The following is a 72,089-nucleotide window of genomic DNA, read 5'->3' as shown; positions in this document are numbered from 1 at the left end:
AGAAATAAGCTGCAGTAGCCAGTCTAATAGTGAATAAAATTGACATTTAACCAAAAGTTATCAAAAAAAAAAAAAGGTAAGGAAGGACACTTCTTACTTGTCAAAGTAAAAATCTTCCAAGATGAACTCTGAATCTTGAACATCTATGCTCCAAATGCAAGTTCATCCACATTCATAAAAGAAACTTTACTAAGTATATATTGCATTTCACACAATAATCATGGGAGATTTTGACACCCCATTCTCATCGATGGACAGATCATGGAGACAGAACCTAAACAGAAACACAGTGAAACCAACAGAAGTAATGAACCAAATGGCTTTAATAGATTATCTATTGATGATTTCATTCTAAAACAAAAGACTATAACTTTTTCTCAGCACCTCATGGTACCTTCTCCAAAATTGATCATATAATCGGTCACAAAACATGCCTCAACAGATACAGGAAGATTGAAATAATCCCTTATATCATATCAGATCACCATGAGCTAAGGCTGGTCTTCAATAACAACAAAAACACATGAAAGCCCACATATAAATGGAAGGTGTACAGTCATCTACTCAATGATAACTTGGTTAAGGAAAAAATAAAGACATTAAAGAAATTGATAATTTAATGAAAATGAGGGCACAATGTACCCAAACTTATGGGACACAGTGAAAGCAGTGCCAAGAGGAAAACTCATAGCTCTGAGTACCTCCAGAAAGAAACTGGAGAGAGCATACACAAGCAGCTTGACAGCACACCTGAAAGCTCTATAACAAAAAGAAGCAAATATACCAAAGAGGAATAGACAGCAGGAAATATTCAAACTGATGGTTGAAATCAACCAAGTATAAATAAAAAGAACTATACAAAGAATCAGCCAATCAAGGAGCTGGTTCTTTGAGAAAATCAACAAGATAGATAAACCCTTAGCCAGACTAACCAGAGGGCACAGAGACAGCATCCAATTTAACAAAAATCAAAAGTAAAAAGGGAGACATAACAACAGGAACCAAGGAAATTAAAAAAAAATCATCAGATTCTACTACAAAAGCATATACTCAACAAAACTGGAATATGGGGATGAAGTGGACAATTTTCTAGACAGATACTAGGTACCAAAGTTAAATCAAGATAAGATAAACCATCTAAACAGTCCCATAACCCTAAAGAAATAAAGGAAGTCATTAAAAATCTTCCAACCAAAAGAAGCCCAGGACCAGCTTGGTTTATATCAAAATTCTATCAGACTTTCGAGGAAGACCTAGTATCAATTATCTTTAACCTATTTCACAAAATAGAAACAGAGGGAACATTACCCAGTTCACTCTATGATGCCATAGTTATGCTTATACCAAAATCACACAAAGACACAACGAAGAAAGAGAACTTCAGACCAATTTCCCTTATGAATATAGATTTTAAAAATACTCAATAAAATTCCTTCAAACTGAATTCAAGAACACATCTATTATGATCAAGTAGGCTTCATCCTAGGGGTTCAGGGATGGTTCATTATTTGGAAATCCACCAACATAATCCACTATAAAAACAAACTCAAAGGGGAAGCAAAACCATATGAGCCTCTCATTAGATAAGGATAACTCATTTGACAGAATTCAAATTGAAAATATAAGGAGCTCAAGGCCACACACATAAACATAGTAAAAGCAATGTACATCAAACCAGTAGCCAACATCAAACTAAATGGAGAGAAACTTGAATCAAGACAACTAAAATGAAAGACTAGACAAGGCTGTCCACTCTCCCCCTGCGTATCAATATAGTACTCGAACACTTCACCAGAGAAAGTAGACAACAAAAGGAAGTCAAATGGGTACAAAGAGGAAAAGAAGAAGTCAAAATATCACTATTTGCAGATGATATGATAGTACATTTAAGTGACCCCAAATATTTCATCAGAGAAATCCTATACCTGAGAAACAACTTCAGTAAAGTGGTTCGATATAAAATGAACTCAAACAAATCAGTAGCCTTCTTCTACTCAAAAGATAAACAGGCTGAGAAAGATTTTAGGGAAATGACACACTTAACAATAATCACAAACAAGAGAAAATACCTTGGTGTGATTTATCCAAGTTCTCTAACCAAACAAGTCAAAGATCTATATGACAAGAACTTCAAGTCTCTGTAGCTGTCCAGTGATCATAGAGAGCTGGGTACCTGAAAGGGGTGCTGGAAATGAAAAAGGAACAAGGTACAAGAGAAGGATGAAGCTAAGACAAAGGCTCAAAGTTTAATATTCAACACGCATGTATATAGGGAAAGCCCACAGATTCATCCTTTGTTTCAGCTGGATTATGTTGGAAAACAAGCTCAACAGGCAGTTTACTCCTACAGGAAATTGCAGATGCAGCAAGGTGGAAGATTCCACCTGTGTTGTTAAGGCCCAAATGTGGCAAGCACTTAAGGTCTATTTAGCCTACTCAAAGCTGGAGGAAGAGCATAATTCTCCCTCTTTGGTTTTTTATAGATGAGCTGGAGGGGACACACAAGATTTACTTCTTTTCCATAATCCCTTCTTGGGTAAAGAGTGGCCAGGTGACCACACCTGTCTTAGTTCAGTGTCTATATTGCCCCTTCTTACCCATCATGGAGGACAAACATAGTTTTTTGAAATTTGTGTCTGTCTTAGGTTGATAGGAGCTCAAGAACACTCTTATCTATCCCTGACTACCAGTCTTCAAAAGCATACTCTTTCCCATTCAGGCCAAAACCAGGAAGGTCTTATGAATATGCACTAAATGCATTTCTTCATAGCGATCAATAACTGCCACGGTGAATAGCTGAGGTTCCTGTGTGAAGGCAACCAATCTATTTAAGATACAAGGTCCAAAAGTTTAAAGCCATAAAATCATAATTAATGGTCCAAGCAGTGTAGAAATTGAAGTTGTAAGCCATGGAGAAGTAGAGAATCAGGATTCAAACCATCCCTGATTCTGTTCTTTTTCTCTTTTCCTTTTGGATAGTCCTTTTCAAACTTTAGCCATAGAACCTTTACTATTCCTGAATGATTGATTTAAAAGTAACATTCTTCATGGAGGGCTGTACACCGTCCTTCCTGCTGAAGGAGTAAAAGATTAGGAGCTTAAACACATACACTAACACTTTTTCAAAATTCAGATCCTATCCAATTTTATCCACTGCAAATGTAACTTCATAAAGAACTACAACTAGCTTCCAAATATGTCTATGAGAATATCCAGAACCAGCCTTCCAAATGAAGTCTGTCATTTCCATTTTTCCAAAATTGGATTGATTTCTAGACCAGCCCATGATTGATTCAGAACAACTTGTCACATTAAAGGAAAGAGAAGAGTCTTTATAACTTCTCTTTTTGATTAAATTTTCTAAGTCGATTTCCACAGTCTCCATGTTCTCTGTACCACAAAGTCTAAAAGCTTGAACCAAGGCAGCTTGTTTAATCTGGGATATAGGCAAGCAAATGTAGGTCAAGAACATATGTCAAATACAGCTTTGCTGTCACCATTGTCAGGGCAGTCAGCAAGCTCACAGGTCATCATCATTCTTTGTCCTAGCATCAATATGTCACACCAATCACACTAGCAGCTAGCATGCTCTTGCAGCATCATGTGGAAAAAAACACAACCATATCCTCTTCCCCATATTAAATACTTAATTGGGATTATGCCATATGTAAGTAATCTCCTTCCATTTCACCTAATCATAAGAAAGCCTAGTTGTAGGGTGCCATAGACACGCATCAGACAGTTCCTTGGCATCCAAATTTTAAACTTTTAATAATAAAAAGTATGATTTACATAATGTGTGTGGGAATATAATTCCCCCTGTTTTGTTTGTTTAAGAAGATACTGTTTTAAAGTTCCATGGGCCTGTTCCACAATGCCTAGTCCTTTAGGATAATAACTAATCCCAGTAATATGGGTAATACTAAATTTACTACAAAACATTTCAAGTGTTTGACTGCAATAGCCAGTTCCATGATCTGTTTTAGTCTGATTTGGAACACCAAATCAATGTAGAAAAACAACGTAGGCAATGACTAAATTTTTAGTTGCTTCTCCTATTAAAGCAGTTGCAACTAGAAATCCTGAAAAGGTGTCAAGTCACATGTACATATTTTAATTTTTCAAAATATGAGTACCATACATTTGCAACAATTGATTAGGTATAAGTCCTTGAGGATTAACACCATTATGTGGTACAGGTAGAAACTGAGGGCAAGTCTTTACAATTAGAATTACACATTCTCTAGAAATACCAAGTTGTGATCTCAAGCTATTACTATTTTGATAACGTAAAGATTAAGATTGCTTGGCCAATTATCCCTGTAAGGCCTATGATCTGCCTGGTATACAAATGTGCTATGGCATTGCCCTAAGGGGTCTGTCCAGGCAATCTACTATGCGTTCTTAAATGTCCTATAAGGTTTAGGAATAGTACATATTTCTTAAATTTAGCTATATTTGTATAAATAACTGTAAAATTTGATAATTAGTAGTATTTTTACAAGGAACAATTTTATGCAATTGTAAACCATATATATATATATATATATATATATATATATATATATATATATAAACTATATATATTGGCTATCAGTATAGAAATTAAAAGCTTGATTTTTTTCAACATTCCAAAATCAATGGCTACAATATGCAATTCAATTATTTGTGAAGCAGAGGGAAAACTCAAGAGAATGAACATGTGATCCAATTATATATACTGCCTTCCCTTAGATAGGCTATCTGTAAATACAGTTAGTGTTTTCTCTGTTGGCTATATATGCAAACTTATAGGAAATAAAAAAGCATTCATAGAGGTAAATTATAACTTGTCTTTTTTTATTTTTTTACTGAAAAACTTGAACATACAATAGGCCAAATTTTAATTCTACAATAACTAATTTACTTGCTGCTTGAAATAAGGAATAAACATTTCATCAAGTTCTTAAGAAATTCTTTCCAAAATACTTTCATGACTCTATCCTACAATTATGTATTAACACAGCAATAGCTTCAGAACATGGTGTTAATACTTTCTTTGGAGATGAAGAGATGAATCCACATTATTGGTTCCTTTTGCCATAGAACTGCTATGGGCACATGAGTAGTAAAAACATAAACAGCCAACAATTGATCATAGTCTATATAATGTTGTTGGCTAATAGCTTCCTCTACTTTCTGCAAAACTATTTGTCCCTCACCAGTTGATTGTCAAAGGGAATTGAAATTTGCATTCCCCTTGAGAATATCAAATAGAGGTTTAAGTTCTACTGTAGAAAGCTTAAGATGAGGTCTTAGGCAATTAATATCTCCTAACAACGTTTGAAAATAATTGAAGTAAGTAAATTATCTTTTCTTACTTGAATTTTCTGTGCTACAATTTGTTTAGGATATAACTGAAACCCCAAATATTGAAAAACGTATTGCCTTTGAATCTTTTTCTGAAGCAACAACTACTCCCAAAATTTAAAGCTTGTTGTATAAGAAGAGCAAATGCTTGTAGTAAAATTCCATCAGAGGAATCAGCTAATAAAGTCCTCTCCATGTAATGAATAATATGCACTGAAGGATTCAAAGTCTTCTTGTGTATCCTAAGTTTCTGGGCTAATATCCACTTATCAGTGAGTACATATTGTGCGAGTTCCTTTGTGATTGGGTTACCTCACTCAGGATGATGACCTCCAGGTCCATCCATTTGCCTAGGAATTTCATAAATTCATTTTTTTAATAGCTGAGTAGTATTCCATTGTGTAAATGTACCACATTTTCTGTATCCATTCCTCTGTTGAGGGGCATCTGGGTTCTTTCCAGCTTCTGGCTATTATAAATAAGGCTGCTATGAACATAGTGGAGCACTCTTGTGAGACTATGCCGGGGCCTAGCAAACACAGAAGTGGATGATCACAGTCAGCTATTGGATGGGTCACACGGCCCCTAATGGAGGAGCTAGAGAAATTACCCAAGGAGCTAAAGGGAACTGCAACCCTATAGGTGGAACAACAATATGAACTAACCAGTACCCGGGAGCTCTTGTCTTTAGCTGCATATGTATCAAAAGATGGCCTAGTCGGTCATCACTGCAAAGAGAGGCCCATTGGACTTGCAAACTTTATATGCCCCAGTACAGGGGAACACCAGGGCCAAAAAGGGGCAGTGGGTGGGTAGGGGATTGGGGGGGTGGGTATGGGGGACCTTTGGGATAGCATTGAAAATGTAAACGAGGAAAATACCTAATAAAAAACAAAAAACAAACAAACAAAAAAACCCAAAGTCTTCTTGTATTGAAGCAGAGACAACAAAAACTTACATAATGTAAAGCTATTAGCAATTCCTTGAGGTAAAAGTTTCTAATGATATTGGTTCACTGGTTCTTTAAAATTACAAGCATACATACAAATTGTAAACCTATTACAACCATCAAGACACAAAGGAATAGTACACCAACAATCCTCCAAATACATAATAATTCTACATGCATTTCCTGAAATGGCAGCTAGAATAGGCAAGCCAGGCTGTAAGTTCCCAAAAGTTCCATTGCCTCATTAACTTTTCATAAATCTTAAGTTTGAGCTTTGTTTTGGATTAATGGAATAACCAATCTCTTGGAGATGAGTGAGTACATCAGCTCCAGTGTACATTAACCCTTCAAAGCCCTTTTTAGTTCTTCAATTAGTAATTTAAGGTTAGATCTCTTATAGATTGTACTGGAACCAGGACACATCAAAGGAACTAAAGACATCTTGTCCTTTCTAAGTTTTAGGGCCAGTCAGTATGATAGAGACAAAAGAAATGCCATAGAAGCCTGGGTTGAGGCTGCTCTGAGCTTTGCATTAATTCAATTGTAAGTGTTTCTTAATCTGGGCCTATTTCCTGATAATCTGGCCCAATGGTTACCCTTTCTACATTGAGGACAGTGAGGACAGATTCCAGCAGAGTGATTCTGTTGCCTGTCTATGCCTTTATTTTTGGACACTATCTCCTAAAATGACTTATGCCCCCATACTTAAAACACTCTTTATCACCTCGGCGCTATGAAAGCATTGCTTGTACTCTAGTCCCCTGAAAGGCAGCAGCCATAGACAGACCCTGATTGTATGAGGATCCAATTTCCGTCTCCAAAAATTCTACCAGCTGCTTTTAGCAGTTCATCTGGACCCTGTTAGATAAATTCCCAGGGAGATCTCCTTTAAAAGGGGCAGCTGGCTAGTATTATATTGCAATCACCTCCAATTGTTTGATTTCTTTCTTAATTACCAATATGGGTGAGTTAAAAATCCTGAGCCTGTGATTGAATTGCAAACTGAAGCCAATGGAACACTGGTAGTTTAACTATAATTTTTAAATTTCCCTTGTAACACCAGAGTACAACCACAACTTTGGAAAGCAAAACTCAATCGCCAAACAATATAGTCTCTCCAAAAATACCAAGTGAATCACTCCAATGCTACAAAGTATTTTGGTTGTCAGTTCTTATATATGAACGTATGACAGTGTAACTTTTAATACCTCATTAAGGAGACATTGTTTTAAATCCTATCCTATATAAGTCTAGTTTCTAGGATAAGAATTACATAAAATATTATCCCAATTTAGAAACCTGTTTTCCTGGGTTGGCAATGCCACATGTTATTGTTTAGAATGACTCCAACTTTCTGTTACCAAAGTTACAAATTTCTAATCCTACCCAATAACTTATAAGTCAATACTCTATATTCAAGAACATATTTATACCTTTAAAACCATTTGAAACAAATTGAAGTGCCTACACACACCTTATATATTCACCAAACAAAATTTTCTTGCTCTTTCTAGCTGTAATTTCAAGAGAAGGGCACCTTGTTATTTTCTGAACCCAATAAACACAATTGCAGAGATTTTTCTAGGAAAACAACAACAAACAAACAAACAAAAACCCAGCCATCAGCCCCCTTTACAAAGATGCTGAAAAGCTGTTGGCCCCTTTAAAAGCAGCTTTTGCAGACAATCTCCCCCTGGCAAGGCTTCTTCAGCTCTGGTACACTACTAACTACAGGTGCAGGGCTCCAGAGAACAATTGAGATTGCTTGTTAAACAAGTTAAACTAAATCAAAGGGTGGAGAGCCAGCAGATTAAGTTTTAATCAGTTTTTCTTTTCAACATGAAAAAGACCAAGAATCATTCAAATAATGAAACAAAAACAAACATAAATTTACAAATATAGACAGATTGGTGCATCAAAGATAGACAATAGACTAGATGGAAGAAAACTTGGTGTAACCAGTAGGAGCCAGAGAGGAAGCAGGACATCTCCCCATTTCTTCCTGGTCCTAGGAGAACTCTGCAATACTTATATCCAATTTTTGCTAATGTGTCCCAGACAGGGGACAACTGCTTCTCTGAAACCTCTTTCTCTCTCTCTCTCTCTCTCTCTCTCTCTCTCTCTCTCTCTCTCTCTCTCTCAATTGTCAATTGTGTATTTACCATTCCTACTTCTGGGAAGCAAGAACAGCATAAATCTACTTGAGCTAAGAATTTTTCTAACATCTGTTTTATAACCCTGCTCCTCTCACCTGATGCAGCTCTTGATGGCAGCCAAACGCCTATATAGAATTTCCTTATCCCAATTGCGCTGTCACCCCTAGGTGAAGTCTGGTGTCAGGTTAAAACTTGTTCAGCCTAGCTGCTATCCCTTTGAATACATCTCCTGCAACAACAGTCTCAAAAAGATAAAATTTATACTTAGCACTAGCATTAATGCTTTTTGTTACTTATGGTGCAGGATACTGTAACTTCTGTTTTCTGTGAGCTCCACCCAAGACCGCAGTTTTTCAGTAGGTGCCCTCCCCTAATACCCGTTTTTCAGTCCTCTTGTTCAGGTGCCACCTGTAGTCATCCGGTCCCCATGGAGAACTGGGTACTTGAAAGTGGGGGGGGGGGGCTTGAAATGAAAAAGGAACACGGCTGCGAGAGAAGGATGAAGCCAAGACAAAGTTTCTGATTGAGGCTCAAAGTTTAATATTGAGCAATACGTTTCTATAGGGAGAACCCACAGCCCCATCTCTTGCTTCAGCTGGATTATGTTGCAAAGCAAGCTCAGCAGGCAGTATATTCCTGTAGGAAATTATAGGTGCAGCAAGGTGGAAGTCTCCATCCTGGGTCGTTAAGGTCCAACTGCAGCAATCACTAAAGGTCTATTTAGCCTCTTCAAAGTTGCGTGGGGGAAACGGCACAAGTCTCTGAAGAAAGAAATTGAAAATCTCAGAAGATGGAAAGATCTCCCATGCTCATGGATTTGCAGGATTAATATAGTAAAAATTTCCATCTTCCCAAAAGCAATCTATAGATTCAATGCAATCACCATAATTTTATTTTTAACTTGAGCTGTTTGTATGACTCCTTACACTGGGAGTGAGGCATTGCTGGTTCTTTTGCTAGGTCTCTGGACACTTCAGTAAAAATTCTTTCTTGCCAAGCAATTTCGTTACATGTGCAGAAGACAGGCAGATATGCCTTTTAAAAGTTTTTTTTTTTTTAAATTAACCATTCCATTTGTTTACATCTCAAATGATATCACACTTTCCAGATACACCTCCACAAGACCCCCATCCCACAACCTTCGTCTCCTTTCTCCTCTTTGCCTCTATGAGGGTGCTCCCTTACCCATCTACCCTCTCCTGTCCCACCCATCCAGCATCCCCCTACGTTGGAGCATCACACCTCCACAGGACCAAGGGCTTCCCCTTCCACTGATGTCAGACAAGGTCATCGTCTCCTACTCATCTGTCTGGAGCCATGGATCCTTCCCTGTATACTCCTTGGTTATGGTCTAGTCCCTGGGAGCACTGGGTGGTCCAGCCAGCTGATGTTGTTCTTCCGATGGGGTTGCAATTACCCTCAGCTCCTTTAGTCCTTTTGCCAGCTCCACCACCAGGGTCCCTGAGCTCAGTCTGATGGTTGGCCCCAAGCATTCACATCTGCCTTGGTCATTTGGTGGCTGAATCCCCTAGGAGCAGCCACAGTAGGTTCCTGTAAGCAAGTGGCAATGACAACAGTGTCTGGTTTGGTGTCTACAGACAGGATGGATCCCCAGGTAGTTTCCTATCCAAATGAAGAACAGGAACAAGAAATGGAACAGAGACTAAAGGATAGGCCATGTGGCGACTGCCCCACCTGGGGATCCATTCTCCCGGCAGACACCAGATATGAATCTTTTACAGGAAAATCATGCAATAGGAAAATTTAGATAATAGAGACATGAAGGAAAAAAAGACAGAGACTATATTAGGAATATGTCAGGTTTTTAACCAAGCAAAGACACTGGAACAATATCAAATCTCTAACCCTGAAATCATTGAAGTTAAAAAAAAAAAAGCTGAGTGTAATAAAAGAAATTTACTGCAAACAAACAGATAATATCAAATTAAATGGAAACCTACTTGAAGCAATTCCACTAAAATTGGGAACAAAACAAGGATGTCCACTCTATGTCTATTCAATATAGTACTCAAGTGGTAGCTAAAACATTAAGACAACAAAAAGTGATAAGGGGATACAAATTGACAAAGAAAAAAATGAAAGTATCACTATTTTCAGGTGATGTGATAGTATACATAAGCAACCCCAAAAATTCTACCACAGAACTTCTCCAGCTGATAAATAACTTCAGCAAAGTGGCCAGATATAAAATGAACACAAACAAATCGGTAGCCTTCCTTTATACAAATGATAAACAGGCTGAGAAAGAAATTGGGGAAACAACTCCCTTAACAATAGCCAGAAAAAATATAAAATATCTTGGGATAACTCTAACCAAACAAGTCAAAAACCTGCATAAAAATAACTTCAAGTTCTCAAGAAAGAAATTGAAGATGTCAGAAAATGGTGAGGTCTTCCATGCTCATGGATTGGCAGAATTAGTATAGTAAAAATGGCCATCCCACCAAAGGCAATCTTCAGATTCAATGCAATCCCCATCAAAATACCAACACAATTCTTCAAAGACATAGAAGGCAATTCTCAAATTCATCTGGAAAGGCAAATAAAAACAGAATAGCAAAAGCAATTCCTACCAATGAAACAATGGCTGGGGGAATCACCATCTCTGACCTCAAGCTTTACTACAGAGCAATAGAGATAAAAACTACATGGTATCCTCACAGAGATGAGACATTGATCAATGGAATAGAATTGAAGACCCAGATATAAAACAACACACTTATGGACACTTGCTCTTTGACAAAGATCCCAAAAATATACAATGTAAAAAGGAAAGAATCTTCCATAAATGTTGCTGGTCTAACTGGCTGGTTGTATGTAGAAAAATTAAAATAGACCCATATTTGCCACCTTACACAAAGCTCAAATCTAAGTGGATTATGGACCTAAACATAAAACCAGATACACTGAATCTAATAGAAGAGTAAGTGGGAAAGAGACTTGAACTCATTGGAACAGGGGGGAAATTTCCTAAAAAGAATTCCAGTGGCTCATGCTCTAAGATCAAGAATTGATCAATGAGACCTCATGAAACTGGAAAGCTCCTGTGAAGAAACATAGTCAATAATAAAAATATGCAACTTGCAGGTTGAAAAATAAAAACTTCACTAACCCCACATCTGACACAGGGATAATATGTAAAATATATAAAGAACTGAAGAAGCTAACCACCAAAAAAACCCAAACAACCCAATCACAAAAATGGTGTGTAGATCTAAACCAAGAATTCACAACAGAGGAATCTCGAGTGGCTGAGAAACACCTAAAGTAATTTTCAAAGTCCTTAGTAATTAGAGAAATTCAAATCAAAACGACCCTGAGATTCTACCTTATACCAATCAGAATGGCTAAGAACAAAACCTCAGGTAACAAAACATGTTGGAGAGGATGTGGAGAAAGAGGAATACTTCTCCATTGCTGGTGGGACTTCAAACTGGTACAACTACTATGGAAATCAATCTGGAGATTTCCTCAGAAAATTGGAAATAGTACTATCTGAAGACCCAGCAATAGCACTCTTGGGAATATACTCAAAAGATGCCCCACCATGCCACAGGGGCAGGTGTTCCACTATGTTCAGAGAAGCCTTATTTGTGATAGCCAGAAGCTGGAAAGAGTCCAGATGTACCACAATGGAAGAACGTGTACATAAAATGTGGTTAACACAATGAAATACTACTCAGTTATTAAGAGCAAGGACATCCTGAGTTTTGTAGGCAAATGGGTGGAACTAGAAAATATCATCCTGAGTGAGGTAATTCAGACTCAAAAGGACATGAATGGTATGTACTCATTAACAAGTAGATATTAGCCACACACACACACACACACACACACACACACACACACACACACAGAGGTACAGAATAACCAAGATACATTCCACAAAACTCAAAAAGATCAACAAGCTGAAGGGTCCAAATGAGGAATCCTCAGTCCTACTTGGGAGGGAGAAGAAAGCAATCACAAATATGGAGGGAGGGAAGCTACCTGGGAGGGAAAGTGGATGGGAGGTGGGGAAGGAGAGGGAAACCTGATCTGGTATTGGGTGAGGGAAAAGGACTGAAGCCGTGAGGGCCAGCAGAAAGAATGGAAACAGGAAGTAGGAAGTTGGGGAGACCCTCCAGAATGCACCAGAAACCTGGGAGATGAAAGACTTCCAGGACTCATAGGGAGGGACTTTGATAAAATGCCTGACAGTAGAGAGAGGGAACTTATAGAGCCCACCTCCAACAGAAAGATAGGGCATCAAATGAGGAATGGGGTTGCCATCCCACAGTCAAACTCTGACTCATAATTGTTCTTGTTTGAAAGAACTACAGGGATGGAAATGGAGCAAAGCCTGAGGAAAAGGATGTCCAGAGACAGGCCCAAAGTAGTATTTAGCTCAAGGGGAGGTCCCAAGGCTTGACACTATTACTGAGGCTGTGAAACACTCACAAAAAGGGACCTAGAATGACCACACTCTGGAAGACCCAACAAGTAGCTGAAAGTCAGATGCAGATATTTGCACCCAACCAATTGACAGAAGCTACTGACCCCTGTGGTTGAATTAGGGAAAAGCAGAAAGAAGCTGAGGACAAGGGAGACCCTGTAGGAGGATCAGCAGTCTCAATTAATCTGGATCCCAGAATTCTATCAAACACTAGATCACCAAACAGGCAGCATTCACCAACTGATATGAGGTCCCCAACACATATACAGCAGAGGACTACCAGGTCTTGGTTCAGTCAGATTAGATGCATCTAACCCTCAAGATACTGGAGGCCCCAGAAAGTTTAGAGGTCATTTGGGGTTGGGGGTGTGAACACACTGGTGGAGAGGAGTTATGGGTTGTGGAACAGTCTGAGTGTTGATGGGGTGGGGGTGAGGGAATAAAATCTGGAGTGTAAAAAATAATGAAAAATTTAAAAAGCAGAATATTAAATAATATATATAAATATTAATATTAAATATAAAACATATAAGTAATATAAAATATAATTATACATACTAAAACTTGACTATAAATAATTTTAAATATCTAATTATAAAATATGTAAATAATAAAAATGAAAGCAATTAATTGTCAACCAACAAGGTTTTATTCAGGAAGTTATATTTTGATTTTATCAACAAAATAGAATATTTTAAGAGAAGCTCAAATTAAGTCATTCCATTACTACTACACTAATATTGTAGAAGTTGCTAAAATAAATCTTTGAAACAAAATGAAAGAAAAAAATTTCTACCAAAAGAACATTCAAAAAGATAGATTATTTGAAAAGAATATAGAAACAAGGAGGAAATAGAAAATAACCAGTCTTTTCTACTGCATGCTCTAATATTACAAGAGGGAGGAGGAAGAGGATGAGGAAAAGGAAGAGGGATAGGAGAAGGATGAGGGAGAGGAGGAAGAAACAACAATGGTCTCACAAAATTTAGGTTTCATAAAAAAGGCTACCAGCAAATTTATGCATTTTGTTGACAACTGTGGCCTGTTCATGGTCACAGGCAGAGCCATTAATAAGTTCTTATTTATAATCTTATAGGTCTTGATTTGTGATCTTGTAGGTCGTCACTTGGAATCTTGTAGAGCTCACTATTGTCAGAGAGGTTTCCAAACCTAGTGTCTTTGATGCTTATATGATTTCCAAGCCATGTCAAACTGCATTACTGCACAAACAGTATCATTCATTATAAAGTGGTGAAGGAAGCATCAAAGGAAGCCATGAAGGAACAAACTCCCACATCATGGTTTAGACTTGCTGGCATTACCCTACCAACTCTACCAAATACCAAAGCCCATGTAAATATCGTTTTTTTTTTCATTTCTTTTATTGAATATTTTCTTTATTTACATTTCAAGTGTTATGCACTTTCCTGGTTCCCTCCTCCTAAAAATGCTTGTGCCATCCTCCACCCCCTTCTTCTATGAGGGTGTTCCTCTAACCACCCAACCATTCCCCCCCCACGCCCTCTATTTCCCTACAGTGGGGCATCTATTGAGTCTTCATAGGACTAAGGACCTCTCCTCCCATTGATGCCTGACAAGTCCATCCTCTGCTACATATGCAGCTGGAGCCATGTGTACTCCTTGGTTGATAGTTTAGTCCCTGGAAGGTCTGGGGGTCTGGTTGGTTGATATTGTCCTTCTTCCTATAGGGTGACAAACCCCTTGAACTCATTCAGTCCTTTCTCTAACTCCACTACTGGGAACCCCACGCTCACACCAGTCAGTGGCTGTGAGCATCTGCCTCTGTATTTGTAAGCAATGGTTGGCTGTGAGCATCCACCTCTGCATTTGCAAGCTCTGGTTGAGTCTCTCGGGTGACAGCAATATCAGGCTCCTTTCAGCATGCACTTTTTGGAATGCACAATACTGTCTAGGTTTGGTAACTGTAGATGGGATGAATCAACAGATGGGACAGTCTCTGGATGGCCTTATCTCCATATTTGCTCCTGTGAGCATTTTATTCCCCTTCTAAGAAGGATTGAAACACAGACACTTTGGTCTTCCTTGTTGAGTTGCATGTGGTCTGGGAATTGTATCTTCGATATTTGGAGCTTTTGGGCTAATAGCTACTTATCAGTGAGTGCATACCATGCGTGTTCTTTTGTGGCTGAGATACCTCACTCAGGATATTTTCTAGTTCCATCCATTTGCTAAAGAATTTCAAGAATTCATATTTATTAATAGCTCAGTAGTAATCCATTGTGTAAATGTACCACATTTGCTATAACCATTCCTCTATTGAAGGACATCTGGGTTTTTTTCCAGCTTCTGACTATTATAAATAAGGCTGCTATGAAAATAGTAGAGCATGTGTCCTTATTACATCTTGGAGCATCTTCTGGGTATATGTCCAGCAGTGGTACAGCTGGGTCTGAGAAAATGCCAAACTGATTTCCAGAGGGCTTGTATCAGCTTGCATCCCACCAACAATGAAGGAGTGTTCCTCTTTCTCCACATGCTCACAAGCATCTGCTGTCATCAGATTTCTTTTTTTATTTTAGCCATTCTGACTGGTGTGAGGGGAATTTCAGGGTTGTCTTGATTTGCATTTTGCTGATGTCTAAGGTTGTTGAACATTTCTTTAGGTGCTTTTTGGTCATTCGATAGTCCTCAGTTGAAAATTCTTTGTTTAGCTCTTTACCCAATTTTTAAATAGGGTTATTCTATTCTCTGGAGTCTAACTTCTTGAGTTCTTTGTATATATTCGATATTAGCCCTGTATCAGGTGAAGGATTGGTAAAAATCTTTTCCCAATCTGTTAGTTGCCATTTTATCCTATTGACAGTGTCATTTGCCTTACAGACGCGTTTCAATTTTATGAGGTCCCATTTGTCAATTCTTGAACTTAGAGCATAAGCCATTGGTGTTCTTTTCAGGAAATTTTACCTTGTGCTCATTTATTGGAGGATCTTCCCCACTTTCTCCTCTATAAATTTAAGTGTATCTGTTTTTATGTGGAGGTCCTTGATCCACTTGGACTGGAGCTTTGTACAAGGAGATAAGAATGAGTCAATTTGCATTTTTCTACATGCTGACAGCCAGTTGAGCCAGCACAATTTGTTAAAAATGCTGTCTTTTTCCACTGGATGGTTTTTGCTCCTTTGTCAAAGATCAAGTGACAACATATGTGTTGGTTCATTTCTGGGTCTTCAGATCTATTCCATTGATCTTCATGCCTGTCTGTGTACCTGTTTTTATCAGTACTCTGTAATACAGCTTGAGGTCAGGGATGGTGATTCCCCTAGAAGTTCTTTGATTGTTGAGAATAGTGTTTGCTATTCTGGGTTTGTTGATATTTCAAATGAATTTGAAAATTGCTCTTTCTTATTTCATTCTTCAGAGACTTGATGTTCTTGTCATACAGATCTTTCACTTGCTTGGTTAGAGTCCCACCAAGGAATGTAATATTATTTGTGACTATTTGAAGGGAATGGTTTCCCTAATTTCTTTCTTAGCCTGCTTATCCTTTGAGTAGAGGGAGCCTACTGAGTTGTTGGAGTTAATTTATATCCATTAACTTTGTTGAAGTTGTTTTTCAAGTTTAGGAGTTCTCTGGTAGATTTTTGGGGTCACTTAAGTGTACTATCATATCATCTGCAAATAGTTATATTTTGACTTCCTCCTTTCTAATTTGAGTCCTGTTGACCTCTTTTGTTGTCCAATTGCTCTAAACTAGAATTTCATGTACTATTTTGAATAGGTAGGGAGCGACTGGGCAGTCTTGTCTAGTCACTGATTTTAATGGGACTGCTTAAAATTTCCCTTCAGTTAGGTTGATGTTTGTTACTAGTTTGCTGTATATCGCTTTGAATATGTTTAGGTATGGGCCTTAAATTCCTGATCTTTCCAAGACTTTTAACATGAGGGAATGCTGAATTTTGTCAAATGCTTTTTCAGCATCCAATGAATTTTGTTTTGTTTTTCCTTTGAGTTTTTTTTTTTTATGTGGTGGATTATGTTGTTGGATTTCTATATACTGAAACATCCCTGCATCCTTAGGATGGAGTCTACTTGATCATGGTAAATGATCATTTTTATGTGTTCTTGGATTCGGTTGGCAAGAATTTGTTGAGAATTTTTTGAACTATATTTATAAGAGAGATTGTTCTGAAGTTCTCTTTCTTTGTTTGGTCCTTGTGTGATTTAGGTATAAGTGTAATTGTGGCTTCATATTATGAATTGGGTAGTGTTCCTTCTGTTTATAGTTTGTAGGATAGTTTGAAGAGTATTGGTATTAGGTTGTCTTTAAAGGTCTGATAGAATTCTCCACTAAACCCATCTGATCCTGGGCTTTTTTTTTTTTTTTTTTTTTTTTTTTTTTTGGTTGGGAGACTATTAATGACTGCTTCTACTTCTTTAGGGGCTATGGGACTGTTTCGATGGTTTCTGATACTGTTGTAACATTGGTACCTGGTATGTGTCTAGAAAGTTGTCCATTGCATCCAGATTTTCCAGTTTGGTTGAGTATAAACTTTTGTAGTAGGAACTGATGATTTTTTTTGAATTTTCACTGTTTCTGTTGTTATGTCTCCCTTTTCATTTCTGATTTTATTAATTTGGAAACTGTCTCTGTGACCTTTGATTAGTCTGGCTAAAGTTTTTTCTATCTGGTTGATTTTCTCAAATAACCAGCTCCTGGTTAGTTGATTTTTTTTTTTATAGTCCTGTTTGTTTCTAATTTGTTGATTTCAGACTTGAGTTTGATTATTTCCTGATGTCTAATCCTCTCAGGTGTATTAGCTTCTTTTAGTTCTAGAGCTTTCAGGTGTGCTGTCAAGCTGCTAGTGTAAGCTCTCTCCAGTTTCTTTTTAGAGGCACTCACAGCCATATGTTTTCCTCTTACCACTACTTTCTTTGTGTCCCGTAAGTTTGGGTATGTTTTACCTTCATTTTCATTAAATTCTAAATGTCTTTAATTTCTTTCTTTGTTTCTTCTTTGACTAAGTTATCATTCAGTTGAGAGTTGTTCAGCTTCCATGTATATGTGGGTTTTCTTTTTATTTTTCTTTTTTCTTTTTAAATTGAAGATCAGCCTTAGCCTATGCTGATCTGATAGGGTGCATGGAGTATTTCAGTCTTTCCTTATCTGTTGAGACTTGTTTTGTGACCAATTATATGGTCAATTTTGGCTAAGGTACTTTGAGGTGCCAAGAAGAAGGTATATTACTTTGCTTTAGGACAAAATGTTTTATAAATATCTGTTAGATCCATTTGGTTCATAACTTCTGTTAGTTTCAGTGTCTCTGTTTAGTGTCTGTTTCCATGATCTGTCCATTGATGAGTGTGGGATATTGAAGTCTCCCACTATCATTGTGTGAGGTGGGATGTGTGCTTTGAGCTTTAGTAAAGTTTCTTTTATGAATGAGGGTGCCCTTATATTTAGAGCATAGATGTTCAGAGTTGAGAGTTCATCTTGGTAGACTTTTCCTTTGGCCATTATGAAGTTGCAACCTTTTGTTGAAAGTCGATTTTATTCAATATTAGAATAGCTACTCCAGCATGTTTCTTGGGACCATTTGCTTGGAAAATTTCTTTCCAACCTTTTACTCTGAGGTACTGTCTGTCTTTGTCATTGAGGTATGTTTCCTGTATGCAGCAAAATGCTGGGTTCTGTTTAGATATCTAGTTTGTTAGTATATGTCTTTTTATTGGGGAATTGAGTCCACTGATGTTAAGAAATACTGAGGAAAAGTGATTTTTCCTTCCTGTTGTTTTTGTTGTTAGAGGTGGAATTATGCTTGTGTGGCTATCTTCTTTTGGGTTTTGTTGATAGAAGATTACTTTTTTGCTTTTTCTAGGGTGTAGTCTCCCTCCTTGTGTTGGTGTTTTCCATCTATTATCCTTTGTAGGGCTGGATTTGTGGAAAGATATTGTGTATATTTGTTTTTTTCATGGCATATCATGTTTTCTCTGTCTGTGGTAATTGCAAGTTTTTCTGGGTATAGTAGCTTGGGCTGGCATTTGTGTTCTCTCAGCGGCTGTATGACATCTGTCCAGGATCTTCTAGCTTTCATCATCTCTGGTGAGAAGTCTGATGTAATTCTGATAGGTCTATCTTTATATGTTACTTGACTTTTTTCCCTTACTACTTTTAATTGTCTTTCTTTGTTTAGTGCACTTTGTGTTTTGATTATTACATGGGTGGAGCAATTTCTTTTCTGGTCCTGTCTATTCAGAGTTCTGTAGGCTTCTTGTATGTTCATGGGCATCTCTTTCTTTAGGTTGGGGAAGTTTTCTTCTATAATTTTGTTGAAGATATTTACTGGCACTTTAAATTGGGAATCTCTTCTGTACCTCTTATCCTTAGGTTTCGTCTTCTTATTGTGTCCTAGATTTCCTGGATGTTTTGTGTTAGGAGCTTCTGCAGTTTTTATTTTCTTTGATTGTTGTGTCAATGTTTTCTATGGTATTTTCTGGTCCTCAGATTCTCTCTTCTATCTCTTGTATTCTGTGGGTGATGCTTGCATCTATGACTCCTGCTCTCTTTCCTAGGTTTTCTAACTGCAGGGCTGTCTCCCTTTGTGATTTCTTTATAGTTTCTATTTCATTTTTAGATCTTGGATGGTTTTGATCATTTTGTCCTGCTGTTTGTTTCCTGTAATTCTTTAAGGGATTTTGTGTTTTCTCTTTAAGAGCTTCTATGTGTTTATCTGTGTTCCCCTGTATTTCCTTAAACTCTTCCATCATTGTCATGAGAAGTGATTTTAGAACTGCAACTTGATTTTCTGGTGTAGTGGTGTAGCCAGGACTTGCTATGTTGGGAGAATTGGGTTTTGATCATGCCAAGTAACTTTGATTTCTGTTGCTTATGTTCTTATGCTTGCCTCCCATTATCTGACCATCTGGTTCTACCTGCTCTCACTATATATGACTTGAGCCTCTACTTTCTGCGATCCTGGTTGTGTCAGAACTCCTCAGAGTCCAGATTTCTCTGTGATCCTGTGAATCCAGTATTCTATGATCCTAAGATTCTGGGTTGTCAGAGTTCCTGAGTCAAGCTGTCTCTGGGACCCTGAAATCCTGGTGTGACTAAGCTTCTAGGATCCTCTGATCCTGTGATCCTGGGCGTGTTATAATGCCTGTGAATGGAGTTTCCTCTGGGTGTTGTGGGACTGGCTGTGGGGTTAGCACCTAATGTCTGCTAAGGGCAGCTTCTGAGACCGGAAGAAACCTGAGCCACTAGTTGTGTGGGGTTCCTGTGTCTCTGGTTCCTGCTTGTCCCCGTTACTCCCAGTGGTGTTGGAACAGATGTTGTGTCCTCCTCACCTCTGATCTATGATCCTGGGCATGTTAGAGCTCCTGGGAGTGGAGCTTCTTCTGGGTGTTGTGGGACTGGCTGTGGAGTTCAAGTCCAGGGTAAACTGGTACAGGCCAGAATGTGTGAATATCTGTCTTAATAAGGACAGGAGAAAAACTATCTGGGGATGAAATAAAAGAAAATTGAGATTATATCTTTAAAAAAATGGCCTGCATATGAACATGAAAAAAAAATTGTACTGGCTGATTTAATGAGTCAACTTGACACAGGCTGGGGTTATCACAGAGAAAGGAGGTTAAGTTGGGAAAATGCCTCCATGAGATCCAGCTGTGGGGTATTTTCTCAATTAGTGATCAAGGGAGAAAGGTCCCTTGTGGGTGGGACCATCTCTGGGCTAGGAGTCTTGGGTTCTATAAGAGAGCAGGCTGAGCAAACCGAGAGAAGCTGCATCAGCTCCTGCTTTCTGACCTGCTTGAGTTCCAGTCCTGACTTCCTTGGTGATGAACAGCAGTATGGAAGTGTAAGCGGAAAAAACGTTTTCCTCTGCAACTTGCTTCTTGGTCATGATGTTTGTGCAGGAATAGAAACCCTAACTAAGACACATATATACACACATATATATGTGTGTCCATATATATGTATGTATATACATATACATATACATATACATATACATATACATATACATATACATATACATATACATATACATATACATATACATATACATATACATATACATATACATATACATATACATATACATATACATATACATATACATCATATACATCATATACATCATATACATCATATACATCATATACATCATATACATCATATACATCATATACATCATATACATCATATACATATACATATACATATACATATACATATACATCATATACATCATATACATCATATACATCATATACATCATATACATCATATACATCATATACATCATATACATCATATACATCATATACATCATATACATCATATACATCATATACATATACATATACATATACATATACATATACATATACATATACATATACATATACATATACATATACATATACATATACATATACATATACATATACACATATACATATATACATATACATATATACATATACATATACATTGTATGCATAGATAACACAAATATAGAAATAGTAATGTGATGATGGGAACATCACCAAAGCTGCCTACAATGAAAAAAATATAGATTAAAGGAATATATATATCATAGTATATATTTCATCATATGTAGATTTTGATTAAATCATATAAAAGAATGCATTTTTAATGAAGAAATGTTGACATTTCTGTGGTGCTTTATATGTATTGACAGCATCATGCAATTTGTTTTCAAGAGTCTATTCACTTATTGTGAATGTACTATATTAGTCCATTAAAAGATATGGAATAAGCTGTAATATATTAGATTCAAACTCAGTTGATCCTGATCAGCAATCTTTCAATGCTCCTGTTCCTGTGGATTAACAGTAGCTAACTTAAAATGGTAATCTCTGATTTAACTGAAAGAAATAGTTCTATAATTGTTGTTGTTGTTGTTGTTGTTGTTGTTGTTGTTGTGTCCTTGTCACTTTTAATATTGGGGTAACATTTTTCCCAATTAAATGCATTATTTTATTAGATATTTTCTTCAATTACATTTCAAATGCTATCCCAAAAGTCTCCTATACCCTCCCCCAAACCTGTTCCCCTACCCACTCACTCCCAATTCCTGGCCCTGGCATTTCCCTGTATTGGGGCATATAAAGTTTCCTAGATCAAGGGGCCTCTCTTCCCAATGATGGCCAACTAGGCCATCTTCTGCTACATATGCAGCTAGAGACACGAGATCTGAGGGTACTGATTAGTTCATATTGTTATTCCACCTACAGGATTGCAGACCCCTTCAGCTCTTGGGTACTTTCTGTAGCTCCTCCACTGGGGGCCTGTGTTCCATCCTATAGATGACTGTGAGCATCCACTTCTGTATTTGCCAGGCACTGGCATAGCCTCACAGGAGACAGCTATATCAGGGAGCTTTCAGCGAAATGATGCTGGCATATGCAATAGTGTCTGGGTTTCGTGGCTGATTATGGGATGGACGCCCAGGTGAGACAGTCCCTGGATGGTCCATCATTTCGCTTAGCTCCAAACTTTGTCTCTGCAACTCCTTCCATGGATATTTTATTTCCTATTCTAGGGAGGAATCAAGTATCCACACATTGGTCATCCTTGATTTTATTGTGTTTTAGAAGTTGTACCTTGGGTATTCTACTTTTCTGGGCTAATATCCACTTATCAATGAGCGCATATCAAGTGACTTCTTTTGTGATATCCTCCAGATACATCCATTTGCCAAAAAATTTCTTAAATTCATCATTTTTAATAGCTGAGTAGAACTACATTGTGTAAAAGTACCACATTTTCCATATCCATTCCTGTGTTGAGGGACATCTGAGTTCTTTCCAGCTTCTGCCTATTATAAATAGGGCTGCTATGAACATAGTGGAGCATGTGTCATTATACCCAGTTGGAACATCTTCTGAGTATATGTCCAGGAGAGGTATTGCTGGATCTACCAGTAGTGCTATGTACAATTTTCTGAGGAACCGCCAGACTGATTTCCAAAGTGGTTGTACCAGCTTGCAATCCCACGAGCAATGGAGGAGTGTTCCTCTTTCTCCACATCCTCGCCAGTATCTGCTCTCATGTGAATTTTTGATACTGGCCATTCTGACTGGTGTGAGGTGGAATCTCAGCAATGTTTTGATTTGCATTTCTCTGAAGATTAAGGATGTTGAATATTTTTCTAAGTGCTTCTCAGCCCTTCGGTATTCCTTAGTTGAAAATTCTTTGTTTAGCTCTGTACCCCATTTTAATGGGGTTATTTGAATTTCTGGAATTCAGCTTCTTGAGCTCTTTGTATATATTGGATATTAGTCCTCTATCAGATTTAGGATTGGTAAAAATTCTTTCCCAATCTGTTGGTGGCCTTTTTGTCTTATTGACAGTATCTTTTGCCCTACACAAGCTTTGCAATTTTATGAGGTCCCATTTGTCGATTCCTGATCTTTGAGCACAGGCCATTGCTGTTCTGTTTAGGATTTTCCCCCCTGTGCCCATATCTTTGAGGATTTTCCCCACTTTCTCCTCTATAAATTTCAATGTCTCTCGTTTTATGTGGAATTCTTTGACCCACTTAGACTTGAGCTTTTACAAGGGGAGAAGAATGGATCAATTCGCATTCTTCTACATGATAACCGCCAGTTGTGCCATCACAATTTGTTGAAAATGCTGTCTTTTTTTCCACTGGATGGTTTTAGCTCCCTTGTCAAAGATCAGGTGACCATAGGTATGTAGGTCTATTTCTCAGTCCTCAATTCTATTCCATTGATCTACGTTTCTGTTGCTGTACCAGTACCATGCAGGTCTTATCAAAATAGCTCTGTAGTACAGCTTGAGGTCAGGCATGGTGATTCCTCCAGAGGTTGTTTTATCCTTTAGAAGAGCTTTTTCTAACCTAGGTCTTTTGTTATTCCAGATGAATTTGCAAATTGCCCTTTCTAACTCAGTGAAGAATTGAGTTGTAATTTTGATAGGGATTGCATTGAATCTGTAGATTGCTTTTGGCAGGATAACCATTTTTACTATATTAATCCTGCCAATCCATGAGCATGGGAGATCTTTCCAACTTCTGAGATTTTTTTCAATTTCCTTCTTCAGAGACTTGAAGTTCTTGTCATACAGATCTTTCACTTCCTTAGTTAGAGTCATGCCAAGATATTTTATATTATTTGTGACTATTGTTAAGGGTGTTGTTTCCCTAATTTCTTTCTCACTCTGTTTATCCTTTGTGTACAGAAAGGCCACTGATATGTTTGAGTTAATTTTATATCCAGTTACTGTTTTGAAGCTGTTTATCAGGTTTAGGAGTTCTCTGGTAGAATTTTTAGGGTCACTTATATATACTATCATATCATCTGCAACTAGTGATATTTTGACTTCTTCCTTTCCAATTCGTGTCCCCTTGATCTCCCTTGGTTGTCGAATTGCTCTGGCTAGTACTTCAAGTACTATATTGAATAGGTAGGGAGAAAGAGGGCAGCCTTTTCTATTCCCTGATTTTAGTGAGATTGCTTCCTGCTTCTCTCCAGTTACTTTGATGTTGGCTACTGGTTTGCTATATATTGCTTTTATTATGTTTAGGTCGTGTCATTGAATTCTTGATCTTTCCATGACTTTTATCATGAAGGGGTGTTGGATTTTGTCAAATGATTTCTCAGCATCTAATGAGAAGATCATGTGATTTTTGTCTTTGAGTTGGTTTATATAGTGGATTATGTTGATGGATATCCATATATTAAAACATCCCTGCATCCCTGGGAGGAAGCCTACTTGCTCATAATGGATGATTATTTTAATGTGTTCTTGGATCCAGTTTGCGGGGATTTTATTGAGCATTTTTACGTTGATATTCATAAGGGAAATTGGTCTGAAGTTCTCTTTCTTTGTTGGATCCTTGTATGGTTTAGGTAGCAGAGTAATTGTGGCTTCATAAAATGAATTGGGTAGAGTATCTTCTGTTTCTATTTTCTGGAATAGTTTGAAGAGAGTTGGAATTAGGTCTTCTTTGAAGGTCTGATAGAACTCTGCACTAAACCCATCTGGTCCTGGGACTTTTTTTTTTTTTTGGTTGGGAGACTATTAATGACTGCTTCTATTTCTTTAGGGAAAATGTGACTGTTAAGATCCTTAATCTGATCCTGGTTTAACTTTTGTACCTGGAATCTGTCTAGGAAGTTATCTATTTTATCCATGTTTTCCAGTTTTTTTGAGTATAGCCTTTTGTAGTAGTATCTGATAATGTTTTGGATTTCCTCAGGATCTGTTGTTATGTCTCCTTTTCATTTCTGATTTTGTTAATTAGGATACTGCCCCTGTGCCCTGTAGTTAATCTGGCCAAGTGTTTATCTATTTTGTTGATTTTTTTCAAAGAACCAGCTCCTGGTTTGGTTGATTCTTTGAATAGTTCTTTTTGTTTCGACTTGGTTAATTTCAGCCCTAAGTTTGATTATTTCATGTCTTCTACTCCTCTTGGGTGAATTTGCTTCCTTTTGTTCTAGAGCTTTTATGTGTACTATCAGACTTCTAATGCATGCTCTCTCTAGTTACTTTTTGGAGGCACTCAGGGCTATGAGTTTTCCTATTAGGAATGCTTTCATTGTGTTCCATAAGTTTGGGTATGCTTTGACTTTATTTTCATTAAACTCTAAAAAGTCTTTAATTTCTTTCTTTATTTCTTCCTTTTCCAAGGTATCATTGAGTAGAGTATTTTTCAGCTTCTATGTGAATGTTGGCTTTCTATTATTTATTCTGTTATTGAAGATCAGCCTTAGTCTGTAGTGATCTGATAGAATGCATGGGACAATTTCAATATTTTTGTATCTGTTGAGGCCTGTTTTTTGACCAATTATATGATCAATTTTGGAGGAGGTACACTGAAGTGCTGAGAAGAATGTATATCCTTTTGTTTTAGGATAAAATGTTCTGTACATATCTATTAAATCCATTTGTTTCATAACTTCTGTTAGTGTCCATGTGTCTCTGTTTAGTTTCTGTTTCCAGGATCTGTCCTTTGGTGAGAGTGGGGTGTTGAAGTCTCCCACTATTATTGTGTGAGGTGCAATGTATGCTTTGAAGTTTACTAACATTTCTTTAATGAATGTGACTGCCCTTGCATTTGGAGCATAGATATTTAGAATTGAGAGTTCATCCTGGTAGATTTTACTTTTGATGAGTATGAAGTACCCCTCCTTGTCATTTTTGATAACTTTTGGTTGAATGTAGATTCTATTCAATATTACAATCACTATTCCAGCTTGTTTCTTGGGAATATTTGCTTAGAAAAAAATTTTCCAGCCTTTTACTCTGAGGTAGTGTTTGTGTTTATCCCTGAGGTGGGTTTCCTGTATGCAGCACAATGTTGGATCCTGTTTGTCTACCCAGTCTGTTAGTCTATGTATTTTTATGTAGGAATGAAGTCCATTGATGTTAAGAGATTTTATGGAAAAATGATTGTTGCTTCCTGTTATTTTTGTTGTTAGAGGTGGAATTGTGATTGTGTGGCTATCTTCTTTGTGGTTTATTCATAGAAGTTTTCTTTCTTGCTTTCTCTAGGGCGTAGTTTCTTTCCTTGTTTTGGGATTTTCCATCTATTATTCTTTGTAAAGCTGGATTTCTGGAAAGATATTGTATAAATTTCACTTTGTCATGGAATATCTTGGATTCTCCATTTATGGTAATTGAGAGTTTAGCTGGGTATAGTAGTGTGGGATGGCATTTGTGGTCTCTTAGAGTCTGTATGACATTTGCCCAGGATATTCTGGCTTTTATAGTTTCTGGTGAGAAGTCTGGTGTAATTCTGATAGGTCTGCCTTTGTATTTTACTTTACCTTTTTCCTATACCTTTTTAATATCCTTTCTTTGTTTTGTGCATTTGGTATTTTGATTTTATTGATGGGAAGAATTTCTTTCCTAGTCCAGTCTATTTGGAGTTCTGAGGGCTTCTGGTATGTTCGTGGGCACCTCTTTCTTTAGGTTAGGGAAGTTTTCTTCTATAATTTTGTTCAAGATATTTACTAGCCATCTAAGTTAGGAATCTTCCCTCTGTTCTATACCTATTATCCTTTGATTTCATCTTCTCATTTCTCATCTTCCTCAATTTCCTGGATGTTTTGTGTTAGGAACTTTTTGCTTTTTGCAATTTCTTTGACTCTTATGTCAATGTTTCCTATGCTATTCTAAGATTCTTTCTTCTATCCCTTGTTTTCTGTTGGTGATACTTGCATCTATGATTCCTGATCTCTTTCCTAGGTTTACTATATCCTGGTTGTCTTTTTCTTTTGATTTCTTAATTGTTTCTATTTCCATTTTTTTATCCTGGATAGTCTTGTTCAATTCTTTCTCCTGTTTGGTTGTGTTTTCCTGTAATTCTTTAATTGCTTCTACCTGTTTATCTCTGATTTCCTATATTTTTTAAAAGGGGAGTTATTTGTGTCCTTTTTAATGTCCTCTATCATCAACATAAGAAGTGATTTTATATCTGATTCTTGCATTTCTAGTGTGATGGGGTATCTAGGACTTGCTATGGTAGAAGATCTGGGTTCTGATGATGTCAAGTAACCTTGGTTTCTGTTGTTAATATTCTTATGCTTGCCTCTCACCATCTGGTTATCTCTAGTGCTATCTGCCCTCACTGTATCTGACTGTAGCCTGTACCTTCTGTGATTTTGGTTGTGTCAGAATTCCTCAGAATCTATCTGTCTCTGGGACCCTGGGATCCTGAGATTATGGGTGTGTCAGAGCTCCTGGGAGTCAATTTGCCTCTGGAATCCTGAAATCCTGGTGTGACCAAGCTTTTGAGTTCTGGAATCCTGAGTGTGTTAGACCAACTATGACCCTGGGCGTGTTATGTACCTAGGAGTAGAGATTCTTCTGGATATTGTGGGACAGGGTGTGGAGCTAGCGTTTAAGATCTGCCCAGGGTACTGGCTCAGAACAGAAGGAACCTGTACCACTCTCTGGGAGGAGGTTCTTGTGTCCCTGGATCCCACTGGTCCCAGTAACTCCCAGAATTGGTTTGTTGGGGCAGATGTTATGGCCTCCTCACCTATGATACTGGGCATATTACAGTACCTGGGATTTGAAGGATTGGGGGTGGAGCTAGTGCCCAATGTCTGCTTAGGGCACAGACTCAGACCAGAAGGAGAAGCTATTTCTTATTGAAAGCTTCATCAGTATCTCTGTTGTTTCCAGTTTTGAGCTATGTTGATGCAGCTTCTCTCCTCATTCAAAGCTCATGTTGTCTTTCAGTAGATGGAGACTATCAAGAAATCTATACCTGATCAAAAGACAAAGGACAAGCTGCATTGGACACAGGGTGGTCAATCCTGATAAATTTCAACATGATATCTATACTTAAACTTAAGGAATGTTGAGAAAGCAGGGAGTAAAAAGCTTATAAGAGCCCTAAGACAAAGACATCCACTTGAGGCTATGGAGGTTATGTTTAGTAGATGTGACAGGGATTTCTACCCATGAAACTTTAACAGTATAATCCATTTCTTCTGGATTTCTATTTCTTTATCTTTTTTATAATTAAATTAAGGATTAGAAGTCATGGCAAATTTATGTCTTCACAGAAACTGTGGCAGTATGCACAGGGCAAGCATGGTTCTGGACCACACAAAGTTCTAGATCCTAAAGGAAAGATAGAATACACATCCATCCATAATGCAGACGCTATCTCCAATTGGCAGACACTTTCAAAAGAACAATTAGGTTTCTCCAAAGGAGTCTTACTGGGAAAAAAAAAAAACACACTTAAGGGTGGGCCCTATGCCTGATAGTAGATGACCAACAGAAAACAAACTCAACATCTTGGACCTTCTTTGTCTCATAATGTTAAAATAGGGAATTTGTTTTTAACATTCGGGTTCTTTATTTATATTAAAGCTTCCAGTTTTCTGTTTTTATGAGATTCATATGGGTAAGAACATTTTATCTCTGTGTCAATATAATTTTCCTAGGCTTTTTCTTCTCTTTGGCTAATTTAATTTGTTTAATTGATTTTTTCCTATTTTAATTTATTTTATTTATTTTTATATTTTAATATTACTCCTTAGATACCTGTTTGTTTCTATGGTAAGACAGAAAAGGTATGGATTCAAATGGAAAGGAACATGATGAATTTTGCAATGGGTTAAGGGAAGGCACTTAGTAGTCAGACTATATTCTATGAAAAAAAATCTATATTACGTGAAAAAAAATAAAAGATTTAAAAAAAATCCAAATGAATTACTGAGGGATTAATGGTAAAAGTTGACAGAATTTTGTAGCTTTCTGGTAAGATTCAGCAAGTTACATGTACTAACAAGAGCAGATAAAATATGTTTAATGGAATATTAGAGACAAATGTGACAAACCATATATTTTCAACTAATGTACACAAAAAGTGCAACTAACCATGATTAAATTGCTGCATTACAGAGATGAAATGATCATTCAAAATATGTGAACTACTAATCCAACACAGTTAGCAAATAAATTAAAAGAAATAAATAACATGATTATCTTAGAGGAGGTAGAATATGCTATATGCTATATATAGCAGAAAGTATCACCATTCCTTTACAATGAGGGCTCTGAGGACATATGGCGCATAATAAAACATGCATGGGACAATCATATAGCAAATATTATTCATGATTAGGAAAAATATATTAAATCCCTAAAATCAAAAACAAGAAAAGAATGTTCACTCTTATTCAGCTTAGTTTTGAGTGTCATAGAAAAGGCATTTTTACATTCTTTAGAAATATTGTGCTTATTTTATGAGACAAAAATGTAGCTCGTTTTAGTTCAAGTAGGGTTTCTATTGCTGTGAAGATACACCATGACCAAGGCAACTCTCACAGAGAAAATATTTGATTGGACATGGCTTACAGTTTCAGAGATATAATTGATTGGCATTATGATGGGAAGCATGGCAGCATACAGGTCAACTTGGTTCTGGACAAACCTACTTTCTACTTCTAAATCAGTAGGCAGCATAAAGGGGCTGTGTCACTGGGCATAGCTTGAGCATAGAAGACATCAAAACCTGCCCCACAATGACACACTTTCTCCAAAAAGACCACACCTATCTCAAGAAGGCCATAACGCCTAAAAATGTGATTTCCTATGGGCCAAACATTTAAATAAATGAGTCTATGTTGGCCATTCCTACTCAAAGCAACACGGGTAAATAAAGACATTAAAACTGGAAACTAAGTACAAGATGGTACAAAGACAGAAATAGTATAAAATGAAAGAATGAAAAAACATTTTAAAATATTAACATGACAATTTTAGTATTTAGAAACTGGGCTAGAAAGATTACTCAATGGTTAAGAGCACAAAATGATTTTCTAGAGGACTCTGGCTTGATATGAAGAAGCCATATGATTCAGCTGACAATCCAGTACTGAGAATTCAATGTCTTCTTTTTGCCTCTGTGGGCATTGTAGGCACAGGGTGAAAGATATACATACAGTTCAAACACCAAATACACAGAATAAAAATTAATCCAAAAACAAAATCATTAAGGGCTCTAGATTGAAGAAGAGGTAACAGTATATTTAACACGTAGTGACATCACCGACTCACATATCTCAGGAAGGATTTTAATAGACAGAAGATCCAAAGTTATACAGACACCTAAAAGCAAGATGAATAAAAGAACAGAATCAACACACAAAACAAAAAGAAACTACAGCAGTTTCTCCAATAAATATAGAGGAAATATTTCTCATAAAATAGTTGTAATACTAACTTAAACACACAGGGAAAAATATTGAATGAACATTCAATACATGGAAACTAATAAAGTCAAAAGCAATCAGAAGGACTAAGGGATACAAATCAGATCATTATCCCAATAGGGGCAGAAATGGTCTGAAAAATTTTGACATTTGATCAAAGTGGACAACATTAAACTGAAACCATAAAGAAAAGAAATAAATATAGGCTAAACATGACAATCTTAAAGCAAATGTAGTAACAGACATATAAACATATAAAAGTTCCTCTAAATTCAACAAGAAAACAAAGGTATCCACTCTTCAACTCCTATTCATTACAGTGCTTTTGGTTAAGCTGATGTGGAAATGTCTGGTTTCTCTGGAGATTCAGTTGTGTCATGTGATGTTTTTCTGGAAGCTGTCTTGTGAGAGGATGCTTTGCTGAAGCAGACACGTGGTGTTTTTCTGGAAGATGTGTGGTAAAAGGGCAATATTTGTACCTTTGACAAGGATAACACTCATATCAATTAATTGTATTTTTATATCTGTGCCTAAATATGAGAATGAAAAGAATCTTAGCATGAAAAGGATTCTGAACTGGATTTGCAACTAGAAACAATACCATGCATTTAAAATCATTTTTTTTTTCCTGTAAGGGTGAGATTTACAATAGCCTTGTGAGCAGACTGAACTGTAATGTCATCAAACTATATTGATGAAAAAGAAAGCTTAAAAGATTATGTGATTTTTTTCCTAAATCCTGTTCTTAGCTAGTATGAGAGAAATATTGTCAATTTAACAGACTTTCTGCCCACATTGTCAGATAATATATATCTAGAACCTTATATCCGAATGACAGGACAATATTTTTTCTTAAAAGTTATTGTATGTAGGAGTTGATGAGTGTTAAACTTTATCTTTGATTGCTTGCTCACAGAAGCCCTAGTAATCTTGATATTTTCCCTATGTTTGCTCTGAAAATAAAACTCCTTCAAATTACATTTTGACAGTGATCAATATTGGTTTCATCATCAACTTACATCTCACACATGAATAAAATTTACCATAACAATAATTTACAAGCCAAGAACATGAACTAACCAGTACCTGGAGAGTACGTGTCTCTAGCTGCATATGAACCAGAAGATGGCCTAGTCAGCCATCAGTGGAAAGAGAGGCCCATTGGTCATGCAAACTTTATATGCCTCAGTACAGGGGAACGACAGGGCCAAGAAATGGGAGTGGGTGGGTGGGGGAGTGGGTAGGGGAGCATGTGGGGGACTGTTGGGATAGCATTGGAAATGTAAATGAGATAAATACCCAATTAAAAAACATTAAAAAAAAAAGATGACCTAGTCGGTCATCATTGGAAAGAGAGAAAAAAAAATTGGCTAATAGACTTGTATGATCTCATTCCAGCCAAGTTCTCTTGTTCCTTAATTTTGACATTTTTTTTTACCTGAATTAATACAAATTGCAAAGATCTCATGGCAATTCAATCTAAACTCACTGTTTTTGCCCTCGTTCAATTTAAACACTGCAAACTATTTATCTATATAAATTGCTATATTTTAAGAACTAGAAGAAACTTGGCCTAATTTTGTTTCTGTGGCTTTCATAAACACTATGTCTGAAAAGCAACTTGATAACACAAAATTTTATTTCATCTTGTAGCTCCTATCACTGAAGAAAGCTAAGGCAAGGTCTCAAAGCAAAAGCTTGGGAGTAGAAACTGAAACAAAGACAATGCCCCTTACTGGCTTAATTCTAGGCTCTTGTTTAGCTACCTTTTTTATACAACTCAAGAATACCCAGAGATGCCACTACCCGTAGTGGATTGAATCACCCCCATCAATTAGAAAGTACCCCACAGACATGCCCAGAAGTCTAAAGAGAGCAATTCCTCAAATGAGGTTCCCTCCACCTACGTGTCTCTAGATTATGTCAAGTTGAAAAAAACTAATCAGCACATTCACCATTTGAGAACCATTGATATAGTAGGGCATTGTAGACATTTGTTTTCAATGCCAATAAGAAGGATACGTAAAATGTTGTAAGTGGGTTGATCACTTAAGCATGCTGAACTATCCTGGAATCTCAGGGACAAAGCAGACTTGATCATGGTCATTTTGATATATGTCTATACTTAGTTTGCAAGTATTTAATTAAGGATTTTTGCACATATGTCTTTACTTCTGTTTTGCTTTTAAAAATCACTTAAGACACATTGGTTATAGATCTTTGAAAGTCTGGTAGGATTCTGCTGTAAGCATTTTAAGTTTAAAAGTTATTTATGTATTTGTTCTTAAATGTATTGTGTGAGTGTGTGTGTAAGTAAAAATAATGATTAAAGACAAATAAGTCATTATTTTGAGAGGAAATCAGGGCTAGGAGGATTGGAGGTCATGAATTTGGAGGAAGATGGAAGGAGTTAGAGAGAGGAAAAGGAGGGGGATCAAAAGCATTTTCATTAAAAATAGAATAAAATAAAATTTAAAAGTACTAATTAGATTTTCTCAGCCATCAGGTTTTACTTATCCAGCTTAGACAATTTTCCATCCACTTCAGATATCGCAACAATGTCAACCAAAAAGAAATGGTGGAAACCAGCACTGGAAAATAATCAGTATTTTAGATTACTTAGAGGAACATAGGGGAAGATCAGCTTATAGGAGCACAGCTGAGTGAAGGACAGCTGCATCTCTGATGAGTCACCCCCAACCCCCTGCATTTTGACAACTGACTCGAGAAAATTCCTTTACTTAAGCCCTTTTTGGGGGATCTCTTCATCTCGATGTTGTCCAGAACTCGTACCGCTCCCAAGGCCACATGCTTTACGGGAGGACTAGGAGCAGAGGAGGAAGCAATGTCTGCAACTAAAGTGATGATCTCATGACTCATCCCTGAGGTTCTGTAAAGGTCCCTTATCAGGACACCTGACTGAGTCACTTCTGTTAATTGCGTTGGAGCCTCTGCCTTGGGACATAGTGATTTTGTGAATCACCGTAATCTATGTTCCATGAGACTGGTCTTCCATGATGTACGTAATTAACTGTAGACCAGATTTCCTGACTTCCTCCAGGTCCTTTAGTCATCTACTCATGTCTTGTGAAAAGTTCTCTGAGTCTTAGATGGGGTCGTATAAATATTTCTCAGTTTTATGAACATTAGAATACAAGATTATAGCAACAATCACACATTTTGAGTAATTTAACTTTGGAGAATCTTGTCTATATGCATGAAAAACTGTAAATTGTTTACCTCTACATATTAGACAACGAAGAGTAGTAAAGTATGGTAAAATTATAGATGTTGAAAAAACTATTTTTCATATGCAGAACAAATTAAATGGAACAAACAACCTGGAAGGCCTACCTGTTAGCATCTAGAACTTTTCTAGCACAAATCTTTGGCCAGGACTACAATAACAAATATAGGTTCTGACCACCAATATTAACTTTAACCCAAATATATATGACTGCAATTTTTATAGTTGTCCCACTGTGAGTCCATACTTAATACTCGGCTTGGTATATGCTTTAATACTCGGCTTGGTATATGCTTTAACTTGGGCTTGGCATGCGCCTTGCTGAAACTGTACAACAGGAGCCAGCAGTCTGGATTAGTGTAAGTCAATCATCTCAATCTCTAAAAGAAAATCTTAACTATCTCAGGTTACTTGATACTACTTCTTTTTTTTTTCAATTTTTTATTAGGTATTTACTTCATTTACATTTCAAATGCTATTCTAAAAGTCCCCTATACCCTCTCCATACCCCCTCCCTGCCTGCTCTCCTATCCACCTACTCCCACTTCTTGGCCCTGGTGTTTCCCCTGTACTGGGGCATATAAAGTTTGCAAGACCAAGGGGCCTCTCTTCCCAATGATGGCTGACTAGGCCATCTTCTGCTACAAATGCAGCTAGAGACAAGAGCTCTGGGGTACTGGTTAGTTCATATTGTTGTTCCACCTATAGAGTTGCAGACCCCTTCAGCTCCTTGGGTTCTTTCTCTAGCTCCTCCTTTGGGGGCCCTGTGTTCCATCCAATAGATGACTGTGAGCATCCACTTCTGTGTTTGCCAGGCATTGGCACAGCCTTACAAGAGATGGCTATATCAGGGTCCTTTCAGCAAAATCTTGCTGGTGTATGCAATAGTGTCTGCATTTGGTACTACTTCTAATTCCCTCTTCATCCAGGATAGTCTGCTCTGTATCTTTGTGCTGTTTATGATACTTTGACTTTCATGCAGTTATTCTCTTAATTAGAACTCTGATCTTTTCTTGGAAGTCAAGGTAATTCACCCTGATGGCATCAATCTGAAGTCTCTCTCTTCCAGAGTTTTTTGGTCATTACTTACTTAGCCAAACTTGAGAGGCTCCAGAGACAGAACTGCCCTTTGGTTGATTTTTAAATGGGGCCTCTAAGTCAAGAATATCATAGCTGAACCCATACCAGTATTTTGGGTTTTTTTCCTAGTTTGGATAGTCTAGCAAATAACATTCCACATAGAAATGCCCCCAACTCTAATTTCTTTGTATCTGAAGGTCAAATGTTCTTTCAGAGAGTTTTTCCTGAAATATCTTCTAACAGCCATGATATTATCATTCTTGGAGCCAATAGCAGACAATTTCCTTCACAGAGACTTTGTTAACTTTACCCCAGACATTATTGAATTATATTCTTTACCCTTGTAATAATGCTCTTATCCAATCATCGATAGGGGTTTCTAACACATTCTATCCTTTGCTATCTCACCATACCTGTTTGAATTCAAATAAAGGGATCATTTACAAGGTAGTTAGGAATACACAAAAGTTTTTCAAGCAAGTAAAACTGATCCAGAGCAATGGACACCTTGATAAAATATACATCACTGTAGTAAGTTTGGGAAGAACATTATTAACCTTGTTAATACATATGAAAACATGTGTTAAGCATATTTTGATTGGCTCTCCTGCATGTTCACCTTTGATATGGGCCTCTTCATGATAAGGTGGACAATTATTTTTATTAGACTATTGGCACTGATACGATTATCATTATATGTATTTTTGCAGAATTTACATCTGGTATTATAACTGCTCAAAGGAGATATGCCAGGATCAAAAAGTATAATTTCTCTTAGATCCCAGCCTCAACCACTAAGCTCTACTGTAGCCTAATAATCTTCCCAGGGAAACATGATTGCTGTTGCCAACCATTCTCTTTTCTGTCTTTAATAAACATATAAGATTGTGGTCACCCTAAAACTGTCAACAGTGTTTAGTCTGGCCTCTGAGAAGGGGACATGTGGGACTGGGAGTCAGACATATCCTTGATAGGTAGAAATATGAAAATAAGGTTCTAGGAAGATGAATATACTTTTTGTTAAGTATTACGTTAACCAACTTTCAAGTTCTTCTGTCACTCCTAGCAAAGATGTCATCCAATCCTTCCAATCTTACTACCCATCTTACTTCATGATCTTTGAGAATTTAAAGAAAAAGGCATGATATAGATTTGGGGCTTAGGAGTGTACTTGTCTTACACTCCGGATTTTTACCTTGTATTAATCCTTGTATTAATCTCTATCTACTACAAAGAAGTAGCTTCATTGATGAGGGTTGAGAATTCAACTATATGTCTGAGAAGCAATTTAATAATAATATTAAACTAGGAAATTATAGAAATATAATTTATGTTCAATTACAATAGCAGCATTTTACCCTATACACTCTAGGACTTACCTAGCCATAGGTTCTTTACACAGTTACCAATAAGAGATGTTTCCTTTCTGTGGAGCAATCTAATCAGAAAGTACTTGGTTTCTCTCATAATACTCATGCTGCTGTTGTACCAGTGGTCATATCTGGACAATCCTTCATTATTATAGCACACAATGTTCACATCTTGCAAAGACTGTTGATTTCCTTTCTTCTCCATAGGCATGCACATCCTACAGCACTTTGGAAGCTTGCTGGCAAATATTAAGCTTACTGACTGTTTGATTTCCTTATTTCCTATGCCCCAGATAATGTAGACTCTTCAGCACTAAGGTCTTACTGTTAAGTTCTGAAGCATAACTGACTGTGATGATAACAAGCAGTTTTGTTTCAAGTTTCTATGGACTAAGCTGATAAACAACTCAAAGGTGGGCAACCCACACCTGGCAATGTCCTCTCTGTTCAATGGTGTGCCATGTCTAGAAGAGACCTTACACTCTTGTAAGAAGATTCCATTTTAATCTTTTCTGGTTATATATGCATATATTTGGGGGAGATTCTATAATAATGGGTTTCCATGTGGCCTTTTCAAGGATTTTTAATGTTATTTATGTTCATAAGCACTCCTTTACTCTGCTCTCACATGCCACACACTTGCAACCCCTTAATTCCCCCTTCCTTTTTAATAACTACTATGTTCTTCTATTCATCCAACCCTGCAAATCTTGCTCTTCCATTTCAGGAGGTTTTCTTTTTTCCTGACTTCTACAGGTATTCCAATTTAAACATACAAAATTAAAGCTTCAAAGTGGCATCCATATGTCAGAAAGAACTTGGTCTGGATTGATTATTAGCAACTTCATCTATTTACCTGTAAATTTCATTATTTCACTTCTCTGTAGAGGTGACTAAATTACCATTGTCTATATGTAACACATTTTTAACTTTTTGTAAGTTGTTGGACATCTAGGTTATTTCTATTTCTCAACTATTTGTTAATATAGCAGCAGTGAACCCTGATAAAGCAGTGTCTCTGTAGTAGGATATAATGTTTTTAATATATAACTAATAGTTATATAGATGACTCATGCAGTAGGTCTATTTCTCGCTTTGAGAAGAACTTCTACACTGATTTACAAAGTGGCTGACTCGATTCAGTCTCAATAGCAGGCTGTCTTGGGGATGAAGACCACTGGTGTGTCATGTGATGCAGACTCATGTGATGTTTTGCTGAAGCAGAATCATGAGATGTTTTGCTGATGTAGACACCTGGGATATTTTGCTGAAGCAAGACAAGCAAGACTTCTGAGAGGACACATGATGTTTGGAGAAATTATAAGTAAGACTCAACAATGGCCACACAATTGCCTTGCTTGCCATTCAGTTATTCGTTAGTCTTGCTTCTTAGCTGATCTTTATTTCATTGAGAGAGGCATGACAGAGAACTCTTGGTATTCCTGCTGGCTCTGGCTGCTCCTCCTGACTCATGGTGATTAATCAGAGGCCTGGTTGTTTCTGCTAACTCATGCTGTAGTTGCGAATTCCTCTTTCGTGAACTGGTCTGTTGTTATCTTGACACTACTGAACTGGACTGTTGGAATCCTGACAATGGAGATTAGAATCATCTCCAAAGAACTACTTTTAAACAGGTCCAGATCCTCTTGGATCTGGTAAGGGTTTGAGAACCCTTATTAAAATTGGTTTTGAAAAATCTACACCTATAGACAACCTTAAACGGGCAGCTCCTTTCCTAGGGGTATATCTCAGACTGAATAAAATGCACAAATCCAGTACCTCAAGATCGTTCATCATTCTTTCCTTCTTGATTATGGAAGCAATGTGACCATCAGGTTCACATTCCTATAATGAGCTGTGCCCCTTCCTAATTAAAAAGAACAGAAATAAAACTCTCACCAAAATTGCTTGAGTTAGGCATTGATCTTCATACTCAAAACAGGAACTTGTACAAATACCATTACCAATGAGCCATTAATTTTCATCATTTTGAGGCTCACCCACAAGAACATTGAACTACCTTAGGATAATCATCTCACATTTTTTATACTGCCCAGAAGTAAATAGAAGAATGGATACATTCTCAGCTATGGCACCTCATCATATCACCTTCATCCTTGTGGCTCTATCCTGCCTTGGTGACCACAACCTATTTACCATCCACATCTGTCCTCTGAAAAGGCCCAGGAATTTTTGTATAAAAACAATTATATTGCACACCTCTCATGTCCCAGAAGCCCAAAGTTTGATTTCATTTCAAGTTCTCCATTTCTGCTATATGCAATGAATCTATGCAGGATGACTACCTTAATATCTTTCACATATAAGATGTACAATGTAATTACTCACTTCTAATTCTAGCCACATATTCTTTAACTTAATGTCTCTTTCTACATCTCTATACCTTGCTGCTCAAATTATCCAATTAATTTCAAGATTATATCTACTTAATGCCCAATTGGCATTCAGCACAGTATTAAGGTTTCAAGCTTTTCTCCCATACAAGTACTAATCAAGCCCAACCCTGTTTAGCTGTGGAGATCAGACAGGATCAGACAAAATCAACATAGATCAGTACATCCATAATTTGTCAGTTAGTCTAGTCATAGGTGCTAAGCTCCCACAAGGGTGGGCAACACTGGCTATCTCTAAGGAACTTCTTTGTAGTGACTCACACCCAGGGACTCTCCTTTACAATATTATCACATTCAGTGTCAGAATCTCTACCTCTTGATTCTTCATTAAACTATCCTTACTGCATACTGCTCTTCCAGGAACAGTTATGTATCACATCAAACACTGTCAAATGTCCCCTCCTGGAAACTCATTTGAAGCTATTCCTAGCATTCTCCAATGCTTCCTCTCTGACACTCTTCTCTTTCTTCTCACTAGTCCCATCTAAGTTTATACTCCCTCTACCATAATGTGGATTCCTCAAAGCCTTTTCTGTTCCTATGCCAAAGCTCACAAAGCAGAAGACTATTTCAAATGTGAAGCACACTAGATTGTGCCTCCACGGCACCTCTTCTACAGTCCTCATTTATCTACTGACAAAGATTGTTTGTCAGGCACTGAGCATCTGGGAGTTGATGCTTATCTTTGAGGGAACACATAACTATCTTCCAATATCTATTAATTAAAAAAATGAATCTAACTCTAACAACCAAGCATGCCATTCAACTAGAATGTTTTAGACCATAGGCAACACAGTTTCAATGTGTCTTGCACATATAAAAATGTATTTAGAGATCCCACAATTTTGAGGCTTTGCTGCACAACACAGCAAAGGAAGAATAGAAAGCATAGCTCAAGTTTTGGAGTATACAGAGATTTTTATTCCCTATCTACACTTAATAAATAGTTAATCAAGATAAATCCAAATGTTTGCCATACTCTACATATTGATATAGAAATTAACCTCAAATCATTCAGGTGTGTTCTGTAACTTAGACACTGTGAGTATTACTGCAATAAAACTTGGAGTGTATAAAAAGAGAAATTAACCTAAAATATGAGCAAATGAATGCAAAATAGGCTACACAGATAATTAAAATGAAATTCTCTCAAGCAATATATTAATGCTTCATTCACATACCCAAAAACTCAACAAACTGTAAAGATAGGTGCCAGGAGCACAAAACAATCCATACCTAGACTAGAAGAATTTACTGGAGACTCTTTACTATGTTTACTGAGTAACTATACTGTATTGTTAAAAATGAATATAGTTAATTAGAATGTTTTTTTCCCAAAGAAAAGCCCATTTTCTAACCAAAATCTCAGTGTAATTGTATGCTAGGGAGGTGCATAGATAAGAATTCTCTACACTCAAATCACTGGGAATAAATAATTAATCAAAGTTGTGTGTCTGACTACATTAAGCCAAAACTGTTTCTGGCACCTAGGTTCATACACTTGTTACTCCAATTTTCTATATTCCCCAATGGTTTAAGAAGCAATTTGTTAAGAGAAAACATTGACTTTTTCCCAGACAAAAATACTAAAGGGAGGAGAATATTATCAAATTTAATTCCCTCTTCAATGCATGTTTCCATTTTATAATTTATATAGTCATAAATATGTTATAGAGAGTAGTAGGGAATCTCAGTGGTGCATTCCTATGCATAAAATGACTAGATACTAAGGCTTTTTCCACCCTTTAGTACAGATACAGAGTGTGAGATATATGATGCTTAATAACTGCTCACCTGACAGATTTGCGACGCTAGATCTATTACCATAATAATTGGGGAATAAATGGCCTTCCAACATTGTTTTATTGGAATTATTGACCTTCCAATTTTTTATGTCTAATGAATGCATTATACACCCAAGAGGAGTAGACAGCAGGAAATAATCAATCTCAGGGCTGAAATCAACCAAGTAGAAACAAAAAGATCTTTACAAAGAATCAACAAAACCAGGAGTGGTTCTTTGAGAAAATCAACAAGATAGATAAACCCTGAGCCAGACTAACCAGAGAGCACAGAGACAGTATCCAAATTAGTAATAGCAGAAAGGAAAATGGAGACATAACAACGGAAATGAAGGACATTTAAATAATCATCTGATTCTACTACAAAAGCCCATACTCAACAAAACTGGAAAATCTGGATGAAATGGACAATTTACTAGACAGATACCAGGTACCAAAGTTAAATCAAGATCAGACAAGCCATATAAACCATTCCATAACCCCTAAAGGAATAGAAGCAGACATTAAAAGTCTCCCAACAACAACAACAACAACAAAAAACCCCAGGACAAGATGGTTGTAGTGCAGAATTCTACCAGACCTTTAAAGAAGACCTAATACAAATACTCTTAATTGTTCCACAAAATAGAAACAGATGGAACACTACCCAATTCATCCTATGGAGCCCAAATTACGCTCATACATAAACCACACAGAGACCCAACAGAGGAAGAGAACTTCAGATCAATTGATAATAAAATAATAATAATCAATAATAAAATTCTTACAAACCAAATACAAGAACAAATCAAAACAACCATTCACCAATATCAAGTAGGCTTCATCCCAGGTATGCAGGGAGGATTAAATATATAGAATTCCATCAGTGCAATCCACTACAAAAAAAACAAAAAAACAAAAAAACCAAAAAAAAAAAAACAAAAAAACAAAAACAAAAACAAAACAAACAAAACAAAACAAACAAAAAAAAAAACAAAAAACTCAAAGAAAAATATCCACATGATCATTTCAATAGATGCTGAAAAAGCATTTGACAAAATTCAACATCCCTTCAATAGATGCTGAAAAAGCATTTGACAAAATTCAACATCCCTTCATGTTAAAAATCTTGGAAAGATCGGGAATTCAAGGCCCCTATATTATCATATTAAAAACAGCAAACCAGTAGCCAACATCAAATTAAATGGAGAGAATCTTGAAGCAATCCCATTAAAATCAGAGACTAGACAAGGTTGACGACTCCCTCCCTATCTATTCAATATAGTACTTGAAGTTTTAGGTAGAACAATTGGACAACAAAAGGAGTTCAAAGCGATAAAAAATTGGAAAGGAAGAAGTCAAAATATCACTATTTGCAGATGATATTATAGCATAATTCAGTGACCCCAAAAGTAACACCAGAGAATTCCTAAACCTGAAAAACAACTTCAGCAAAGTGGCTGGATATAAAATTAACTCAAACAAATCAATAACCTTTATTACTCAAAGGATAAACAGGTTGGGAAAGAAATTAGGGAAACAACACCCTTCACAATAGTCACAAACAATATAAAATACCTTGTTGTGACTCTAACCAAGCAAGAGAAAGATTTGTATGACACTTCAAGTCTCTGAAGACAGAAATCAAGGATGATCTCAGAAGATGGAAATATCTCCCATGCTCATGGTTTGGCAGGATTAATGTAGTAAAAATGCCCATTTTGCTGGAAGCAATCTACAGATTCAATGCAGTGCCCATCAGAATTCCAACCAAGTTCTTCATGAAATAACAAATAAAAGATTCTTCCAGTTTTGTTTGTTTGATTATGTAGGCACTTAGTGCTGTGAACTTGCTTCTTAGAACTGCATTTATTGTACCCCATAGGTTTGGGGTGTTGTGTTTTTCTTTAATTCAATTATAAATTTTAAAAAAACAATTCCTTGATTTTTGAAACATTTTAAAAAATTTTTCTTTTATATATTACATCTCAACTGAAATTTCCCCCTTCCTCATCTCCTTTCAGTCTTTTCTGTTTACCTCTTCTCTCACCCAGATTCCCTCCACTCCTGCCTTCCTTCAGAAAAGAGTAGGTCTTCCAGGGACAATTAAACATGGCATGACAAATTACAAAAAGACCAGACACGTGCCATCACAACAAGGTTGGGCAAGGCAACTGAGTAGGTGGAAAGAGTCCCACAAGTAAGCAAAAGAGTCACAGGCAGTCTATATTCCCTCTGTTAGGATATCCACAAGAATATCAAAATACTACACCATAAAATAGATGTAGAAGCTATAGGTTAAGTTCCTACAGGCTCCCTGATCTCTGTGAGTTCCCATGAAACTCAATCAGTTAATTTTGTGAGCCCTGTTTGAGAGGGATGAAATAGGCTGATTCCATGACAGGCTTCAAATGGGCAGTGAAAGAGACCAGGCCTAAATCCGTTTCCGAGAACTGGACAATTCCAGGCAAACCCAGGTGAGTCAGTTACTGGGAAAATCCCCAGGCAGGCTTCTGGCAGCTAGTCAGAGCCACTTGTCCTGAGGCAAGGGCAATGGGTCAACAACAGTTTTGACTTCCCTAGCAACTGTTTCCAGCCCTATACCTCAGTAATGGTTCTGGAATTTGTATAGAGGTAGACCTAACAGATTAAGATGGTCACCTACCCTGGAATTCCCCTAATGTACTTTAAATTAGGCCCGAGCTCACTTCATGGTGTCTCTACCTTGGTAATGGGAGACCCCAGCAGGCTTGACTTCTGCAGAATAAAACATTCTTTGTGTTTACATAGTATTTTAATCTGGGCTATCAGTCTTCAGCAAATCACGGACCCTTGTGATATGTCCCTAACCTTTCTGGTTTCTCCAAGTCTTCCTCCCCATCCTTTTAAGGTCTCCCCAAGCTCTGGCTATGGGAGAGTATCTGCTCCCATCAGTTTCAGGAAGAAGTCTCTTTGATGAAAATTGTATTAGGCTTTGGTCTCAGCACAAACTATAAGCCAAAAGTATTTTGATCATGTTTATGTCCAATCACTCCACTTGAGGTCTTGCCTGGTTACAGAAGATGGCAAGTTTAGGCTCCATTTTCTCCATTACTGAATGTATTTATTAAGGTTATTCCCTTAGATTCCATTGAGACTTCCTTTCAATAGATTTCTACCTCACCTCCGAAATGCCCCTCAACTCTAGTAATTTCTCTTAGTATTTTCTCCCTCCACCCCAACCTTGGGGATCCCAGCTTGGTCTTGCTGGGGTCATAGTGACATGGTTCCTGCCCTTGGACAGGGTCCCAATGTGAAACTCTGCAAGTATTATGGGTATAAGTTTTGTTTGTGGAATAATGTACATATTTTCAGACCCACTAGAAGTGGAGGACTCTTCCTTTGAGGAAAATCCTCCCTGTTAATATTAAATGACTCCATGATAATTAGAAAGAGCAGGGCTACAGGGTGAGGCTATGTCTCAACAAAATGGCAAACACTGAGACCTTCAGGATAGCCCTTAAGACTATGAATAATAGCCTAAATACATGGGTTTGAAAATGCATATTTTCTCCACTATGCAAAAATAAGGATGCAATATGAGTTATATGAGGGGCTTCATGAATCTAAAGAAATAAAAGTAGCTGCACTATGAGCCAACTTGTTAGAAAATTACTAAGGAAGGAGATATAGAGACTTAGGGAGTGGTGATGGCAACTTACCCAGCTAAGGTGTTTTTTTGTTGTTTGTTTGTTTGTTTGTTTGTTGTTGTTTTTGCTTGTAAGGGGAGATAGATTTCTGAGTTCAGGATCAGCCTAGGACAGAGGAAGGCTAGGCTCAGCCATGGCAGAATGGTAATTTCTGGGCAGAGTCCCATCCAACTAGTCTATTGTCTGTGATTGACAAAGGTAGACCTCTGAATTCTTTTGCAATATTAAAAAGAAAAAAAAATGTATGCTTCCTGTCTCCTAAGAGTCAAAGTGTCAGGTCTTGGGATGCTTGCTGATTCATAAGATAATCAAGAGGAAAGCCTGAAGTAAATGACTGGATTGATATATAAAATAAAATACTGGACCTCTTTTCTGCAGAAGATGAGCTATTCAGATAAATTTTTTAGAATTAAAAGGACAGAACTGGTTGGAGAACATGGACACACAAGTTGAGGCTGGTCCTTGCACCCTCACCCAATCCCTCTTGTTCCCATACCACCTAGCCCCAGTTCATCCTCAAAATCAATTGTCCTTCCTTCCCAGTGTTGTGCCCAGATTGCAAAATCCCCAAGGAGACCACCAGGAACCACTACTCCAAAGCAAAGTCTTTAGAAGGTGTTTCCAAGCCTTGGTAAGAGGTTTATGGGGAAGTTGATTGGTTTATTTTAGGTGCCAAGGCCACAAAAGGCTCTGGCCCAGTTGGGAGAGGAGTAATTAGTACCCTTTGTGGTATTTCCATAAACAGTGCTTTGTGACTTCCAAGGGTCATTTGGGTGGGGGAGGGTTGCTAGGAAGTGATATCTACTAAGTGCAGAAAAGTATGTATCAGGACTGGTGACTCCCAGCAGCTGCAGCTGGCCGGACGTTTCACACAAGGACTTGGTTCTTTGTTTAATACTTGTTACTGGTCCTCCACTTAGGTCTATCACCAGGAAGATCCTCGTGTTTCTCTTTCTGACCTTCTTGTTACTTAGCCTTTCTTGGTCTATGGACTGTAACATGTTTGTCATTTACTTATAGCCAATAACCACAGAACATGTTGATCTTTCTGTGATGCTATTCTCAAGATCCATCCACTTGCATGTAAATTCATGATGTTATTATTGTTAACAGCAGGGTAATACTCCATTGTGTAAATGGACCATATTTTATCAGTTCTTCAGTTGAGGTATATCTAGATTGTTTCTAATTTCTGGCTTGTATGAATAAAGCTGCTATAAACATAGTTTAGAATGTGTCCTTATGATGGGAGGATCCTTTGAGTATATGTCTTGGAGTGGTATGGCTGGGTATTGAGGTAGATCAATTTCCAATTTTCAGAGAAACTACCATATTAACTTCCATAGTGGCTGTACAAGTTTGAACTTCCATGAGCAATGTAGTAGTGTTCCACTTGTTCCACATCCTCACCAACATGAGTTATTACTTGTTTTGTCTTTTGGTGTTGTTTGTTTTTGTTTTGTTTGTTTTATTTTCGTAATTCTGACAGGTATAGTATGGAACCTGAAAGGAGTCTTGACTTAAACTTCCATATGTTAAATATTATTCCTCAACCATTTGAGATCCCTCTGTTGAGAATTCTGTTTGCATCTGTACCCCATTTTTAATTGAATTATTTATTTTGTTGATGTCTAGTTTCTTGAGTTCTTCATGTATCTTGGAAATTTGACCTCTGTCAGATGTATATGTTGAACCATCTCTGGAAATGGGATGAAACCTACTGGATCATAGTGAATGATTTTATTGATATGTTCTTAGATTCTGTTGACAAGTATTTTGTTGAGTACTTTTGCATCAAGGTTCATGAGAGAAATTGTTCTATAATTTTTTCCTTTATTGAATCTTTGTGTGGTTTACCTGTGAGGGTGAATGTGGGCACATAATGAATTTAACAATGGTCCCTCTGTTTCTATTTTGTGGTGTAATGTGAGGAGTATAGATGTTAGGTCTTCCTTGAATGTCTGGTTGAATTCTGTACTGGGATTTTTTTTTCTTTCTTTTTCTTTTTTTTTCTTTTTGAGGGGGAGACTTTTTATACTGTTTCTATTTTTTAATAGTTATATCTTTATTTACATTATTTCTCTGGTTTTGATTTAACTTTGGAAAGTAGTATCTATTGAGAAAATAAACCATTTCTTTTAGATTTCCTAATTTTGTAGAGTACATGTTTTTTAACTATGACATAATGATTCTTTGGATTTCCCCAGTGTCTATTGTTATGCCTCACTTTTCCTTTCTGATTTTGCCAATTTTGGTACTCTTTCTCTGCCTTTTAATTAGTTTTGATAATAATCTGTCAATCTTGTTGATTTTCTTTTTTTTTTAATCTTTTATTTTATTTATCTATTTACACTCCAGATTTTATTCCCCCCCTAGTCCACCTACCAACTGTTCCACATTCTATACCTCCCCCCGCCCCTCCCTGTCTCCATGAGGATGTCCCCACCCCACACACCACCAGACCTCTAAACTCCCTGAGGCCTACAGTCTCTTGAGGGTTAGGTAAATCTTCTCTGACTGAATAAAGACCCAGCAGTCCTCTGCTGTATATGAGTTGGGGGCCTCATATCACCTGGTTGATGGTCCAGTGTCTGAGAGATCTCAGGGGTCCAGGTTAATTGAGACTGCTGGTCCTCTTACAGGGTCAACCTCTTATCCTCAGCTTCTTCGAGCTTTTCCCTAATTCAACCACAGTTGTCAGCAGCTTCTGTCCATTGGTTGGATACAAATATCTACATCAGACTCTTTTAGCTGCTTGTTGATTTTCTTAAAGAACCAATTATTTATTTCATTGAGTTTTTGTATTGTTCTCTTCGTTTCTTTTCTTTTCTTTTTTTATTTCCACCCTCAGTTTGATTATTTTCTGCCATCTCTTCTCTTGGATGTGTTTACTTCTTTTTTTAGGGTTTTTAGCTGCATAATTAAGTTGCTAGTATGAGATCACCCCAGTTTCTTCATGAATACACTTAGTGCTATGAACTTTCCTCTTAGTACTGCTTTCATGTGTCCCATAACTTTGAGTATATTGTGCATTCATTTTCAATGAACTATAAGAAGTCTTTAATTTCTTTAATTCCACTTTGACCCTCAAGTCATTTTGTAGGAAGCGTTTCACTTTCCGTGAATTTGTAGGCTTTCTGTTGTGTCTATTTCTGTTGACTTCCAGCTTTAATCAATAGTAGTCTGATAGGATGATAGGGCTTATTTAAATTTTCTTGTGTCTGTTGAGACTTGATTTGTGACCAGGTTTATGGTGAATTTTTGAGAAGGTTTTGTAAGGTGTTGAGAAAAAGGTATATTCTTTTGTATTTGGGTAAAATGTTTATTATTATTATTTTTAATTATTATTGTTATTATTATTATTATTATTTTAGGTATTTTCTTCATTTACATTTCCAATGCTATTCCAAAAGTCCCCCATACCCTCTCCCCGCCCCAAAATTTGATTCATAGTGTTTGTTAGCAACAGTATTTCTTTGTTTAGTTTTTATCTGGATGACCAGTTCATCAGTGAGAGTATCAAAGCCTTCTACTGTTACTATATGGTGTTTATTGTGTGATTAAAATTTTAGTAATGTTTCTTTTACAAATGTGAGTGTACTTGCATTTGTGGCACAGATGCCAAGAATTAAAAAGTCATCTTGGTGAATTTTTCCTTTTAATTGTCTTTTGCCATCTTTTTTGATATCTATTTTTGCCAGATATTAAGGAAGCTACACCTGTTTGCTTCTGTGGTCCATTTACTTGGAATATCTTTTTTAATCCTTTACTCTGAGATAATGTCTATCTCTGATGTTGAGGTATAATTCTTTTTTTTTTCATAGAATTGTCATGTATGGACATATCAATTTCAATTTTATTTATTTTTTCATTTTTTATTAGATATTTTCTTCATTTATATTTCAAATGCTATCCCGAAAGTCCCCCCAGAACTCCCAGTGACTAAGCCACCAACACTTGACTCCAGCTGCATATGTTGCAGAGGATGGCCCTGTCATACATTAATCCTTGGTCCTATAAAGGCTCCATAGATGTCCCAGTGTAGGGGAATTGAGGGCAGGGAGGTGGGAGTGGGTGGATGGTTGGAGGAACACCCTCACAGAAGCAGGGTGAGGGTGGATGTGATAGGGTGTTTCCGGAAGGGAGAGAAACCGGGAAAGTGTATAACTTTTGAAATGTAAGTAACCAGAAAAAAAAGAATAAAAAGAAAAAAAATCCTTCACTCTTCAGCAATTAAAGGGATTGACCCAGCATTAGAAACATTTGACGGACCTATGGATTACTGAGTATCTTATATCCTGGGAAATCTGTAAATAAATAGTAATGCACAAAGTTTGCAAAAACAAAATGTGTATTAGAAAATAACAACTTTTTTTCCTGGTGACTTCCCTAGGAAAACACTATGAATTTTTTTTTCTAATTTTTATTTCTAAATGATATAGTGAGGAAGAGTTGTGGTTTACATTGAAAAAGAACACAGCTCATCATGATGGAGAAGATAAGGTGGCCTGTTCTATTGCTTTTAAAATCAAGACTCAGGTTGAGATTAATGGTTGTTTGCTCTTTACTTCTTTTATTCTTCAAATTCAGTCTTAGACACAATCCATGTAATGGTGTTGCCCTCATTTACTATAGATCTATGACAAGCCTGTATAGAATCTCCCTTAGTGTCATCAGTAGAGGTTTGTCTGTGAGGAGACTTGCTCACATAAAGCTGGAATTCTGTATTAATCGCCACAAACAACCCATGCCAGCATAACTCAGATCATGCCACATGCAGAAACTTTGTACATCATTTCCCCATAAGGCCATGGTTTGGCTTAAAGCAAAATATATTAAGTACATCTGTGAGTCATTGTCTTTCACAATATGAGCTGTTTCTAAGTCTAGTGCCTATAGACCTGAAACAATCTCTTAAGTGTTAGGTATTTATAATGAAATCAGTTTGGCTCTAAAGAACTTTTCTAGCCAAAGCCCTCCAGTATGTTACCTACAGCACACATAGCCATCCTCCTTGCCTGGTTTCACTTCATGCCTTCAGATCCACTCATTAGAAAATAGAAAAGATTTTACATGTCTAATACTTTGGTATCTGTATTGGAACTTAAATACCACCTTTGTGGCTTCATACAATGGCATTTTAAACCTCCTTACAGGGTTTCACAAGCTTGCAACACATTGCCTGTCCTGAGGATCTCTCTGTAACCTTAAGGAAAACTTAAAGGGTGTTGTTGTTCTTCTATCTCCCTTCCTACAAAACTAGTGCCACTTGTACAATGTTATGACATTTTCTACCAAGGTAGGCTCCTGTTCACCACTTGAATGGTTAAAGAGTTAATGGCCCCCAAACCCTAAAGTGAGAAAGAATGTTGATAGCTACTAACACATACAGGTTGCCAGGTTTCAGGAAGCTCCTAATGATATTTAGAGTAATAGGGTGGTCTCTTAAGCTAAGGATATGCTGATACCATCTGCAGACTGCTAAGATCCAGGAGGTTTCTTACAAGGGACCCCAGTAGATGGTGAGGTCACATAAACTAGAAGAAGTTCCCTTCTTCCAAGTAGGACACCGACCCCTCTTGCTAAGGTCACACCAATCTCCATTGGTAATTACAACTTTGAGACTACAGGAGAAAAGACTTACAGATACAATTTTCCTGGGCAAGAAATTCCACTGACCACAAAATACCAAGGCCCCTGTGCCACAGTCCTACTGACTTTACTCCTGTGGAGAGACTGTCACACTTCATTGTTCTGATTAAAGGACAATCTGCTCCTGTTGAAAGTCCATATATTCTTTCTTTTGTTTCCATATCATGTTGATCAATCCCAATCTAACAATCGGTGTCTCCAAAGTGATTCTAGATAATTCAAGTTGAGAGAGAATATTAACCAAAACAACTTAATATTATCTAGATCTAAATCTGTTTTTTCTTGTAACACGCTTCATTGTAAGCAACATTTCTCTAAGGAAGAACCAGTTAAAAGAGGTAGTCAGACCATTTTATTATTTATTACTTATTAGCTGTTTTGTTTTTATAGTTAATTTTTTTAAGAATTCCAATTCATGTTAAGTTCTATTAAAGTTGTACTTGTTTGCATCAGGGAACACTGGTCCTTGAACAGATTTGATAAATATCTGTAAGGGTTACACTAGTAAAGACTGTATAGAGATAAGATCTAACGGCTTACAGACTTGAAAAAAGTTTAGGAAGTAAAGAAACATAGCAGTTTTGAATTCTAATGCAGAAACCAGGCATGGTTGGAAAATGTAGCATGTAAAACTACAACATTTCTGAATAATCCCAAGACCAGAGTACTTAGCTTCCTAGGAGCTATTCAACAGTAAAGCCTTGGTGTCCATCTATGTAAAACAAAGTATTGTTAGATAAGCCTATTTAAATACTAGAGATACAGTAAAATATTGTATGTTTTGGTTGCATGATAAGAATAAATTGGACTTGTAGTGAGGTAGAAGGCCACAGAGTTTTGACTCACTTTCATAGTGCCCTCTTCTCTGTCTGTACCAGTAGGAAATGTCAATAAAGGACCCATTCAGCACAAGATAACTTAACCACCAAGGTGAAGCATGTTTTGACTTGTTCACTGTTAAAATGACTGTTATCGTTGAAATCAAATATGTTCTATTAGCTTTAAAACCAGTTCCATGGACTTAGGTGATGTTTGTAAGCTTGCCTGAGTGTCTGTGACAGGAGATGTTCTTGGCTACAAAAATGGAAGCTTTTGAAAATGTTTGGTTAAGTAAATGTGATATCTTTATTAAAATAGCCTTCAAGACATCTGTATTTGAATGTTAAGTTGTCACTCTTATGTACCTAATATGAAAAATCAAGCAACTCACAATGTTCCTTGGGTGTTGTCAAAGACTCATGAACATAAAACTCAATATGGGTGACTTTTACTGAGGCTTTGAGTCCCAACGGTCTAAAACCAATGAAATATATATGACCTTCATCCAAGTGTCATTGAAAATTTTAGAATATATAAAACCCTGAAGGTAAAAAGGTCTATGACATAGCTTTTTACTTAAAGCAAGTAATTTCTATCAGTCTTTATGAGGAAGACAGAGTTGTGGCTACTCACAGTATAATTTGTTTTAGTCACAGCATGAACATGAGATGAACCATGTACATAGAACTAACTGTATCAGTGAACCTAAAAAATAAGATAAACCATGAACTTAGAACTATATTAGTGTTCATGGTATCTAGGCTACTTAACCCTGAGGGAAAAATAATCGGAATTAACACGTCCGTTTCCTCCTGCCAGTGTGTAACCTCAGGGTTACTGGGATAGACTATATAAGAGGTAGAAAGTAAGGACATAGAAGGCTTCCAACTCCAGTGAAGCATCTCCCCGGAATCCACAGCTAAGCCTGGCTAGGACTCTGCAGAGATGCTCCCTTCTTTGATCCAACCGTGCTCCTGTAAGTGACTGTTTACAAAATTTCTTCCACACAGCTTAGGTACTGAATTATATTGCAGAGGTGGTTGACAGTTAGCTTTTCTGGTGTTATTCTTTTCTTATCAGGAATGAAGGACATTGATTAATAACTAACCAGGAGAAGTAGAGCCCAGTGGATCTGAGAAAACCTTTCTAGTCATTATTATTGAATCAAATGCACAGTGCATTTATGGATCTTTGTTTCTTAAAGAGAGGTAATCTTAGCCTAGAGTCATGCAGCAGTGTCTAGAGAAATTTTGCATTTTCTTAGGTGACCAAAGTAGAGAATATGAACATTACTAATGTGTTGTATGAGAAATCATGATGTTTCTGCATAACCTTAAATAGTCAGGAGATACCAATAACATGGAATATCTATCTCAAAAAGTCAAAATTCCAGAAATTGATAAATGACATGTTCACTTATGGCAGATTTTCCACAGTGTTGCTATTTATCCTTCTGCAGTAAACAAAACAAAACAAACAAACAAAACAAAAACAAAAACAAACAAACAAAAAACTAAGGAACATCAGTTTGTTTGTTTGTTTGTTTGTTTGTTTTTCACTCCATATTTTATTTCCCCCCTCCACCCTCCAACTGTTCCATGTCCCATACCTCCTTTTCAAGCCCCTGTCTTCATGAGGATGTTCCAACTCCCTATCCCACCTGACATCTAAACTCCCTGGGGCTTCCAATCTCTTGAGGGTTAGGTGCATCATCTCAGAATGAACACAGACCCAGAAGTCCTCTGCTGTATATGTGTTAGGGGCCTCCTATCAGCTGGTGTATGTTACCTGGTTGGTGGTCTAGTGTTTGAAAGATTTCGGGGGTCCAGATTGAGACTGCTGGTCCTCCTACAGAGTTGCCCTCCTCCTCAGCTTCTATCAGTCTTGCCCTAACTCAACAACAGGGAAACTCAGCTGCTTCTGTCCATTGGTTGTGTGCAACTACATGACTCTGACTCTTTCAGCTGCTTGTTTGGTCTTCTAGAGTACAGTCATGCTAGGTTCCTTTTTGTAAGTGCTTGATAGCCTCAATAAAAGTGTCAGGCCTTGGGACCTCCCCTTGAGCTAGATTCCTCTTCGGGCCTGTCTCTGGACCTTCTGTTCCTCAGGCTCATCTCCATTTCCGTCTCTGTAATACTTTCAGACAGGAACAATTATGGGTCAGAGGTGTGACTGGGGCATGGCAACCCCTCCCTCATTTGATGCCCTTTCTTCCTGTTGGAGGTGTGCTCTATAAGTTCCCTCTCTCTACTGTTGCACATTTCATCTAAGGTCCCTCCCTTTGAGTCCTGAGAGTCTATCACCTCCCAGGTCTCTGGTGTATTCTGGAGTGTCCCCCCCAATCTCCCATTTTAGGAGGTTGCCTGTTTTGATTCTTTCTGCTGGCCCTTAGGGCTTCAGCCCTTTTTTCGTACCCAGTACCAGATCAGGTTCTTCTCTCCCCCACCCAGTACTACCCCCACCCCGCACCATCCATTTTCCTTCCCAGATCCCTTTCTTCCTCCCACTTCAAGACATTTTGATAATATTACAAAGACTTCTTCAAGTTTACAGAGAAAATCATTGCAAGCTTTGGAGGAATCTCTTGAATGGGAATATTCTCAGGAACCAGTGGATCCAGCATACAGAATCCTTTTGCTGAGAGGATTCTCTTCTTTCTAGGGATTGAGAAGCAGGCAGTCGTGTGCTTACTCTTAGCATCAAGAAGACTTGGTAAAAGTTATTGTGCTATCCTTGCAAACATGCTTTGTTTCCACTGAGTGCAAGTCAGAATCTTGCAGAGAGTGACAGCTGAAAGTCAATGTAGGTGCTCAAAACCTTAACTACCTAAAAAAATGGAAGTCATTCCATTCACTCACAATTTGTAGAAACCCCAAATGCTTGGAAATTTCAGAATCATATCTGACAGAAATTTAAATATGTGAGAAGGTACCAACTTCTCAAGTACGTAGTTGTCCAAATTAATTATTTTGTTGCATTTTACAGTGGAAGATGTTATTCACTCCCATAGCTTTATAGTGCCAGATCATACAGAGGAGGACAATGGGCAGGGATATTATTACTGTTGAAAAACTCAGATGAGTATCTCTCATTGTACATAGCTCCTGTTTCTATATAGCAGGGACTCTCCTGATGCTGTTGATGTCAAATCTCTTCCTGTGGGAGAAGGTGTCCTCTGCACCCATAAATGCCAGTGAGGCTGTTCTCAGTGATCTGAAGGACTTGTTTGATAATGCCACTGTACTTTCTGGAGAGATGTCTAAGCTTGGTGTAATCATGCGCAAAGAATTTGTAAGTACCTCATTATCCCATCACTTTTTCTAAAAAGGAACTTTCCAGCTGAGCAGTGCATTACACGACAATTTAATGGAAAACATCATTCAACAAGTTTTATTTATTTATTTATTTATTTATTTATTTATTTATTTATTTTAATTAATTTAATTTTATTTTATTTTTTGATTTTTCAAGACAGGGTTTCTCTGTGTAGCCTTGGCTGTTCTGGAACTCACTTTGTAGACCAGGGTAGCCTGGAACTCAGAAATCTGCCTGCCTCTGCCTCCCGAGTGCTGAGATTAAAGGCATATGCCACCACACCTGGCTGCGAGGAGGGGGGGGGGATATGGGAGACTTTTAGGATAACATTGGAAATGTAAATGAAGAAAATACCTAATAAATAAAAAAATTAAAAAAAAAAGATTTGATCATCAGCACAGTAAAGGTCACATGTGGAAAGTCAATAATGAATTTACTCAATGGTAAAAAGTTGAACAACTTTAACATCAGAATAATGTCTATTCTCAGTGCTTTTGTTCAGCATAGTCACAAGACACCCAGCCAAATCCATAAGTCAAGAAAATAAATAAATTTTAAAAATAAAACAAAAAAGTGTTTAATACCTCTTTCAAACATAAAAGAAGGTAGATGGTACTCAAAAGTGAAAAAGGGAGAATGGGGAAGTTTCATGATATCTCAAAAATATATGAAACCATTCAATAGTTTTAATTATTTGCCTCTGTGTAACTATTCTAAAAACACACATACAAGAAAAAATTCTCATATTTATAGTTCTGACATAAAATCTTAAAAGATATGGCTGGTGATGAACTCTGACTCCCTTACCTTGTTTAGAGCAGGTTAGTCTGTACAGCCTCTTTGCTTAGCACACTTCAGATATCATAAAGGAAAAATGTATTATGAGGAGTTGAATGGAATGAATACAACTAATCAAAACTTGCAAGATGTCGAGATGGGAAGTAGGTATATTGCCTTCTTGGAAATGTCTTGGGCTAGAAGTTGCTTTGTAAAGCTCTCCAGTGCATGAATTTATGGAATGGGAGGTCTGAGTTAGAAGTGGAAACAGGCTGGATGTTATCTGACTCAAGGTCAATCAAGGAGACAATAGACAAGGCTTCAATAACAGGGGTTCCTAGAAAATGTGTCTGAATTTGCAATAAAATGTATTTATGCTGTTTACCCAAATATTTTATTTTGTTTCTTCATTTAGTTCATGAACTCATTCTCTTCAGAGACGTTCAATAAGATTGTAAGTGTCTCACTGATTTCTGTCTTCATCTCCCAAAGCATTCATGTTAATTATTGTGCTGTACCTTGCCTGAGAACACAGCAAGATCCAATCCAAATAAAACACTTCTCCAGGTGAAAGAAAGCCTTAGCCTCTATAAGCACCTCGGAAATGGGACTGCTTCTGAGAATAGGGTGTGCAAACAATAAAATCAGTATTCAAGTTATTATCAAACTTATGTTTTTATTTTTTAAACACCTATACTTATAGCACAAAATTGTAAGAATTTTGCCAGGAAAAGAATTTTTGTTATAAGTTCAAAATATATAAATATGAATTAATCTCTTCTTGTTATGAATTTTATTGCTGCTTATTATCTCCTAAAATGGCCTCCTTTTATGTCTAAGGTTATTACAATTAACACAATTTCTTTCAGAATTTATGATAGAATTTAAATGGTATAGTGTATATATTCACTAGAAAGAAAGTGAATAATTTTTATAATACTGAGTTAAAGGAAAATGAATTTGAAATAATAGCAAACAAAAATAGATAAATAATCATACATATTTACTACAGCCTTAGACTCAAATCACACTGAAAGACAAAATTTGAAAAATTTTATGCTTTTATTTTTGTCATGTTTAAGGGTTCTCTTCAATTTACATAACACAGATTTTGAGATTAGTGTTAGAACAAGAGAATAGTAAATATTAAAAGAGGATAGTGGTTTAAAAAATTAGGTGAAAGGTTAAATGAAGTTACTGACTCAAACTGAATATTAGGTAAAAGGTCATTCTGTCAATTTTAGATTTCTTTCAGTGCTTATTTATAGAAAATTACAGGTTTATTAACAGGATTAGTATTTTGTCCTCTTGTTCTTTTTTTTAATCAATTCATAATGTTAATTTAACTCAGATTTCTTTTTGAACATTTTTAGATATTAGATTTGCACAAGAGTACGGAGAATATAACCAAGGCTTTCAACAGCTGCCACACTGTTCCCATCAACGTTCCTGAAACAGTTGAGGATGTCCGAAAGACATCGGTGAGACCTTTGCATTTATCCTAAAAGGCTAAAGCAGTCCCCTGGCTTTGATAAGCTGGCAAGTTCTTATGAGCACTGAGAGCGGTATAGTAATCAGAAGAGTAGGATCAATGAGTAAGAGTGCACAGTGAAATAAAAATCATGGTATACACTTGAGAAATTATAAAGGAAATCAAATACTAAATAATCTTGTAGCAGATCTATACAAGCTAAACATTTAAGGGAGCATATTTTACCAATGTCTTCACACTGAGCATTGGCTTATTATGTTGTAGGAAACTTTGAGCTGAAGTCCACATCTATTTTAAAAACCTATTCATGTATAGGCCTAAGAGAGATAAACCCAGTTTTCTTTGAAATAGATTAATAACGTCTCCACATTGGCATATTGACATTAGTGGCCACCAAGGTAACTTTTCTTGGATCCCAGGGATCCCCTAGTTTTTCATTTGCTTCTTACCCATGTCTCCCAAATTCCATTAATGTTAGAATTCCTTCTGTATATTACCTGAAAGTGCCTGGACAAAGGAGTCTTATAAATACTATCTACTGTTTCTCCCAAGAAAATGACTTCTTCAGTTGTTGTGAAATGCTATATACATCACTGCAACTCTACCTAAGTCTTGTTATGATCTCTCCTTTCTTACCTATGTCCATAGATTACACTCAACTAGATTACTTAGCTATCATTTTAAAATAATGAAGTGAAAGGAGAGGAAGACGGAGACCTAATGTTTCTGGAGACTTACTCTATTGTAGAAATGTCACAGTGCTTCAATTGACAGTGCTTCAATTAATCCTGCCCAAATGCAGACAAGGACATGGATAGATTGAAATGTTTTGTGGACCTCGTGTCATCAACTGGCCTAGTAATAATGGAATTCTGAGCCTCAATTGAATCAAGCACACACTTTTAGTCATATGCTCCTGGCGACCTGTATTGTTATCACTTTCACACAGTCCTTTCCTTCATTTTCACATTTCTCTTAAAGTATCTATTAAATCCTGCTTTAAGTGTTGTTCTCCTCAGCACTAGATTAGTTAAAAAGACAGCAACATAGCAAACATTTTGAAATCAGTTATGAGGTACATATATATTTCTGACCTATTCCTAAGGGTAAATTTTCACTTATGGTTTCTATGCATTCAATGAGCTCCATTGTCCTTCAGGTATACTTGTTGACATTGCTCTGTTCTGTTAGAGGCATTGGTGTTGTAGGCTGAGGAACCATATTTATAAATGACAGGTCATCTTCAAGGTACCTTTCTATTAATATCCTAAACTTTATAATGAGTTTTTTTTAAAATATAATTTTTTCAGCATTCTATTCTCTGGTGTCATAAATATGAGTTAAGTGACTTGCAGTTGAAACTGGTAGTATCTGTCTTTCTGATTCAAGACTAGTAGGCAGCCCCAAAGTCTCAAGAAAGCCTTATTAGGGTTTCATGGAGAAACAAAATAGTTTTTGGTAAGGAATATAATGCCTTACCAAAAGGGCTGATGATAGATTTCAGACAAAAAAAAAAAAAAACCAAAAAACAAACAAACAAACAAAAAAAAACAGAACATGTTCAATAATATAGTTCATTATAAATTATTTACATAAACTGTTTCATTTTTGCAAACTACAGGTGACCAGTCTAACTTATACACTGCTACATCATTTTCATCTCCAGAAAAAAAATTTTTTTCTCCATTAGGATAGCACATAGCTGTGTTCGTTAAAGTTTTTTGATTAAAAGCCACATGTAAATAATGCTCTATGTTTCATTTACCTTACTATGGTTGTTCAACAACTGTTTCATAGTTTGAAGAGTTTTTGAAAATGGTGCTCCATATGCTGCTAGCCTGGAAAGAGCCTCTGAAACATCTAGTGACAGAACTCAGTGCTTTGCCAGAATGCCCTTATAGGATCCTATCAAAGGCCGAAGCCATTGAGGCAAAAAACAAAGACCTTCTAGAGTACATCATAAGAATAATATCTAAGGTGAGTAATTTTCTTACTCTTCAATTTTGTCTTTTATGAATGATGTGACTTATGTAGTGAATGATATATTTTGAAACACTTCACTTTGCAAGATCAAAAGTTAGGCATCTAACCTTCTATTAAAAACTCTCCATTACAAGATATGCACAGAGCATAGCAAGTCCTCAAGTCATCTTTAATGCCCATTTCTTCGATTGAGTACTCAAAAATAACTCATTTGATATTCTTATATCAATGACCTGCTTCTTACATGAAAGAACTGCCCTCCATTTTTCCATTGTCCATTTGACAAACAGAAGGGTAGGCTCAAGTGTCAGAATACTGGATTACCTTCTTTGTAATTGCAAGTGATATACTTATTTATCATCAAATAACCTAAGGGGAATATGTGTGTGTGTGTGTGTGTGTGTGTTTATGTGTATGTATGTATGTATGTGTATATATATATATATATATATATATATATATATATATATATATATATATATAATCTTGCTTCTAGATGACATAAAGACAGTATCCTGTGACAGAAGCAGAAATCCATGCCTGTGACTGAAATTTCACATTTATAACATTTTATTAAATGTAATTCAGCCTTTAGAAGGCATAGGTCAAAGGAATACAAACACTAATAATAAGTATCATGTCTGGTCAATAGGTTAATCCTGCAATCAAAGAAAATGAAGACTACCCGACCTGGTCAGATTTGGACTCCCTGAAGTCAGCTGATAAAGAAACTCAATTTTTTGCTCTTTATATGTTTTCCTTCTGCCTGCGTATTGACCTAGAAACAGTTGATTTTCTAGTCAATTTCCTAAAATGTCTGCTTCTTTATGATGATGTCTGCTACTCTGAATTTTGAGATATTACATGATCCATCTTTTGGAATCTTCTTCTAGTCTTTGCACTTTGAATATATGATTAAATCTAATGTAAATCTATTAGTAAAAAGAGACAACAGATATGTCTAGTTGTTAAGAAAGTTTTAAATTTAAATTGCAGAATATGTATCAATAAAGTGGTATAAACATAAAAGAACTCTCTTTTTCTCAACTCATTTTCAGCTGTTGATTTCTGAATTCTTGTCTTCTTAGCAATATTGTAGGTATATTTAATCTAGTCTCTTTAGTCTCTGTCTATGATATCTCATATGGTCTCATTACAACATCTTGTATTCAAATTACTTAATATATTTCAGCATTCTTCTGTGGCTTAAGTCACATTCCAGGCAAGGCTGTGTTCATCCATTCCTGCAAAGTTTGTCCCATTCCTACCTCTCTCTATTTGATCTTTTATTCCAAGATGGAATAAAGAAGTAAGGAAAGGGAGAATTTCATTCATTGCCAACTTGTGTGATGAAGTCAAAGACTGCAGAGAGATTCTTTTAAAGTTTTTTCTTTTATTGAAAATAGATTTTTCCTCATATATTGTATCCTGATTACATATTATCCACCTCTCTCTGCTCTTCCCCGTTCTACCCTCTCTTCCCTCTGTTCTGGATCCATTCTCTTTCTATTTCTGATTAAAAAACAAACAGTGTTCTAAGGTATAATAATAAATATAATCTAATTAATAAAATAAGATATAACACAAATTAACACATCATAATTGAGTGAAACAAGCACATGGTAGGGAAAAAGCCTAACAGCAGTCACAAAGAGGAGAGGTCTACTTGTTTTCACATGTAGAATCCCATAAACAGCATAAACTACAAGGCATAATATACACACAAAGGACTTAATACAGATCCATGAAGGCCTTGTGCATGGTGTCTCAGTCTCTGTGGGTTAATATAACATTAACCATGTTGGTTTATAAGGTCAGGTTTTTTTGGAGTCCTCCATCTCCTCTGTCTCTTACACTCTGTCTGCCTTCTCTTCCAAGGAATTCTCTAAGCTCTGATGGGAAGGGTATGATGGAAACATCCTGTTTATGGCTCTGTGTCCCAGGGTTTCACATTCTGCTTAATGTTTGAGTGTAGGTTTCAACATTTGCTCCCATCTGTGGCAGGAGGCAGGAGGAAGATTCTCTGAAGATGGCTGTGGAAGGCATTTATCTATGAGAATAATGGTCTATCACTTTTATTCCTATAGTTTTGTTTTTGTTGTTGTTTTATTTAAAAGAGTGATATTGGTTTTGCTCTATAGATCTTGGCTATCTAGTCTCAGATTTCTGATTACATCAGCAGTGTCAGGTATGGGATTCATCTCACAGAGTGAGTCTTCACTCAAACCAGATATTGGTTGGTTGCTCCCATAAGCTTTGTTCTATCATTGTCCTTTCAGGGAGGGTATCATTATCAATCAAAGAGCTTTTTGCTGGCTTAGTATTTCCGTTTTTCTTTTGGTAGCATGCAGAGTACATTCCTATTCCAAAGATTTTAGAACATAGAGATGAAGTGTCTTTATATGCACCAACTCAACTCCTTCATGTTGTTTGAGCTGTATAGGAATTATCTTCAGCAAAGAATTATCTTGACCAACAGTTATATTAGATATAACTCAATCCCAGGACCAGAAGCCTACAAGGTCTTCATTTTAATTCCTTCTCTCATGGGGCATATTAGTGTTTCCCCAAATACTCAGTGAAGGCTATGCTCACCCAGAGAGATTCGCTAAATAGATTATTTTATCCACTTCAGATTTCTATCATAAGACTGCCATTGGTCTTCTCTTCCTGAATGCACATGTCTAAAAAATAAGTAGCTTGACATATGCTTTTGACAAACAGATAAAAAAAAATCTCAAAATCAGGGTTCTGTGAACAATAGAAGGGGAAATAGCATAAGGTCACTGTTGACCTCTTGCTGGAGTTCCTACAAATGTTATTCTCTTCATGTAGGCCCATTAGGAAAATCACATTGGTACCTAGAAATAGGGTGTTATTCTTCCCTTAATACTCATGAGTGAATTTATCTAGAAAGAATTTCTTGATAGCTACTCACATAAACAATTCTTAGATGTCTGTCATTGCTAATTTGATCCTAGTACAAAACTAAGTAAACTAATATTCTAATAACTCAGTCTGTAGAATTGTGATTGTTTAAGGGGAGTTCATCTTGCCAGTTGCCTTTAAGCAAACAAGAATACTGGCTCACCTCACTGTCACCCCTCTGTAAATAAAAGTAGATTGCCATGATATATTTCCAACAAGTGTCAGGGATATGCAGATATGTATAGGCCAAGAGAGATAGTCCAGTCAGTGTCTTGATGAACATAAAAGGAAAAGTGCTATATCCACTCCAGTAGTGACTCATGTGACAGGCCTAGAAACCTGGATGCAGTCCCGAGGTGAAAAGTTCATGGCAACTTAGTCTCCTGGAACCGTGGCATTTTCACATGCAAGAATTTGCCATGACCTAGGAAAAAGGAGGGTTGTGGTTTTGGGAGGAACTACAGTATTGCATTATTCATGAAAAGGTCTGCTAGAGCAGAACCCTCTGATACAAGCTTTCACAAGGCTCAGAGGAATAGCATAACTGTGACTAGGGTGTGAAATCCTCTCCTGGCCCCTGTCCTTAGCTGACTCTAGGCAGGGCTGGTTCTTATTCTCAACTGTAAACATTGCCTGGTTCCTGCCAGTCCTTTGAAGGTATTCCTCTGTTTTGTGTCAGATAACTTCAATGTACCTTGCCTTCTGTAACACCCTACTTATTTGTTTTCTGTATTATATAAAACTGATGCTAACTTTGACAAAATTACATTCAGATACACACTCTTTCTGTCTCTGTGTCTGTTTGTCACCCTTCTCCCCGAGTCCCTGCCCACCTGTAACCAGAACCCTGATTTCTCCGGTAGATTGAGGGGGACCAATTAAGGCAGGTCCTTGGCAGAAAAGACCATTGGACAGAAGAAAATAGAGTTGTGAAGAGAAAAAAAGACTAAAAGAAAGAAAAGTTGTACAAGATACATTACAACGGACAGCAGGGTATTACAACTTTAAAATAACAAATATCTCAAAGTATCTTGTTTTTTATACTCTCCTAACTGTTGTGGAAATTATTTAATCCTGTCCTGAGGTTTATATCCTGCCTTAGATCTCGCAATTTCCAGATAAAATTCACATAGAACATAAAATATATTTACAATAAGCATAAGCATTACAAGAGCTGGGTAGCTCTCTACCCTGTATGTCATTAGAATCTACTTTTCTATTGATAATTCCAAATTATTACTGACTACTTATCTGGGCTGTATTTAACTGCAATTATTCACCCCTCAGAGCAATGTTCACTTGACTCCTAATCCACAGCATCAGTCTTGGTCTTTTTCTCCTTCTGCATCTTCTTCTTGTGGTTTTCCCCCAACCCTAATCCTGTAGAAACTTCAACCCCACCTATGTCTCTTCTGTCCAGATATTGGCTGTTGGCATCTTTATTTACTGATCAGAAATGAATGGAGGCCAAGGAGTATGTGTACAGTCTCATCTATCGGACAATGGGGTATTGGGGGCCTGCATTTAACATTACTATAGATAACAAAAGACCAAACATCAACATCTAAAAAACATTTTTTCATCTTTATTACCATGCCATTAATCTTCTCTTACTTTCCTGAAAGTTTCATTTGTTTAGGAGTATACATTCTTCATCTGTTGGATTGCTTGAGTCCTAGAGTAAAGCAAAACTTGACTGCTCTCCATGTCAGAATTTATGAGAAATTTCTACTCCACAAAAAAGTTCCTGATACTTTCAGACAATTTTTCAAAGAATCCCCAGTGAGGAATGAATCAAAGGATGCAAGAGCCATGAGGCATCAGCTGGCCTCATGAGCAAGATATTGAATAGAAGAAAGTGTCTGAGACTTTGCAGAATGAAACTACATGAAAATAATTGTGTTTGGAAAAAAAGAAGAGAGGATGGAGGATGGAGATATATAAGTTAAATTGTACTTGAAGTTAATTTTTGTGTATGTCATTCACTTTGCAACAGAAATTACTAAAATTATTCCAGTTTAAGCAAATCCTACAAATACGACTACTGAGTAGGTATGATGCTACAAGAAAAGCGTTTCTGATGATCAGCAATGATGAGTTATACATTACTTATTTCGTCAATGATTTTAAATTAGACAAGGCTTCCTCTGAGCTGCTCAAGAGTGAGGCTTAAGTGGCCACAAATGTAATACAGGCTATCAACAATGTATTTGATATATACAATCTTTAACCTAAGAAACTATGTAATTGCATGGCCCTTGTTATGTTTACATTATTAAAAGGAATCTCATTAGTACTAAGGGGGAAAGATCCTATATTGTTGCATGACTTTCATAGTTCCACATGTCACCAAGGTACTTACCCTGTCCATGTGAAGCAAAATACCAAGTAAGTCAGATAGATATGTTCATCCAAGAGTTGTATAACTGTTATAAGTGCAGCTAAACATGTGGAAGTAGATTTACATCTAGTTCCTTTTTTTCATTTTTTATTTTTGGTTTCTTCGAGACAGGGTTTCTCTGTATAGTCCTGGCTGTCCTGAAACTCACTCTGTAGACCAGGCTGGCCTCGAACTCAGAAATCTGCCTGCCTCTGCCTCCCAAGTTCTGGGATTAAAGGCATTTGCCACCATTGCCTGGCTTACATATAGTTCTGTAAAGAGAACCTATATTTATTCCTGTAATGTGGCTGATAATATATGATTAGGGATGTTCTGGATCTATCAGGAGGACCTTGATATTTTATTATGTTAATGTCAGTTACTCACCTATAAGACTCCCATAAAGATCTTTATTTACACTTTATATTACTCATTTTTAATTAGGTATTTTCTTCATTTAGATTTCCTATGCCATCCCAAAAGTCCCCTATACCCTCCCCCCACACACTCCCCTACCCACCCACTCCCACTTCTTGAACCTGGCATTCCCCTGTACTGAGGCATATAAAGTTTGCAAGACCGGTGGGCCTCTCTTTCCAATGATGCCTGACTAGGCCATCTTCTGATACATATGCAACTAGAAACACGAGCTCTGGAGTGGGGGTGGTACTTGCTAGTTCATATTGTTGTTCCACCTATAGGGTTGCAGACCCCTTAAGCTCCTTGGGTACTTTCTCTAGCTCCTCCACTGGGGGCCCTGTGATCCATCCAATAGCTGACTGTGAGCATCCACTTCTGTGTTTGCTAGGCCCCAGCATAGCCTCACAAGAGACAGCTATATCTGGGTACTTTCAGCAAAATCTTGCTAGTGTATGCAATGGTGTCAGCATTTGGAGGCTGATTATGGGATGGATCCCGGGTATGGCAGTCTCTAGGTGGTCCATCCTTTCGTCTCAGCTCCAAACTTTGTCTCTGTAACTCCTTCCATGGATGTTTTGATCCCAATTCTAAGAAGGGGCATAGTGTCCACATTTTGGTCTTCATTCTTCTTGAGTTTCATGTGTTTTGCAGATTGTATCTTGTATCTTGAGCATTCTAAGTTTCTGGGCTAGTATCAACTTATCAGTGAGTACATATCATGTGAGTTCTTTTGTGATTGGGTTACCTCACTCAGGATGATGCCTTCCAGTTCCATCAATTTGCCCAGGAATTTTATAAATTCATTCTTTTTAATAGCTAAGTACTATTCCATTGTGTAAATGTACCACATTTTCTGTATCCATTCCTCTGTTGAGGGACATCTGGGTTCTTTCCAGCTTCTAGCTATTATAAATAAGGCTGCTATGAACATAGTGGAGCGTGTGTCCTTCTTACTAGTTGGAACATCTTCTGGATATATGCCCAGGAGAGGTATTGCAGGATCCTCTGGTAGTACTATGTCCAATTTTCTGAGGAACCACCAGACTGATTTCCAGAGTGGTTGTACAAGCTTGCCATCCCACTAACAATGGAGGAGTGTTCCTCTTTCCCTACATCCTCACCAGCATCTGCTGTCACCTGAGTTTTTTATCTTAGCCATTCTGACAGGTGTGAGGTGGATATCAGGGTTGCTTTGATTGTAGTTCCAAATATAGTCAAGTTGACAACCAGGAATAGCCACTACAATCCAGCCCTTGTCAACTTGACACAAATAATATCTCATGTTCACATGAAACAATAACAAGGTTGTGAATACACCTAATATGATATAACTATCCCTTGTACAATCGCAAGCACATTTGTAAATTTACAATGGGGCAGTGTCCCTTGGGAACACCCTTTTAGTGTCTCAACTTAAATACAAATTGATGTTAAAGAAATTGGAAGAAAGACAAATATATTCCTTAGCAAAATAAGACAGGGGCATTCATATTACTTTATAATCCTCATTTCTGCAACTGGTTATGAGGCCTTAATTGGTATTTATAACTTCCTTCCTCTACTACCCATTCTGTATTTCCTTCACCTTCAGCCAGCACCTCAGCAGGTCTTGGCTCTTTTCCTGGAGTATTGACCCATACCTTCATTCCTGATGGGTCTGTGTCCTTTTTCATCCTGCTTGGAATAGGCTGTTGTAGTTTCCCATTGACTTTAATCACAGGACATGGTAGTACTATGAGACGACCTAAGGGAATCTCCTACATTCCAGACATAATCTTGCTTACCTCCATTGTGAAGAGGTAATCCAATTTCCCCATGGTAATCTGGATCTATCACCCCTCCTAACACTGTTATTCCTTTTTTAGCCTGTTGGTTTAAGGGCATTAGAAGCCCAAAATGACCAGGGGGAAGTCTAAGCTTCCAGTTCAATGGAATGTTTGTTGTAGCTTCTGGTAGGAGCACTCACCCTTCCGGAGCCAAAACTTCTAGGCCTGCAGAGCCTAGAGTTATGGAGACAGGAAGCAAAAATGTTTCCTAGAGGGTCACTAGGAGTGATAGTGAGTGGAACTATTTCCTTTTCCACCCCTTGATTCCTGGACCCATGGATCCTGGCTATGGGGGAAACTGTACCATATATTGAACGCTGATTCAAAGCATATACTGCCTTCTGAAGAACTCTGCCCCAGCCTTCCATGCCATTACCACCTAATTGGCGCTGTAACTGCATCTTCAAAAGGCCATTCCATCTTTCTATCAGACCAGCTGCTTCAGGATGATGAGGAACATGATAAGACCAGTGAATTTCATGATCGTGTGCCCTCTGTCTTACTTCTCTGGCTGTGAAATGAGTCCCTTGGTCAGAAGCAATACTGTGTGGAATACCATGATGATAGATAAGGCCTTTTGTCAGTCCATGGATGGTGGTTTTAGCAGAGGCATTACGTGCAGGAAAGGCAAATCCATAACCAGAATAAGTATCTATTCCAGTAAGAACAAAACGCTGTCCTTTCTACGAAGGAAGTGGTCCAATGTAGTCAACCTGCCACCAGATTGCTGGCTGGTCACCTTGAGGAATGGTGCCATATCTGGGGCTTAGTGTTGGTTTCTGCTGTTGGCAGATCTGGCATTCAGCAGCAGCTGTAGCCAGCTCAGCCTTGGTGAGTGGAAGTCCGTGTTGCTGAGCCCAAGCATAACCTCCATCTCGACCACCATGGCCACTTTGTTCATGTGCCCATTGAGCAATGACAGAGATGGCTGGGGAGAGAGGCTGACTGTCCACAGAACGGGTCATCTTATCCACTTGATTATTGAACTCCTCCTCGGCTGAAGTCACCTTTTCGTGAAGATTTACATGGGACACAAATATCTTCACATCCTTTGTCCTTTTGGAGAGATCTATCAACATACTTCTTCCCCAGATATCTTTCTCACCAATTTTCCAGTTGTGATCTTTCCAAGCCCCTGACCATCCAGCCAATCCATTGGCTACAGCCCATGAGTCAGTGAATAATCGTACATCTGGCCATTTCTTGCAAACAAACTGTAATACCATGTGTACTGCCCGAAGTTCTGCCCACTGTGAAGATTTCCCTTCACCTGTGTCTTTCAGGGTTGTCCCAGAAAGGGGTTGTAATGCTGCAGCTGTCCACTTCTGGGTGGTGCCTGCATAATGTGCAGAGCCATCAGTAAACCAGGCCCTAGTCTTCTCCTCTTCGGTCAGCCGATCATAGGGAACACCCCATGAGGCTATAGGCACATGCTTGGCAGCAGATGGCATTGTAACAGGAGTAGAAACTATAGGCATTTGAGCAACTTCTTCATGTAACTTGCTTGTGCCTTCAGGGCCTGCTCTGGCCCGATCATGTATATACCACTTCCATTTGATAATAGACTGCTGCTGTGCGTGTCCCACTTTATGACTTGCAGGGTCTGATAGTACCCAGCTCATGATGGGTAGCTCAGGTCGCATAGTAACTTGGTGTCCTATTGTCAAACGTTCAGCTTCCACTAAGGCCCAATAGCAGGCTAAGAGCTGTTTTTCAAAGGGAGAATAGTTGTCTGTAGATGATGGTAGAGCTTTTCTCCAAAATCCCAAAGGTCTTTTCTGTGATTCACCTACAGGGGCCTGCCAGAGGCTCCATACAGCATCTCTATCAGCCACAGACACCTCAAGTACGATCGGGTCTGCTGGGTCATATGGTCTAAGTGGTAGAGCAGCAGGGCCTTCTCCTGTTCCAGGCCCCACACAAAGCTAGCAGCTTCCTGAGTCACTTGGTAAATAGGCCTAAGTAACACACCCAAATGAGGGATGTGATGTCTCCAGAATCAAATAGACCCACTAAACGTTGTGCTTCTTTCTTGGTTGTAGGAGGGGCCAGGTGCAATAACTTATCTTTCACCTTAGAAGGAATATCTCTACATGCCCCACACCACTGGACTCCTAAGAATTTCACTGAGGTAGATGGTTCTTGAATTTTGGTTGGATTTATTTCCTATCCTCTGATACGCATATGTGTTACCAATGAGTCCAAAGTTGTTGCTACTTCCTGCTCACTTGGTCCAATCAGCATAATGTCATCAATATAGTGCACCAATGTGATATTTTGTGAATGAGCCAAATAATCAAGATCCCTTCTTGTAAATTATGATACAGGGCAGGAGAGTTAATATATCCTTGAAGCAAAACTGTGAAGGTATACTGTTGGCCTTGCCAACTGAAAGCAAATTGCTTCTGGTGGTCCTTATGAACAGGTACCGAGAAGAAGGCATTTGCCAGATCAATAACCACATACCATGTGCCAGGGGATGTGTTAATTTGCTCAAGTAACAAAACTACATCTGGTACAGCAGCTGCAATTGGACTTACTACCTGATTTAGTTTTTGATAATCAACTGTCATTCTCCATGATCCATCTGTTTTCTGCACTGGCCAGATAGGAGAGTTAAAGCGAAATGTGGTGGGAACCACCACCCCTGCATCTTTCAAGTCCTTGATAGTGGCAGTAATTTCTGCAATGCCTCCAGGAATGTGATACGGTTTTTGATTCACTATTTTCTTTGGCAGAGGCAACTCTAAACACTTCCATTTAGCCTTTCCAACCATAATAGCCCTTACTCTACATTTCAGGGAACCAATATGAGAATTATGCCAATTTCTGAGTATATCTATCCCAATTATACATTCTGGAACTGGGGAAATGGCCACAGGATGTGTCCGGGGACCTCCTGGACCTACTGTGAGTTGGACATCAGTCAAAACAACATTAATCACCTGCCCTCCATAAGCCCCCTACTTTAACTGTCGACAGACTCTGAGGATGATTTTTGAATTTTCCCTGTAGTTCAGCCAACCTTATAATAAGGGTTTCAGTTTGATTTTCTGCAACTTGAGCTCAATGGCTGCAGGAGAGAAGATTCTCTTCAAGGACACACTTAGCAACTTTTAGATCATTTACTTGTGTCTGGAGCCTTTCAATTTTATCACACAACTCCTTTCTTTCATTTATCATTTTTCCCAAGATACTAAGAGCAGCCAGCCAGTAATATCATTTAAATCATTTTCCGATTTTTTCCCCCATCTTATAGAAAGCTTTGTGCACTGAATCACCTAATTCACCTAGAAAATCAAGGGCATTAGCTTCTTTAAGTTTGAAATATAGTTTCAACCATGGGTCTTCAAAATTCTCTGAGCTCCCAGGAGGGAAAGCATCTGGAGAGGTTTCAGTAGTTGAAACTCCTGGTGGATCAATAAGCCAATTCCAGTATTTTAAAAGATTCATCCTTGTACTTCTGTTCCTCTAGAACCACTCCCGGTACCAACTTCTGTATTAGTCAGGGTTCTCTAGAATCACAGAATATGGATATAAGTTCTCTCTATATAAGTCTCTACATAGTAAAGGAATTTATTGATGACTTACAGTCCTCAGCCCAATTCCCAACAATGGTTCAGTAGTAGCTGTGAATGGAAGTCCAAGGATCTAGCAGTTACTCAGTCTCACACAGCAAGCAGGAAAAGGAGCAAGAGCAAGACTTCCTTCTTCCAGTGTCCTTATGTTATCTCCAGCAGAAGGTGTAGTCCAGATTAAAGGTGTGTTACACCACACTTTTAATCCTGTAATGCATAGCCACTGTGCCTCAAGATCTACATACCAAGATCCAGATCAGAAACTTCTATCTCCAATCTTCCAGATAAGGGTCACTGGTGAGCCTTCCAAATCTGGACTGTAGTTCATTCCAAATATAGTCAAGTTGACAACCAGAAATAGCCACTACAGATGGTTTTAGCGCCCTTGTCAAAGATCATGTGACCAAAGGTGTGTGGGTTCATTTCTGGGTCTTCAATTCTATTCCATTGGTCTACTTGTCTATCACTATACCAGTACCATGCACTTTTTATCACAATTGCTCTGTGGTACAACTTTAGGTCTGGCATGGTGATTCCCCCAGAGTTTCTTTTATCATTGAGAAGAGGTTGTGCTATCCTAGGTTTTTTGTTATTACAGATGAATTTGCAGATTGCCCTGTCTAATTCCTTGAAGAATTGAGTTAGAATTTTGATGGGGATTGCATTGAATCTGTAGATTACTTTTGGCAAGATAGCCATTTTTACTATATTGATCCTGCCAATCCATGAGCATGGGAGATCTTTCCATCTTCTGAGATCTTTAATTTCTTTCTTCAGAGACTTGAAGTTCTTATCATACAGATCTTTCACTTCCTTAGTTAGAGTCACGACAAGGTATTTTATATTATTTGTGACTATTGAGAAGGGTGTTGTTTCCCTAATTTCTTTCTCAGCCTGTTTATCCTTTGTGTACAGAAAGGCCATTGACTTGTTTGAGTTAATTTTATATCCAGCTACTTCACTGAAGCTGTTTATCAGGTTTAGGAGTTCTCTGGTGGAATTTTTAGGGTCACTTATATATACTATCATATCATCTGCAAAAAGTGATATTTTGACTTCTTCCTTTCCAATTTGTATCCACTTGATCTCCTTTTGTTATCGAATGTCTCTGGCTAGGACTTCAAATACTAAGTTGAATAGGTATGGAGAAAGTGGGCAGCCTTGTCTAGTCCCTGATTTTAGTGGGATTGCTTCCAGCTTCTCACCATTTACTTTGATCTTGGCTACTGATTTGCTATAGATTGCTTTTATCATGTTTAGGTATGGGCCTCCAGTTCCTGGTCTTTCCAGGACTTTTATCCTGACTAGGTGTTGGATTTTGTCAAATGATTTCTTTATATACAACGAGATGATCTTGTGGTTTTTGTCTTTGAGTTTGTTTATATACTGGATTATGTTGATGGGTTTCCATATATTAAACCATCCCTGCATCCCTGGAATGAAACCTACTTGGCCATGATGGATGATTCTTTTGATGTGTTCTTGGATTCGTTTAGCAAGAATTTTATTGAGTTTTTTTGCATCGATATTCATAGGAGAAATTGGTCTGAAGTTCTCTATCTTTGTTGGGTCTTTCTGTGGTTTAGCTATCAGAGTAATTGTGTCTTCATAGAATGAATTGGGTAGAGTATCTTCTGCTTCTATTTTGTGGAATAGTTTGTGAAGAACTGGAATTAGATCTTTGAAAGTCTGATAGAACTCTGCACTAAACCCATCTGGTCCTGGGCTTTTTTTGGTTGGGAGACTATTAATGACGGCTTCTATTTCCTTAGGGGCTATGGGACAGTTTAGATTTTTAACCTGATCCTGATTTAACTTTGGTCCCTGGTATCTGTCTAGAAATTTGTCCATTTCATTCAGGTTTTCAGTTTTATTGAGTATAGCCATGTGTAGAATGATTTGATGGTGTTTTGGATTTCTTCAGGATCTGTTGTTATGTCTCCCTTTTCATTTCTGATTTTATTAATTAGGATGCTGTCCCTGTACCCTTTAGTAGTCTGGCTAAAGGTTTATCTATCTTGTTGATTTTCTCAAAGAAGCAGCTCCTGGTATGGTTGATTCTTTGAATAGTTCTTGTTTCCACTTGGTTGATTTCACCCCTGAGTTTGACTATTTCCTGCCATCTACTCCTCTTGGGTGAATTTGCTTCCTTTGGTTCTAGAGCTTCTAGGTGTGTTGTCAAGCTGCTAGTGTATGCTCCCTCTAGTTTCTTTTTGGAGGCACTCAGAGCTATGAGTTTTCCTCTTAGACATGCTTTCATTGTGTTCCATAAGTTTGGGTATGTTGTGGCTTCATTTTCATTAAAGTCTAAAAAGTCCTTAATTTCTTTCCTTATTCCTTCCTTGACCAAGGTATCATTGAGAAGAGTGCTGTTCAGTTTCCATGTGAATGTTGGCTTTCTATTATTTATGTTGTTATTGAAGATCAGCCTTAATCCATGATGATCTGATAGGATGCATGGGACGATTTCAATATTTTTGTATCAGTTGAGGCATGTTTTGTGAACAATTATATGGACAATTTTGGAGAAGTTACCATGAGGTGCTAAGAAGAAGGTTTATCCTTTTGTTTTAGGATAAAATGTTCTATAGATATCTGTTAAATCCATTTATTTCATAACTTCTGTTAGTTTCACTGTGTCCCTGTTTAGTTTCTGTTTCCACGATCTGTCCATTGATGAAAGTGGTGTGTTGAAGTCTCCCAATATTATTGTGTG

At 37.4% G+C, this 72,089-nt stretch overlaps 1 protein-coding gene across 2 annotated transcripts; it reads left to right on the top strand.

Moving 5' to 3' along the window:
• Nucleotides 1-51,551: 51,551 nt before the first annotated feature.
• Prl7d1 (prolactin family 7, subfamily d, member 1) lies at nt 51,552-59,291 on the top strand. Of its 2 annotated transcripts, none has more exons than NM_011120.2 (6): nt 51,552-51,650; nt 53,793-53,965; nt 55,182-55,220; nt 56,140-56,247; nt 58,056-58,235; nt 58,894-59,291. In NM_011120.2, the coding sequence occupies exons 1-6, from the start codon at nt 51,620-51,622 to the stop codon at nt 59,095-59,097; spliced, it is 735 nt and encodes a 244-aa protein (NP_035250.1). In that variant the 5' UTR covers nt 51,552-51,619; the 3' UTR covers nt 59,098-59,291. The 2 variants fall into 2 exon arrangements, with proteins under 2 accessions (NP_035250.1, NP_001347019.1); NM_001360090.1 differs by having other exon boundaries at nt 51,553-51,650; nt 53,796-53,965.
• Nucleotides 59,292-72,089: the final 12,798 nt, after the last annotated feature.

This window comes from Mus musculus, chromosome 13 (genome assembly GCF_000001635.26).
Source record: "Mus musculus strain C57BL/6J chromosome 13, GRCm38.p6 C57BL/6J".
Lineage (NCBI taxonomy): Eukaryota > Metazoa > Chordata > Mammalia > Rodentia > Muridae > Mus > Mus musculus.
Note: the sequence above shows the minus strand (reverse complement) of the source record. Positions and strands in the feature narration are given on the sequence as shown.

What these genes read in the sequence shown, in the direction of transcription:
- Prl7d1 (NM_011120.2), top strand. Translation starts at nt 51,620, where the DNA reads ATGCTCCCTTCTTTGATCCAACCGTGCTCCT. An exon ending in TTTGATCCAACCGTGCTCCT is followed by an intron (nt 51,651 to 53,792) that starts GTAAGTGACTGT and finishes GTTTCTATATAG; the next exon opens with CAGGGACTCTCCTGATGCTG. An exon ending in AGGATGTCCGAAAGACATCG is followed by an intron (nt 56,248 to 58,055) that starts GTGAGACCTTTG and finishes ACTGTTTCATAG; the next exon opens with TTTGAAGAGTTTTTGAAAAT.